This window comes from Etheostoma spectabile, unplaced genomic scaffold (genome assembly GCF_008692095.1).
Source record: "Etheostoma spectabile isolate EspeVRDwgs_2016 unplaced genomic scaffold, UIUC_Espe_1.0 scaffold00018835, whole genome shotgun sequence".
Classification (NCBI taxonomy): domain Eukaryota; kingdom Metazoa; phylum Chordata; class Actinopteri; order Perciformes; family Percidae; genus Etheostoma; species Etheostoma spectabile.
The window spans coordinates 1-72,089 of NW_022604507.1; the positions used below are offsets into that span (position 1 = coordinate 1).

General features: G+C 41.3%; 10 non-coding genes across 10 annotated transcripts; 4 read left to right on the forward strand and 6 right to left on the reverse strand.

The window, feature by feature from the left end:
- Positions 1–10,140: 10,140 nt before the first annotated feature.
- trnaq-cug (transfer RNA glutamine (anticodon CUG)) lies at positions 10,141–10,212 on the reverse strand. Its single transcript has one exon. It is a non-coding gene; the product is annotated as a tRNA-Gln (tRNA).
- A 928-nt stretch (positions 10,213–11,140) lies between these two features.
- Positions 11,141–11,222, forward strand: trnas-aga (transfer RNA serine (anticodon AGA)). Its single transcript has one exon. It is a non-coding gene; the product is annotated as a tRNA-Ser (tRNA).
- Positions 11,223–22,167: 10,945 nt separating this feature from the next.
- trnan-guu (transfer RNA asparagine (anticodon GUU)) lies at positions 22,168–22,241 on the reverse strand. The gene has a single exon. It is a non-coding gene; the product is annotated as a tRNA-Asn (tRNA).
- A 1,252-nt stretch (positions 22,242–23,493) lies between these two features.
- On the reverse strand, positions 23,494–23,575 carry trnas-uga (transfer RNA serine (anticodon UGA)). Its single transcript has one exon. It is a non-coding gene; the product is annotated as a tRNA-Ser (tRNA).
- Positions 23,576–23,939: 364 nt separating this feature from the next.
- trnaq-cug (transfer RNA glutamine (anticodon CUG)) lies at positions 23,940–24,011 on the forward strand. Its single transcript has one exon. It is a non-coding gene; the product is annotated as a tRNA-Gln (tRNA).
- Positions 24,012–25,506: 1,495 nt separating this feature from the next.
- On the forward strand, positions 25,507–25,578 carry trnaq-uug (transfer RNA glutamine (anticodon UUG)). Its single transcript has one exon. It is a non-coding gene; the product is annotated as a tRNA-Gln (tRNA).
- Positions 25,579–28,251: 2,673 nt separating this feature from the next.
- trnaw-cca (transfer RNA tryptophan (anticodon CCA)) lies at positions 28,252–28,323 on the reverse strand. The gene has a single exon. It is a non-coding gene; the product is annotated as a tRNA-Trp (tRNA).
- Positions 28,324–49,598: 21,275 nt separating this feature from the next.
- On the reverse strand, positions 49,599–49,670 carry trnag-ucc (transfer RNA glycine (anticodon UCC)). Its single transcript has one exon. It is a non-coding gene; the product is annotated as a tRNA-Gly (tRNA).
- A 165-nt stretch (positions 49,671–49,835) lies between these two features.
- Positions 49,836–49,923, forward strand: trnay-gua (transfer RNA tyrosine (anticodon GUA)). The gene is given in 2 exon segments: positions 49,836–49,872; positions 49,888–49,923. It is a non-coding gene; the product is annotated as a tRNA-Tyr (tRNA).
- Positions 49,924–53,817: 3,894 nt separating this feature from the next.
- On the reverse strand, positions 53,818–53,931 carry LOC116682719 (U5 spliceosomal RNA). Its single transcript, XR_004330475.1, has one exon. It is a non-coding gene; the product is annotated as a U5 spliceosomal RNA (small nuclear RNA).
- Between the last annotated feature and the right edge of the window lie 18,158 nt (positions 53,932–72,089).

Below are 72,089 nucleotides of genomic sequence, written 5' to 3' on the forward strand. Positions count from 1 at the left end.
TGGCTGGCAGATTTTACCGCCAGAAATTGTCCTAAACACTGAATGATCTGTGAAACCTCGTTGGGTTCCTGGTATCAAAACGTTGTTTATAATACTTGACAAGATAAAGCCATACAAAAGTGTAGCAAGATTTGCACTTTGATTGGCAGAAAAAACAGCAAGGACAAATAATGGCCCTGTGACAATGGGGAATAGGTGAGGCCTTGGATTTGGAAAGCGGCACACCAAGTAGAATTAACGCGAGGGTTGGTACTGGGAAGTAGTAATATACTGGGATTGCTAAGTAGCAGCTGTTATTGTCCTTTTAATGAAAAAGAAAGTTGATGTGTTTATGCATAAATCAAAAAGAAAGTTGATGTCATAATGAATTGTGATGATGACATACTGAATAGTGATGATGAATAATGAATGGTGATGATAAATCAAAAAGAAGTTGATGTGTATATGCAATAATCAAAAAAAAGTTGATTTTATTTGCATTGATCTAAAGAAAGTTGATTCATAATGAATTTTGATGATGACAAAAGGAATGGTGATGGTAATAACATAAAAAGAAAGTTGATGTTTATGCATGAACCAACAAAACATAATACCAATAAAAAGAAAGTTGATGTAATATGCATAAATCTAAAGAAGTTGATGTGTATATGCACGAATGTAAATTCCACGCATCGACCCGGTATTGCAGCGTCACCGGGAACGGTGCACCCATCTTCTGTCTTCTGGAAAAACAATTAACGATGCACGTGAAGCTGCCCGTTGCCCCAAACTGTCAACGGACCTGAAGAGACATGCTTGCAGATTTTACCCCGCAGAAATTGTCCTAAAAACTGAATGATCTGTGAAACCTCGTTGGGTTCCTGGTATCAAAACGTTGTTATAATACTTGACAAGATAAAGCCATACAAAATAACATATAATAGTTTGTTTAAAAAACAAAATGAACTTAACATTAAACCTGTAAGCTCACTTGAAACTAGATGGGGAAAGTTGATAGTTGATCTTTTTACCCTTTGCTGTGGCTTAAAAACAGGTTCCACTGAGATCTGAACTCAGATCACTGGATTCAGAGTCCAGAGTGCTAACCATTACACACATGGAACCTTTTGGAGTGTTGTAAGGGTTTGCTAGGCAGTTTTTTTCATAATATCCACATGTGTGATATTAAAAGCACACACAATCACAAAGCAGATTAAAAAGCAAAAATTACTGGCTAATATTTGATTTTAGAGACATATATTAGGTCTATATATAGGGGCATAGGTTGCATACAGCTCTCATTTAATACAGGACCATTAAATCAGATCTTTCTGCAGACCTTCATTGGCTAAATAGCAATTCCCATACCGGAGTTGAACCCAGGCCACCTGGTTGAAATCAGAATCCTACCACTAGACCATATGGGACTGACTACATATTAATAACAGGGATTTCATAAATCAATTCATAGTCTGGCTGGAACTAGGCCTTCTCTTGAACGTGAATGAAGAAGCTTCTTAAGTAAGTTTTATCTTGAAGCTTTGAGTGTTCTTTAGGTTTTTATCTGCTTTAACTATTACCGGACAGCGGGGGCACGGAGCAGAGCAGAGCGGCCGTTAGGGAGGAATCCTCCTCCGTGTTCAGCTCCATTTTTAACTGGCGGTAAAATCTTAATGTGTCGGAACTTTATGACAGGACGAATAAATCCATCAAATCAAGTCCCCAATAATCAGCATGTGGCCTTGTTTTATTTCAGGTAGTCAGCATGGAGCTGTTCCACATTCCCAGACATTTAAACAAGTCAATCATTGGCGTTATTCTACGAGTCAGATGAATAATCAGCTGTTTGCTATTTGAGCTGCTCTGTTTCCTGCTGCTCCGTCATTCTTTAGTGTCCTCTGGAAACAGTTTGCTGTCCTTTATGTTTCTTTGGATGACATCATCAGTGTCTTTGCTTTAGTCTGAAGAAACTCCAACGATTTAAAACCACATGCAGTCACAGAAATACAAACAGGGAATAGAAAATACAGACAAAGAATATGTAATGAAACGTCCCCAAAGTAGGAAAATATAATGTTAATCTACCAAACAGCAATAACTGGAGAGCATCCAATAAACATGGCCGACTTCCAGTATGTCGGTAAGGAAGAGAGGAATGTTTGGATATATTACAGATTCATTTATTTTTATTTAACCAGGAACAATCCCATTGAGCTACAGTAACTCTTCTTCCAGGGAGTCCTGCAAAGACCGGCGGCAATAAGTTTCATAAAACATAAAAGACAGGACAATGGTTCCATACTACACCACAAATCTCTATAGATACTACACACACAAACAAGACATTACACTTAACTTAAGCTAATCCATACATGCAACTTAAAAGCAAGTTCCACTGGGATTTGAACTCAGAGCCCTGGATTCAGAGTCCAGAGTGCTAACCATTACACCATGGAACCTGCAAAAATTTTGCAAGGGTTTGCTTATCAATTTCTTTCATAATATTCACATGTGTGATATTAAAGGCAACAACAATCACAATGAAGATGAAAAGCAACAATTATTGCCACTTAAGTCATTTAGTTAGCTAAGCGTTCAGAGGATGTGGAAAAAGCAAGTCAAGAACAGGTTTTGAAGGACTTGCCACAGACAGTGAATACAGCAGTAGATATGTCTACTGTGTACAAACACATGGTAACTTTACATCTGTTTACAATAAAATGCTCACAAAACACTGTACTTGCATTTGCGTTTCTTGCGCACATTCATGTTCTCTTAAATGTAAAGAACATGGCAAACTGTTATGGATCCATCAAAGATGCTTATAAGTCCTACCTCAGAGCTCTACTCGGCATGTCTGACCACAACTCTGTTCATTTGGTTCCGTCTAACAAACCGGCCCTGAAGAGAAACAAGCCGAAACGAAACTTAGTTCCGGTTTGGTCAGATGAATCAATCCAGTGTCTACAGGAATGCTACTGCTGCACTGACTGGGATCTATTCAAAAACAAATGTAAGGACATTGATGAGATCAAAGAGACTGTTTCTGCATACATCCCCTTCTGTGAGGACTTAGTCATCCCTCGTAAATCTATCTCCATATGTCCAAATAATATACCATGGGTCTCCAAATCTGTCAAAAGCATAATTAGTCAACGAAATATTAGCTTCAACCAAGGAAATATTAGCTTCAACCAGGTTACATGACTGTCAGTTTTTATTAACGTTGCCCCCACGCTTAAAAACAAACAGGCTGCAATGTATAGTTAAGGTGCGTGACGAGAATTCTCACAACCCTCTGACTGACTTAAACTCTGTATATGAGACAAGGTCCCTCAAGAAGCCCAATAAGTCCTGGCCGACCCTAGTCAACCCCTGAACAGCTGCTTCATCTTGTTGCCGTCTGGACAAGGACAAACAGACACAAAAACTCTTTTGGCTTTTTATAAGTCATGTGAGGTATGGACTTCCGTGTAGTACGTATTTATTTTATTTCTAGATGTATGGCTGTTGTCTTGTATAACCTGTGTGTTTTAATGTTACATGGTGCTGCACAACAAATTGCCCCCCGGGGATAATAAAGACTCCTTGAACCTTGAAGGCAACTGGACTTGGTGAAAGGTCCTCCGCAGAAGTTTTGTCTCTCATCCAAGAGACTACTTTAGTTGGTTTTTTTACACAGAAAGGGTTGGACACAGAGCCCACTCCCCCACCCATATCTGACAATTGAAAGCTGTGGGGAAGTGGGGTTCCAAGGCTAATAGACCATTCAACAAGCAATTCTGATGCACTATACTGACCCATTCAGGATGAGCACTGTAAACTCTGACTGCAGCAACACAAGTTCAAATTTCAGTGATACCTACTTTTTATGGTGATTACGAGACTCAATGCAAAGTGGTATCCCCCATGTAACTCAAAGCCTATCACTTCCAGTCAATACTGTCAAATGTGGAGCTTCTTCAAGCTTCAACCAGGTGACTCCTCAACATGCCTCCACCAATGTACTGTTTTCAGTTTAAATGGCGAAGGACATTAAACTGTAAGCTCACTTTAAACTAAATGTGGAAAGTTGAAAGGTTGATTTTTTTCACCTATACTGTGGCTTAAAACACATTCCACCGAGATTTGCACTCAGATCGCTGGATTCAGAGTCCAAAGTGCTAACCATTACACCATGGAACCTCTAAAAGGGTTGCAAGTGTTTGCTTGACAGTTTCTTTCATAATATCCACATAAAATTGATATGATATGATATTGAAGGCACAGGTGACAATAATCACAACGAAGATGAAAAAGCAACAATTATTGGCCAACTTAAGTCATTTAGTTAGCTAAGCATTCAGAGGATGTGGGAAAAGGCAAGTCAAGAAGAAGTTTTCCAAAAGTAGAATGGGAGCCAGAGTGTTCCTCTCCTGTGGAACCAGGTTCCAGTTTGGGTTCAGGAGGCAGACACCATCTCCACATGTAAGAGTAGGCTTAAGACTTTCCTCTTTGATAAATCCTATAGGTAGGGCTGGCTTGGGTGAGTCCTGAACCATCCCTTAGTTGTGCTGCTATAGGCCTAGACTACCGGTGGACTTCCCATGATGCACTAGGTACCTCTCTCCTCCTCCTTCTCTCCATCTGTATGCAACCTCATATGCCTTTGAGATACAAGAACTTCTTCACTTGCGTAATGGCCTATTTGTGCAAACAAAAGGTGGATACAGGTGATCTTGAGTGTAGGGTTTGGTGATTTTATTACCCCTAAAGTGTCTGCAGGTGCTTAGCATTATTAGCACCACACTCAAACCATCTGAGATAACTGGCCTGTTTTTAAGTGTTTGAAAAAGAAAGATTTCCGGAAACAAACCAGGCGAAATCAAGCAAAATTGGGCCAGCTATGGATGGGCTACCTGGTTGTGTATGGTTTGTGGAGGTGGACTGGAGTTTCTAACCACAAAAGGACTCGAACCCTCAATCTTCTGATCCAAAGTCAGACGCCTTGTCCATTAGGCCACATGGTTACAAAAAAAAAAGGAATATTTCCAAATCTGAATTGTCAGGTTTATCTGAAATTCAGGAGGCGGTAACATTTGTAAGAAAGGCAGACTAATTAGGTGGCCATTTAGCTTTTGTTGAAGGAAATAGATTGAATGCTAGGCACATCAGTTACCTGACTCATATTTGCACTTGCTGAGCAGACAACCTTACAACTGTATGTTTTTGGCCTTGCTACAAAAGACGTGGAAAGCAGAGCTATAGAGATTGAGACTTGTTTGCGCTAATGGCAAATTTGTGCATAAAAAAGGTGGATACAGATGCTCTTGGGCGTAGGGTTTGGCGATTTTAGTACCCCTAAGTGTCTGGCGGTGCTTAGCATTTTTAGCACCACACTCAAACAATCTGAGCTAACCGGCCTGCTTTTTAACTGTTTAAAAAGAACAGATGTCAGAAACAATTAAGGCCAAATTGAGCAAAATTGGCCAAGTTCTGGAGAGCTGGATGAGTTGTACACTTTGGCAATTCTGAACACTTTCAGACACTGTTGTATCATGTAACATGCACAAGTCTTTAACCCTTGTGTTGTCCTCGGGTCAAATTTGACCGTTTTTTAATTTTTAATATCAGGAACTTGGCTTTCTTTCAACAATATTGCCTTAAAATAACATGGATGAATGTTATTCAGGTAAAAATGTATGATTACTTTCAGTGAATTGAATTTTGATTTTTATTGAATTGTATGGCATTGTAAAAAGTGCCCAAAACCTCGGAAAAAGTGACAAAAAGATACAGTAAGTGCTGAAAAAAAAGAGAAATTATTGTTTTTGTATAAGGTCATAAAACCTAGGTTTATTGGCTATGAATAAAAAAAAAAAAAGTGTAGAAAAAAACAGCAGAAACATTGAAAAAAGCACAAAAGATGATGGTCGATGGGAGACAACACAAGGGTTAAAAGAATTGTGGCTGTTTTTCATGCAGGTTTGCATCATAACAATGCGGGTGCTATCTCTAAATGAACAATGGCCAACCTACATCAATCTTGCTAGCACCCAAATCTCTGTGCTGATCTCCCTGCTTGGATGGCAAGTCATCTGGTGGATTTTTCCCGTCAAGAGGAAGCGGATCAAGAGGGAGAGTTGTTTTAATCGTTTTCACCAGCAATAAAGTTTATTTGTCCACAAATTGCAATAGGTTATCAACGTTTTCAGCGAAAAAGAATACCACAGCTCAAGTCCCTGATAAGGCAACAGCTTGATTGTGTGATATGTATGAAGTGCTCGCTAACGTCATCTGTCATGCAGGTTTGCAGGATGTTCACAGTCTGCTAGTGGCCATGATGAGTTGTGACTTTGAGCTTTTTAACCGTTTTGGTCAATTTAGCCAATTTTCAACCAGTTTGTGCAATAACATTTGGTGTTCTCAGGCATTGTGAAATTATGGTCTACCCTCCTGCTGTCCAGAAGACCGTGATCATGGCAACAGCTTAATGGTCTTCATTTACTTTAATTTGTAGTTCAGCAGATTGTTTTTTCCACAGCCAGCTGCTTTAGAAGCCTGGGTAGCTCAGTCGGTAGAGCATCAGACTTTTAATCTGAGGGTCCAGGGTTCAAGTCCCTGTTCATGTGTAAAGTTTCACATTCTGCTAGATGAGTTGTCCATTTGACATGCCTGAACACTTCAGATACTGCCATATCATTTGTTTCATGCACAAGTCTTTAAAAACAGATTTGTCGCTGTTTTTCAAGCATGTTTGTATCATAACAATGTTGCTGGTAAGTCTAAATGAACAATGGGCAACCTACATCCATCTTGCTAGCACCCAAATCTCTGTGCTGATCTCCTGCTTGGATAGTATGTCTAAGGACAATAACACATATGTTCTATAACCCTTTTCATTGGTTTGCTAACACTCTTAAAAAATTCCTTTCATTGTATCAATCTCAGAAATAACCAAAGAATGACAAATTCCATTTATGTTCTAGTACCAGTGTTCAACCACCTGAATGTCACTGTTTCCGCATTAGTTGTGTTTTTCTTGTTTTTAAAACACCTGCCCCGTGTGAGGTTGAACTCACGACCTTCAGATTATGAGACTGACACGCTGCCTACTGCGCCAACGAGGCTATGATGGCATTGCAATGGTTGGGAAAATTTCAGAAAAACTAACAATTTGGTCTTTAATCTCAATAAAACAATGTATCTGGAAACCTATGTACTCACACAAAGGCTAAAATTGACCCTAGATGCTTTGTCATGACCCCTGAAAAAGCAGGACAAAAGACCGTGTGCAAAGGTTGAAGGAAATGCGAGAATATGACCACAACAAAAGAAATGATAATTAAATGATGGGGTAGTCAGTTTAGTCAGTGGTGAATGTATATGCATGGATGAGTGTGAGGTATGGTGTCAGCGATTTATGCTGAACAGTGTAAAACTAACAAAGATGAGCGGGAGAGGTGCTGGACTGAGAGACCTCTAGGGCAATCACAGATGCACAACCAATAATAAAACACTACTGAGTGAATGCGTTCAGAAAATGAAGAACATTGTTCAGAAAGCTTAATGAAGCTTCATTTGACCATAACTATTAACCACCTGAACCTGGTAAAAGGTACTCATGCATAGCCAGCTAGTGATTTACCTTCTGAAGATGGTGGTCGGCATGCCAACGAGGCTTGGAAATTTGCAGTTGGTGATTCAGAGGAGATGTAACAGTTTAAAGTGTAAAGTAACTTAATTTTCTAAATTGTCCACCTACAGTGCCAACGAGAGCTCTACTCTAATATTACCGGGTACGCAATAGCTATTCAATTTAGAAGGTATTGTTGATCTCAGAAACAACGATAGACAGCACCATCTTATCAAAATGCCCATGTATGTGTTTGCAAAAACATTCACATGAACTTGCAAATCAATTGATGAGATTTTGGAGGTCAAGGTTCAATGTCAAGGTGACTGTGTCCTCATGTCTGTCCATCCATTCTTGTGAATGCAATATCTCTGAACGCCTAGAGGGAAGCACTTCAAAATCTAGAGGTCAAGGTTACTGTTTCATTATGTCTCCAGAACTGTATATGTATTTCTCCTGAACTGTTGAGTTTGGGTGCTGTAAAGCCCCAGTGGCCTAATGATAAGGCACTGGCCTCCTAAGCCAGGGATTGTGGTTTCAAGTCCCATCTGGGGTGGTTTTCAGCAGAGTGGCGCAGTGGAAGTGTGCTGGCCCACAACCTAGAGGTTGATAGTTCAAAATCATCCTCTGCTAACTCTGTTTTGCTGGTGACACAATGGTAGAAACTCTGAAAGGGAGATGAATCAAGAGATTATGATTTCCATGGTGAGATGAATCATGTTATAACTGCTGGAAAAGTTGTTGACAGCCCATGAAAAGTAGCAAATCGCGTTCTGGCAGTTTTCTGTCCATTTTAAAAAATTGACATCCACTACCCTGTCAGGACCCTGTAGTAATGCTGTCTTTCCAGTGATGTGATTGGTAAGTGGTTGGGCTGTTTACAGGTTTTAATCATATCCATCGGTTGCATGGACGGGACATCAATACCCTGGTTCTACCGCCTGATCGCTGTCTTGTCTTTGTCGTTCAACAACTATTTGGGCTCACACCTAACGCACCCAAAGCATCTCAGCCGAAAATCACACTGCACCTCAAAAGTGCTCTCAAGCACTCCCAGCTGTGCTTTTGCAGAAGAGCGCCTTGTTTTCTTTTAGCTTAGAAAAAGGCTTTAGCTTGACAAGGTAAACAAATTGATCCATAGTGCTACTCATTAGTGTGTCCACTTCAGTTATGTATTGAAGCACATCCTTAGAGCTAATGGCCCTCATTTATTAACCTAACGTACGACAGGCTTCCCGTGAGATTCATGAAACGTTCGTATCACACCAATCAGAGCGTAAGAATGATCGTACATTGATAAATGCAGCAGCTGGAAACGATCATAATTAAAATTATCACACCCCATTATATTCTCGGTTTTGAGGCATCGCCGCTACTATTTACGACATGGACAGACGTAATCCGGCTAAGAAGAGGCATTTTTCAGAGGTGGAGATTGCAAACCCTGACATCTCAGGTGCTCTGGTGCAGCCAGATACCACCAGGACCAGGAGCAGCCGGCTACCACCAGGCCCAGGAGAATATGCCACCTAAGAAAAATGCAATCCTACCCGATGAGGTTGAGGAGATAAAGAAATCTCTGGACTTCTTGTCGGCGGAGATTTCTTCTGTTGCAGTGCAGTGCAACAGAAGAAAAATCATAGATCTGATGAGTAAAATACAAACGCTAAACGGGCAAAACGTGGAGAAGATTGCTTTTCTGAAACTTGAGTTGCTGACCTCGAGCAATGCAATGTGATTATCAGCGGCCTGAGAACCAAACAACGGAACCATGCCAGAGTGGCCGCAGACGCTGGATACACCACTGCTAGGCTGAGGAAGCTCTCGAGGAGGAGAAGGAGACGCTGGAACAACAGGTGATTTGCTTTTTGGACAGCAAAGGCATTTATGTTGATAGCAGGGACATTGAGGATTGTCATACTCTGCCGAGCAAAAACAAACGGCCACTCCATTGGTAATAATCCGGTTCACCAACAGAAAGAAAAAGTCCGCACTTCTCAGACAAGGAAGGAAATTAAAAGGCATCCAAGTTTACATCAACAAACACCTCACCAAGAAAAATGCTGATATTGCCAAGAAAGCACTCATACTCAGAAAACAAAACAGATCCAGGCAACATGGGCAAGAAATTGTAAAATATACATCAAACTTCACGGGTTGACACCTGAGGCAGCAAAAGAGATTGAAGTGATTCTCATCAGGGACATCACCGAGCTGGATAAGTTTGAAGAAGGAATGAATCAAGAGCAACATAGGCCTACATAAGGTAACTGCATACAAACTGAATTAGACGTATCAAACACAATGATCATGGCAAACTTGGACAGAAACTTATCTGTTACATATAATCAACTGAACTTTCAAACTTTCAAATACACAGAACATAAACCACAAGATATTGAAAACAACATTGACCAATAATAATTTCTACAGTGGTTCTCACTGCCAGTGTGAATATTACACAGTTAAACCTGTTAGCTTACTGTAAACTAGATGTGGAAAGTTGAAAGGTTGATCTTTTTTACCTGTGGTGTGGCTTAAAAACCAGGTTCCACTGAGATTTGAACTCAGATCGCTGGATTCAGAGTCCAGAGTGCTAACCATTACACCATGGAACCTTTAAAAGTCTTGCAAGGGTTTGTTAACTAAAATGGACTAGTCCATACACACAACCTATATACATACTCTAAACAGAACAATACAGAGGCCGTCAGAGATGGCAAAAGTACTCACTGCCCGTGCTCAAGTAGAAGAAGAGATAATTGTGTTAACAAATACTCTGGTAAAAGTAGAAGTACTGATTTAACTTCTTTACTCAAGTAAAAGTACCAAAGTACAGGCTTAGCAATATAATTAAAATATGAAAGTAAAAGTAGCCTTATGAATGACAAGCTACCTGGGCCAGACAGATGTTACTAGAGAGCACACTGAGAAACTACAGTAGACATGGAGAAAAGACTCTTTATTCTTTATTCTTTATATGCCATTGCCTACATTTTAAATGGCCGTCTGCCAATAGGCCTAAAACATATATAAACATATAGCCTATTTATATTGACAGAGACTGGGACTCCAGGTTAATAAGATTCTGACCGAGTAGCAAGATATGAATTCAAGTGTGATTTTGTGAGAAGTCTGTGTATGTTCCAATTTAATTAGATTAAATTTTGTAATGGTAACTCCAGGGAAATTATTTGAAATTTAGTGAGGACTAGATTAGAACTGGATCTAAAGCTGATTGTGGTTTCCAACTTCGGCCCAGGTGTGTCTGTTAAAACACAGACGGAGACAACTCTCTGTTACTGCTTTATTACAATCAATCATCAGTATAAACATGGGGGGGCAGCTCTGCTATGAATGTGTGTGTGGTAATAAAAGAAATAAACAACATTGTAATGGCTACCATACACAATGTATAGGAATCTTACAGTGAGGAAAATAAGTATTTGAACACCCTGCTATTTTGCAAGTGCAGCTTAGGCATTATATGGTGTGTTGAGGTGCTACATGAACATTTCTGCAAACAGTCATAGCTCAGCTTATCATGTTGTTGTGGCCGAGTGGTTAAGGCGATGGACTAGAAATCCATTGGGGTCTCCCCGCGCAGGTTTGAATCCTGCCGACAACGAGCAGTGTCTTTTAAGAGTGGTACCAAACCAATGACACATCAGAGTATACCAAATCGCAGATGTGCCTTCATAAACAATATTGTCTTATCTCATAGGTACTGGAAGCCACCAGTCTCCACCAATGTATTTCTTATCAATCTGTGTTACAAGATTTGCAGTGAACGTTGTATTGTCCAGCAGAAAGACAACAGGTGTGTTACTTTTCAACTATGATTTATATCGTAGCAGTGCAAGCATTTTGCCCAGGTTTGATTTCCAGCCACCGCATATTTCAATTTCCTTGCGGGAGTCATCCCAAAAGGATTAATAAAGATAAGTCTAAGTCTATCTCAGAAAAAAGTCCAAAGAATTTCAAAATCTTCAGGGGATGTAGCTCAGTGGTAGAGCTCATGCTTTACATGTATGAGGACCTGGCATCTCCAGCAGGTATTATGGTAGAGTCTTTAAAAGAGACTGGTAAACAACACAACAAGCACTTTGAACGTACATATTTCACAGTTTCCATTTACAGTATTTATTACCTGTAGTGTAGTATATTTACTGTATTACACTCCAGTTTTTATGGGTAGCAGGAATAAAAGTGTATGAGCACTGTCTTTATTTATGGATGAAATAATCTCAACATGACAATAAGTTTACTCTTCAGCAGGTGGAGAGATATTTCACTTCAGACACTTGCAACATCAGAGGCTTTGTTAAACATCAACAGACAGGAAATATACTGCTGTGCACAGGAATTAGCAGAGGATGGTCTTGATCCATCGACCTCTGGGTTATGGGCCCAGCACGCTTCCGCTGCGCCACTCTGCTCTGCTGATAACAAACAGGGGCTGGAAAATATGTGATTGACATTTTGTGGGGAGATTTGGGAACCTGTGGCAACCAAGGTTCCAACATCTTACGGCTTGTAAAGTTAAACATTTGGGAGACCTTGCAACTGTCTTTTATTTGAGCTCCCTGATTACTCACACATGGATTATTCACATGTAACACTTGTGATTGGCTGGTGTTTTAAAAAAAAAGGGCATTGTGAGCACAGATATAAACATCAGTAAGGAGTCTACCAAGTTGCCTCTTATCATTTTAGTTTGGACACCCAGTGAGGCTTACAATGTAAAGAGAGGAGCCTGGTTGGGCTAGAACTCTCCTCTGCTGGATCGGGCTGTACTGCACCGCCTAATATACACCCTTGACATATGGATAGTCCTAATATTTATATACAGGCTTATATTGCAATCTCGTCACCCTACATGTAGGTGTACCTATATTTAAATAAACACACAGTAGCAAAGCTTATGCAGTGTTTTTTAATTTTACCTGTGTTTTTTTCTGTGAGGGGCAATACGCTTATTTATGTAGCATGGAAGCTAGCGTTAGCTAACTAGCAGCCAGCCTGCTTCCAAACAAATACTTTTTAATTATCTCAACACTTTTTAACAGTCAAACTGAAACACTGGCGGTGAGCTCCAGGTCCTGCAGCTGCAGACGGACATGGATAGCTTCAGTCCCGCTCACCACTAGTGTTGGTGGAATAGCAAGCTAGCGTTAGCAAACTAACCCCGCTTATAAATAAATACATTTTAATTATCCTAACACTTTAAACAGTCAAACTGAAACACTGGCGGTGAGCTCCAGGTCTTGCAGCCACGGACGGACCGCCATCAATGGGTATAATGCGTGCCTTTTAAATTACATTTTTATTTTTTTTAAGCGGGCTGGTTGGTTAGTTTGCTAACGCTAGCTTGCTATTCCACCAACACTGGCGGTGGGCTCCCGGGGGGTTGCGCCGCTGCTATCGGGTCTGGAGCTTTCCATGTCTCGCTGGAGATCAGATCCCGTTGAGGTCGGCAGCGGAGCTTTCTAGCGATGTTTCCCCGCTGGCCGAGCCCCACTGACGGCGGACCGTCTGCGTCTGCAGCACCTGGAGCTCCAGTGTTTCAGTTTAACTGTTAAAAAGTGTTGAGATAATTAAAGGTATTTACAGTATTTAGAAGCGGGCTAGATGCTAGTAAGCTTATGCTAGCTTTCATGCTACATAAATAAGCCGGACAGAGTTGTCCCTCATCTGAGGATAAAAACCCTGCTGCCCCCTCCCCCCCATCCTGTTGGCTCAGAGCTCCACAGACTAAGTCCACAGGTACAACTTAGTTTTGCACCAAATGTATCGCAAGAAGTGTTGCAAAAGTCGAGGGTGCAGACTCGCCTTTGTGGAAAAGTGACTGAAGTGAAAAAAAAAATGAAATAAAGTACAAGTACAGAATTTTTTTCTACAAGCTCTCAAATCATATTCTCTAAGTGCTCACATCACATCTACGCGCTCTCACATTTGCACCATATTTACCTTCATATTCTTTGTTGAACTTTATTGCTTTACAAACACCAAAGCAAGTAAGCGCTGTGACTAACATTGCTCTTCTGAAGTGATTTTGGAGAGGGACATCAGGTAGAAATACTCTGGTTGACTAGCATGACACCATTGTATTCATATAATAATCAATCCAGGTTAACGTGAATGACAGTGACTGCATGTTGCTTCCTCTAAATTTCAGGTTGTGGTCGACTAGCGAGGCCAGCTCGTCAGTTTGATAAACTGACCAGACCTGCATGCCTCTTGTTTCTTTGGGCTAGTTGTATTAGCTTTAGACCGGCTGGTAGCAGCTTTCTGCTTGTTTCTTTAAGCTAACTATATTAGCTTTAGCCTGGCTGGTAGCAGCTTTCTGCTTGTTCTTTAAGCTAACTATATTAGCTTTAGACCGGCTGGTAGCAGCTTTCTGCTTGTTTCTTTAAGCTAACTATTTTAGCTTTAGCCTGGCTGGTAGCGCCTTTCTGCTTGTTTCTTTAAGCTAACTATTTTAGCTTTAGCCTGGCTGGTAGCAGCTTTCTGCTTGTTTCTTTAAGCTAACTATATTAGCTTTAGACCGGCTGGTAGCAGCTTTCTGCTTGTTTCTTTAAGCTAACTATTTTAGCTTTAGCCTGGCTGGTAGCAGCTTTCTGCTTGTTTCTTTAAGCTAACTATATTAGCTTTAGCTTGGCTGATAGCAGCTTTCTGCGGTGGGAAATGGCCGGGAGACGTTGTGATTATGTTGCATTAATCAGGGGGTTTAGTTTGTATTTGAGGAGAACATAAAACCCCAACTACTGTAGCGTCACTCACTACCCATCAAATACTATGACATCACTGTGTCTGAGGCAGCTGTTGCCAACGGTAGGCTACTTTTCTACACGCGAAGAGCCTCACTTCCCATAACAATAAACCCCATCGGACTAACGTCACATACACACGTTGCCCACATGGCTACCTGTCTTAAAGGGGAATGGTCAGATGGTAATAATCATGTAAAGGAGAAACAGTGAAAGGCAGGGCTGCCAACTCTCACGCATTGGCCGTGAGACACACGCATTTGACTGGTTTCACACGCTCACACGCCACACCCTCGATTTCTCACGCTGAAGTGTCAACCCGGTCGGTCAAATTTCTGAAAGATGAGTTTTTCTGTAGATCTACCTGTTGAGCCACTCGTGATCGACTAGATGTGCTTTCAGAGACTGTGTTAAAGAGCGCTCCCTGTCTCTGGAAGTTTCAAATTGTCGCAAACTGAAAACATTTTTTTCACGAGCCATCCCAGGTGCATTTCCCCGGCTTCAGGTCTGAGCTCTGAGTCTCACAGACCCGTCCGTCGCTTCGTGTCCACTCTCTCTGTAAAGATAGAGGTGAGCAGCGCGGCTGGTGGACCCGCTCTGCTGTGGGGGGGCAGTGACGCGTTGCATCCGTGTTGTCCTCCGATAATGCGCAGCGTATAGCCTCCTCTAAACTTTGTCAGAGACCAGAGACCCAAATTGGGCCTCTGTGTCTGTCAGAACCTCTGAGTGAGATCCACCATATCAGCGGAGCAATAACATGCACAGCAGACTATATTACACTATATACTATATATACTATATATACTATACACTATATTATAACTCTCCAAATCTCAGACAACAGAGATGGGAGGAGTTATATTCTGAATGTGCACAAAGTTGTAAACATGAGCAGAAATCTGATGAAACACATCTGAGTTATACTAGCCTATATACAGTATATATACTATACTATATATACTATACTGCAGCGTTGGGCCACTATAGTGCTTCTCTAACCTCTGTGCATCTCTAAATGTAACTGTAAATAATTCATTTAATGTTTTATAAAATGAACAAATAGTCTTTATTTTCCCCAAAAAGTAAATCCAGTAAGTTGGGCCCAGAGGATGAGGGCCAAACATTACTGAGCCTCGGCACAAAGGTTAAAGGATTAGATTTTATGTAACTCAATGGTTCTTATTCTTTAGAATTTCAGTGGTCTAGTTGATCCCTCAACATTGATTTAACTTTTGGGTCCCTAGTCCCTACACCAGGGACCCCTGGACCTGTTCACCACAGACCCAAATCTTCTCAGCTATTGCTGACATATATACTGTCTCTTCATGTGGTTCATAATGTGTGGCACATTGTCTGGGTCAGTTCTTATGTCATGAGGAGTTAATAATGTAAATGCTGAATGCCCTAAAACCTGTTGATACTACATCAACACAAAGGCTCTTAACCCTACAGTTTTGAACATATCATGCAAGACTTGATTTCTCCATTTTTTTTGCACAAAACTCTCCAGAAAGTGCCATTTAATGGTTTATTTTTCAATTTTTTTTCCTGGGGGGGCATACCCCCAGACCCCCCTACAGAGAGCCCCATCCCCCACATATAACAAATCTCAATTTAAACCCTGAAGTATAATGATGCTAAAAGAGCCAAAGAAATTGCTTTGTACGCGGCAAAATATGGGTTGGCCCCCCAAATCTCACTCCAAGGTTTTTGGAAAAGTTGGCAGCTCTGGAAAGGTTACTTTTCTATCAAGCAGCAAAAAAGTATTAACGTCAACATCGTAACGTCCTGCAATGTGACTTTCGCGCATGCGCACATCGCGATGTCAATGCTAAAACACAATATTGTTCAGCCCTAACTGACGGTATACTTCAGTAAGCTAGTTTACCACTTTTATCTTGGGTAATGCCACATGTAAGTATATCTTAGTTTATTTAGATACCCAACATAAGGTTATACTACGTACACTGTATAACAATACATTACGTGTTTCTTTATTTCATCTTACATTTTTGCTAGCCTGTTGTGTAGTTATATTGTTTTTACAATTATCTTTGTTTAATATATGTGACTCATTACTATCTAAGTAACTGGTCATTGTGTTTTCTCCCAGTTTCACCCTTTGTTACTCAAATAAACGTGTTACAAGGATCCCGGTCGCCAGTGCTTGATGGTGGAAGGTGTTTAGCTGCTGGTCAGATTGCACAGCGTTACGTACTAGAAGGACAAGACATATTTCATGGTAAGTATTTCCAGGTAATCTCTGCACCTCTAATCTCTGCACCTCTGTTATTCTAATATTACCATGTAATAAAATTGAAACAGGCAGTTTTGCATTTTCCACCACTGATTCATGGTTTTTATTTCAGAAACTACCGGAAGCATTTCCAAGTAATCACTACACCTCTGTTTTGGTATTATTACCATGTAATTAAATCGAAACAGGCAGTTTTGCATTTTGCACCACTGCCTTCTAAATCTCTAACCATGCGCCATTTCTTGCCTAAAACAGTATAACCAACAATATGTTAAATTAAATTTGATAGATGTAACTCCCTGATGGTCTAATGGCTAGGATTTGGCGCCCTCACCGCCGCGGCCGGGGTTCAATTCCCGGTCAGGGAATGGTCAGGACTTGACAGATACAGATTTAAAAGAGCAAGTTTTTGGTTGATTTGTCAAATTCTTCCTCATTAGTTTAACGTTTTAAAGAGTACCATTTTGCTTTAAATTAGACCCCGACAGTGGATGTATCCTTCTGTCATCATTGATGGGTCATAAACACTTCATCTGCCTCCATCTCAATAACAATTTTTTTCATTTTTTTCAAGCAGTAACTAAACCCAACCAACATTTCTAACTGAAAACCAATGTATGTGAGTGTCAAGTAATGTTATTGTTGGATTCAGGTCCAAATTTTGACATTTTAGCGCAATGCGAAGGTGCATAACAGATTTTTTTTCTACATACCTGGAGCGATGCAAAGCAGGGGTGGCCAACTAGTCAAGGAACAGCAAGAGACTTGGTATTTAAGAATACAAACTGACTATGTGACAGATGTGTAATCTGTCATGGCCTTCCTTCTGAAGCTCTAGCCAGGAGCCATTCCTCGCCTAAAACAATATGAGTCATTCCAGTAAGTGAAAAGAAAACTCACATCTACAAAGATAAACATGATGGCTGTGACTCCATGATGCAGCACCAGGCCCACCATAAAGACTGTTACAACCTGGCCTGAAAATGCCCTTTCCAAACTGCAGGACTGCTTCAGCCAGACAGACTGGGACTTATTTGAACACCAGGAGCTGGAATCATTCACAGGAACAGTACTGGACTACATTAAGTTCTGCATTGGGAATGTGACTGTGGACAAAACCATCCGGGTCTTCCCTAACCAGAAACCCTGGATGACCAGCCATGTCCGTGCACTCCTCAGGGTCCGCGACGCTGCCTTCAGGTCAGACGGACCGAGCAGCCCTGTGTACAGGTATGCTCGAGCTGACCTGAAAAGTGGAATTAAAAGAGCCAAAGCGGACCACAAGAAGTGCATAGAGTCCCATCTGTCCAGCAATAACACACGGGAGGTGTGGCGGGGCATACATGACATCACCAACTACAGGGGCTGTGATTCATCATCAGGAGACTTCAGTGCGAAGCTGGCAGAGGAGCTGAATTGCTTCTTTGCTCGCTTTGAGTCACCACAACCCGCCCCAGCCCTGCCGACACCTCCACCTGGTTTCTGCACTACCCCATCCCTACCCCCATCCACACCTGGTTCCTGCACCACCCCTCTCACCGTAAAGGAGCACGACGTTGAACGAGTACTCCTAGCAGTGAATCCAAGGAAGGCTGCTGGCCCAGATGGAGTTCCTGGCAAGGTGCTCAGGGCGTGTGCTCACCAGCTCGCCCTCATCTTTGCTAGGATCTTCAACCTCTCCCTGGCCCAGGCAGTCATCCCCCCCTGCCTAAAATCAGCCACTATCATCCCAGTGCCGAAGAAGTCTCCCATCACCAGCCTAAATGATTACCGTCCTGTGGCCCTCACCCCGGTAATCATGAAGTGCTTCGAGAGACTTGTTCTACAACACATCAAGGACTACCTCCCCCCAGATCTGGACCCCTATCAGTTTGCCTACCGCACAAACAGATCCACAGAGGATGCCATCGCCGTAGCTCTCCACTCTGCACTGAGCCACCTGGAGCAGCAGCAGAGCTACGTCCGGATGCTCTTTGTGGATTACAGCTCCGCCTTTAACACAATCATCCCGGACATTCTCATATCCAAACTAGTCACTCTAGGCCTCCCCCCTCTCACTTGTGCCTGGATAAAGGACTTTCTCACCAATCGGCCGCAGACGGTGAGACTGGGCCCCCACCTCTCCTCCACTCGTATGTTGAGTACTGGCTCCCCACAGGGCTGCGTGCTGAGCCCCCTCCTGTACTGCCTCTACACCCACGACTGCAGTCCGACCCACAACAACAACCTCATCGTCAAGTTTGCTGACGACACCACAGTGGTCGGACTCATCTCAAAGGGAGACGAGGCAGCCTACAGAGAGGAAGTCCTGAACTTGGCAGCTTGGTGTTCGGAGAACAACCTGTCTCTGAACACCAAGAAAACCAAGGAGATCATCATCAACTTCAGGAAGAAGAGCACTGACCTAGCCCCCCTGTACATCAACGGCGAGTGTGTGGAGAGGGTCCACACCTTCCGGTTTCTTGGTGTCCTCATCTCAGCTGACATCTCCTGGTCAGCCAACATCACAGCGGTCATCAAGAAGGCCCAGCAGCGACTACACTTCCTGAGGGTCCTCAGGAAGCACGACCTGGACTCCAACTTGCTGCTGACCTTCTACCGCTCATCCATCGAGAGCCTGCTGACCTACTGCATCACAGTATGGTACGGCAGCTGCACCGTGGCAGACAGGGAGAGGCTGCAGAGGGTTGTAAGGTCAGCACAGAAGATCACCGGCTGCCCTCTCCCCTCCCTGACGGACATCTACACCTCCCCCCCGCTGCCTCAGCAGAGCAGAGAACATCATCAAGGACAGCTCCCCCCCGGCTCTGATCTGTTTGACCTGTTGCCCTCAGGAAGGCGCTACAGGTGCATCAGAGCACGGACCAACAGACTCAAGAACAGTTTCTTCCCGAAGGCCATAACGACCCTGAACTCACCCCTGAACTCACATATGCACTGACTCCACTCCACAGCCCCCCCCGGCCCCCGGACTGTCTTCTTCATTCCGTCCGACTGTGCAATATTATTGTTATACTGTTACTGTTATATAATACCTCATAGGACACTGGAATCTGTGCAATTTCATTTCATACAGTGCAATATTTAATACATTAACCTTTCCATTACTGTGCAATATGTATTTACTTAATATTAGTACTTAATCATTTCATTCCATCACTGTGCAATATTATTTATTGAGTGTTAACACTTACCTATGCTTATTCAAGCTGATTTATATATGTATACTTGACAGTCACTACACTTTATATCTTTGACTTTATATTTTTGATATTTTATACTGTTATATTCTTATTTTTTTTTTGTGTCAACACTGCAAAGGGATTGCTTTAATCTCGTTGCACAAGTACCGTGTACTTGTGTATAATGACAATAAAGGCATTCTATTCTATTCTCTATGGTCTAGTGGCTAGGATTCGGCACTCTCACCGCCCTGGCCCGGGTTCGATTCCCAGCCAGGGAATGGTCTCGACTTGACACATACAGGTGTAAAATTTGAAAGACTAAGTTCCTGGACTTGTTTCTGATTTGTCAAATTCTTCCTCATTAGTTTAAATGAGCTGACAACATAAGTTATATGACTTACAGTTCTCAAAGACGCACAAAATCTCAACTGGTTATCCTTTAGACAGCTAGTCTCTTTTTCTTTTCTCTCACTTTTTGTCTCTGTCTGGCCTTCTGTATTTGCTTGTATTACATCAAGTGATCTGCATACCAATGACCGTAAAGATTAATATGTACAGTACATGGTTTTCAGAACTGTACTTTCAGATAAAGGTAAGGCCACTTGGGTTATCTTTGGGCTGCTGTATGATCTCCTGCAGAATGATAAATCCCAGAGTTGGCTTACTCCAGGTTATTTAAGCAACAAACGTCCCTGGGTGGACTTGAACCACCATCCTTTCAGTTAACAGCCGACTGCGCTGACCTATTGCGAACAAGGTGAGGCCCATGTGGGGCCTCTGAGCATCATTTATAGACTAATTAATTATTCTCGAGTCAAATTTTTATTGGAAAACACATACTGACATGAACATAGAAGGGCCATGTCGGGCCTCTGAGCATCACTTATAGACCAAGTAATTATTCTCAAGTCAATCTTTTTATTGGAAAACACATACTTACATGACCATAGAATATTTTTAGTTTTCTCCTTTTAAGTAATGCATATTAGTATCTCCATACTTCCAGCCAACAATCTCCTATATTACTGACACATTTCATCTCTCCTCCATCTGTACAGGCTTAGCAATATAATTAAAATATAAAAGTAAAAGTAGCCTTATGAATGACAAAGCTCCCTGGACCAGACAGATGTTACTAGAGAGCACACTGAGAAACTACAGTGGACATGGAGACAAGACTCTTTATTCTTTATTCTTTATATGCCATTGGCTACGTTTTAAAATGGCTGTCTGCCAATAGGCCTAAAACATATATAAACATATAGCCTATTTATATTGACAGAGACTGGGACTCCAGGTTAATAAGATTCTGACCGAGTAGCAAAATATGAATTCAAGTGTGATTTTGTGAGAAGTCTGTGTATGTTCCAATTTAATTAGATTACATTTTGTAATGGTAACTCCAGGGAAATTATTTGAAATTTAGTGAGGACTAGATTAGAACTGGATTTAAAGCTGATTCTGGTTTCCAACTTCGGCCCAGGTGTGTTAAAACACAGATGGAGACAACTTCTCTCTGTTGATTTATTACAATCAATCATCAGTATAACATGGGGGGGGGGGGGGCAGCTCTGCTATGAATGTGTGTGTGTGGTAATAAATGAAATAAACAACATTGTAAAGGCTACCATACACAATGTATAGGAATCATATATGCTAGTAAATAATAACAATAAACCAACTACTAATTACATTATCTTAATGAGCAAGGTCGTTCAACAATCGCCATTATATCGAATCAACAGCCAGGTGTAACCTAGCCAACAGTAGAAGAAGGTAAACAAAGTAACTTTTAAATGTACCAGAACTACAGACCAATACAACAACAGGCTTACATGAACTGACAACATCAGTTATATGACTTACAGTTCTCAAAGACACACACACATTCTCAGCTGATTATCCTCGAGGCAGCTAGTCTCTTTTTCTTTTCTCTCACTTTTGTCTCCGTGTGCCGTGCGTGCCTGCTCGTGGTGTGAGGCGCATGTCCGCGCTATTCTCCGACATGGACTCCAAATCACACCTGATAGACAACCTTTAGTACAAAACTAAAGTAACAAGCCAATTTTGTAAAATGTAGGGAGTAGAAAGTACCGATATTCGAGTAGAAGTAAAAAGTCGCCCAAAAAATAAATACTAAAGTAAAAATACCTGAAAATTCAACTGGAGTACAGTAATGAAGTATTTGTGTTTTGTTACTTCCCATCTCTGATGACCGTAAAGATTAATATTTACATGGTTTGCATAACTGTACCTTCTAATAGAGGTAAGGCCACTTGGGTTATCTTTGGGCTGCTCTATATTCAACTGCAGAAGGATAAATCCCAGAGTTGGCTCACTCCAGGTTATTTAAGCAACAAACGTCCCTGGGTGGACTTGAACCACCATCCTTTCGGTTAACAGCCGACTGCGCTGACCTATTGCGCCACAGAGACTGCATATGTCTGATGTTTTATGAATGGGAGCTCGATCTTTAAGCCACAAACATTTGCTTTATGGCTTTTTGAGGTTGAGCTTCACATGTATGCTTATCAGGCTATTTTCCTGTTACTCAGAAATTGGGGAAGCTGACTCATGCTGAAATGTAGAAGCTGGACGTGCATTGCATTTTTCTTACATGTCAATTGAAATCTGACTTTGAATTCAAATACTTGGCATCCAAGAAAGTTCTGGAACTGATGATGTATCAGTCGTTTTGCTGGTGGTTTCTTGGTCACAGGAACAAGCTTGATCATTTACATACAGTTGCACGCCACCTATCACTAAACTGTTGGGTGGGGCCTTACGTATTTGCTTGTATTACATCAAGTGACCTGCATACCAATGACTGCAAAGATGAATATGTACATGGCTTGCAGAACTGTACCTTCTGATGAAAGGCCACTTGGGTTATCTTTGAGCTCTTAGATCCTAGAGTTGGCTAACTCCAGGTTATTTAAGCAACAATCGTCTCTGGGTGGACTTGAACCACCATCCTTTCAGTTAACAGCCGACTGCGCTGACCTATTGCGCCACAGAGACTGCGCCTGGCTGATGTATTATGAGCGCCAACTTGATCTTTAAGCCACAAGCATTTGCTTTATGGCCTTTTGAGGTCGTGCTGCACATGTATGCTTATCAGGCTATTTTCCTGTTACTCAGAAATTGGAGAAGCTGCCTCTATGGTCTTCTGTAGAAGGATAAATCCCAGAGTTGGATCACTCCAGGGAGCTCGATCTTTAAGCCACAAGCATTTGCTTTATGTGAGCTTTGCTAACTGTGAGAAACTGTCACAAACGCAGATGCGAGGTGATGCAGCGGCGTCTAGAAGCTGAGGAGACAGGCTTAATTGCGGGTGGTGGAACATGTCTATGTCTGTGGATCCTCATGGAGGCAGCTTGATTGATTGTTATGTTCCCTTATTTGTGCGATATAACAGTGATCTAATGTTTTATCAAACCGGGTTGGGAGAGTAACATTTCTGGTTACTTCTTGACGAATAAAGCAAGTAACGTCACTCAAAGAAAGTTACTGGCTGGGAACCAAAGCCATATCAACTGCAACACATCTGTGCATTGAGAATGAAAATAAATGCTCAGAGATGCATCAGCGGCTTCCAGTAACTATTTGATATTATAGTGTTATCCATGAAGGCACATCTGCCGTTTGTCATAATGAGATGTGTGACCACAATTAAACAGCGCCTCTCGTTGTTGGCAGGATTCGAACCTGCGAGGGGAGACCCCAATGGATTTCAAGTCCATCGCCTTAACCACTCGGCCACAACAACCTGAAAAGCAGTGCAATACTGATTTGCACTAATATTTACACTGACTCACGAAAAAAACACGAGTAAAATTAAAAAACACTGCATAAACTTTGCTACCGTGTGTTTATTTAAATATGGGTACACTTTACATGTAGGTGTATACTTTACTGCAAATTAAACTGAGATGTCAGGGTTTCAATCTCCACCCCTGAAAAGTGCTGCTTCTTAGCCGGATTACGTCTGGCCATGTCGTAAATAGTAGGGGCGAGGACTCAAAACCGAGAATATATTGGGGCGTGATATTTTAATTGTTGTGATTGTTGTGTGCCTTTAATATCACACATGTGGATATAATGAAAGAAACTGCCTAGCAAACTCTTTTGACGGTTCCATGGTGTAATGGTTAGCACTCTGGACTCTGAATCCAGCGATCTGAGTTCAAATCTCGGTGGAACCTGGTTTTAAGCCACAGCACAGGTGAAAACATTCAACCTTTCAACTTTCCACATCTAGTTTAAAGTAAGCTTATGTTGGTGGGGGCATGTTGAGGAGTCACCTGGTTGTTAATGTAATCAGAAGGAGCTCCAAACTTGACAGTATTGACTGGAAGTGATAGGCTTTGAGTTACATGGGGGATACACACTTTGTATTCAGTCTCATAATCACCATAAAAATAAGCTATCATTGAAATTTGAACTTGTGTTGCTGCAGTCAGAGTATACAGTGTTCATCCTGAATGGGCCAGTATAGTGCATCAGAATTGCTTGTTGAATGGTCTATTAGCTTTGGAACCCCCCTTTCCCCACAGCTTTCAATTGTCAGATATGGGTGGGGGAGTGGGCACTGTGTCAAACCCTTTCTGTGTAAAAAACTAAAGAAGTCTCTTGGATGAGAGACAAAACTTCTGCGGAGGACCTTTTACCAAGTCCAATGTCCCTTGGCCTAGTTGTGCACTTTTGGGGTAATAGCATGGATCAGGAACCAAAACGGACACATCTGGACTCATTGTGGGAATTGTACGGCAATATATGACACTTTTAGACCATGAAGACAGTTATCAGTTTATTTCCCATCTGGCAGGTTTATTCGTGGACTCAGTTGGACATTTTGAAGATAATTGCACAATGTTGACCCAATTGTCAGTCTATTTCCCATCTGGCAGGGACATTTCTGGATTCAGGTGGACATTGTGGACAGAAACATTGGTGGATCTTGATTCCCACCATAGGATTTGGCCTGTATTGCACATTCCCTTCACATCACGCGCAATGCCATGCCATTGTCAAGCACATTGCCACAATGGTGACTTTCTTCCATGTCTCCATGAACACCCATATATTTGGACTGACAGTTGAGAAACCTTCCCTTGTTAACTATGACATGGATGACTGAGAACCTACAATAGAGTGACATGTTTAATTCACTATCTTATAATTTTTTAAACAGGTCCTACTGAACATCTGTTGGATCAGTCAGGATGGCCGAGCGGTCCAAGGCGCTGCGTTCAGGTTGCAGTCCCCACTGGAGGCGTGGGTTAAAATCCCACTTCTGACAACCAGTGTTTTCATCTGGAACTAATGTCTGACACATGATATCGTGATTAAAGAATTTATCAGTTCTTTGTATGTAAGAGGACATGAATGTGCCCAAGAAACGCAATTGCAAGTGCAGCGTTTTGTGAGAATCTTTATTGTCAACAGATGTAAAGTTACCATGTGTTTGTACACAGTAGACATAGTTACTGCTGTATTCACTGTCTGTGGCAAGTCCTTCAAAACCTGTTCTTGACTTGCCTTTTCCCACACCCTCTGAACGCTTAGCTAACTAAATGACTTAAGTTGGCAAGCAATTGTTGCTTTTTCATCTTCATTGTCACTGTTGTGTGCCTTCAATAGCATACATGTGGATATTATGAAAGAAACTTCCAGGCAAACCCTTGCAACACTTTTAAGGGTTCCATGGTGTAATGGTTAGCACTCTGGACTTTGACTCCAGCGATCTGAGTTCAAATCTCAGTGGAACCTGATTTTAAGTTGCATGTATGCATTGGCTTAAGTTAAGTGTAGTATTTTGTTTGTTTTGTAGTATCTTGTTTGTGTTGTAGTATCTATAGAGATTTGTGGTGTAGTATGGAACCATTGTCCTGTCTTTTATGTATTATGAAACTTATTGCCGCCGGTCTTGGCAGGACTCCCTGGAAGAAGAGTTACTGTAGCTCAATGGGATTGTTCCTGGTTAAATAAAGGTTAAATAAAAATAAAATGAATCTGTAATATGTCCAAACATTCCTCTCTTCATTACCGACATACTGGAAGTCGGCCATGTTTAATTGGATGCTCTCCAGTTATTGTTGTTTGGTAGATTAACATTATATTTTCCTACTTTGGGGACTTTTCATTTCATATTCTTTGTCTGACATTTTCTATTCCCTGTTTGTTTTTTCTGTGACTGCATGTGGTTTTAAATCTGTTGGAGTTTCTTCAGACTAAAGCAAAGACACTGATGATATCATCCAAAAGAAACATAAAGGACAGCAACCTGTTTCCAGAGGACACTAAAGAATGACGGAGCAGCAGGAAACAGAGCAGCTCAAATAGCAAACAGCTGATTTATTCATCTGACTCGTAGGATAACGCCAATGATTGACTTGTTTTAAATGTCTGGGAATGTGGAACAGCTCCATGCTGACTACCTGAAATAAAACAAGGCCACATGCTGACTATTGGGGACTTGATTTGATGGATTTATTCTTCCTGTTGTGTCTCTGTTTAAACTCCTAATTTAAAGGTAAAGTCAGCATCCACTAAAGGTTGTGTTGTTGCTGCTGACAGACTCAGATCATTATTCTAAGTGTGTGACAACATTATGGGATGGATCCCTACAGAGATAGACCTTTTAGTTAAAGAGGAACATCCTTTGAGTTTGGATCCTTTAGTTTCCAACCAGTGGTGATTGTAGGAACAGTGGAAAGATGAACCAAGATGGCTTGTCATATTTTGTTTTTTTCTATTGACTATAGTTGTGTTTGTTATTAACAGAAATCAACCTGTCAACATTTCTATTCATCATAAAGTTCCAACGTTAAGATTTTTGCCGCCAGTTCAAAAGGGAGCTGAACACGGAGGAGGATTCCTCCCTAACGGGCGCTCTGCTCTGCTCCGTGCCCCCGCTGTCCGGTAATAGTTAAAGCAGATAAAAACCTAAAGAACACTCAAAAGCTTCAAGATAAAACTTACTTAAGAATAGGGTGACCACCTGCTAATAAGCCCAAGGGGGGACAAGTGGTATGTTTCCGAGGGACAATGTGGGACACTGCCTGGCGCAGCGGTGCCTACCCCCCCTCCCCCCCACGAGCAGACTCACTAATACTGGTTTACCCATTTCTAGCACATACCACCTTACATGGTATATTAATAATGCCCTATGCCCCTGAACATGTGTAACTGCTGATGTAAGCTCATGAATAGGCCAACCAATGTGTATTTTCTAAATAAAGATTAATATTTTGAACATTCATACAATTATAATATAATTGACAGATGCACTTCCACTTACGATTTACTTTAGCTATTTAATTTTATATTTCCTTACAATTTATTCACTTTAAATACATAATATAAAATTATAGGACTAACAGGAATTGTAGTTTCTCAACACCACAGGAACAGTTTAAACAAAAGAGTCTTCCCAGTCTTCCTTGTACCCACCTTCTCTTTTTAACTGATGGTGGGGGGGCCTCAGACTGCTCAGACTCGGGCTCTTTCTCCATTTTTTGAATTGGAAAGCGCGTTCCTAAAAGTCCCTTCCCAGTGTCTGGTATGCAAGTGCGTGCGCTGTCATGACAACGAATCGGAGGGATTTTAACTATTTGGCTGATTTACAGTCATATTCTGTACATTCTGGCTGATAGTGACGTTTAGAAGTCAGAGAGACTAAATCCGTTCAGATCACAGATCATCTCCAGTCTGTTGTTAATTAAAATCAGCATCAGATCTCATGTAGAACATTCTGAGAGCTACAATTAAAACTAGAGACTGTTCCAGCTGATATGTGGGTCTGATTATATTTTATTAAATCGGAATCGCACCACAGTGTTTTTGTCACCTCCTCTTCTGAAATTGGCTGGAAACTGTCCGACTTTACCTCAGCTTTTTGTCCCCCCCCCCTACCGGCTGCTGCCGCCGGCTCTCGTCTACTTTACAGGCGCAGTTCATCCCGAACGAGTTGTTTGTTTGGCTGCCTCGGGCTCCAAGATAGAGCGACCAACTTTTTTTTTGAGCAAGCATTGATTATGCGTGACACGGTCTCAATTTGCGGGACGTATGAATTGGGCTTCAAACGCTGTGCGCGCACGCGCTACGCGGGACGGGTAGTCACCCTAGCCTGGACGCGGAGGGGTGTGTGTCTTCTCTCTGCTCTGACTGCAGGCTGTGCCTGCTGCGCGAGGCTACTGCTAACTGTGAGTGCTTTTGGACGGGAGAGGGGCTCACGGCAGCTCCCGTGGTTGAGCAGTCTTTTTCACCTCCCATCCTGTAGTCTACTCACGCCCCCCCAGGAGAGAGGGGGGCGCGCCCCACCGGTTGAGAACCACTGGATTAAAATAACTTAATGATCCTCAGTGGGGAAATTACAATTTACACTCAGTTACTAATCACTCACAGGGCTGAAATACACACACAAACTGCAGTAAGGACATTTGACCCCGACGTGATTTGAACACGCAACCTTCTGATCTGGAGTCAGACGCGCTACCATTGCGCCACGAGGTCTGCTGATTAATGCATTTACACATCAACTTTCGTTTTGATTAATGCATATCTGTTCTTTTTAAGGCATATACACATATGCATATATGCCTATACGTTATATGCCTCTACGTTCTTTTTGAGTAATACATACACATAATCTTTCTTTTTGATTAATATAATTTAATCTATAATATTTATTGATCCCCAAGTGGGGAAATTACAATTTACACTCTGTGTACACTTTTTCAGTAATCCCACACAGGCCTGAAATACACACACACACACTCAGGATCTATTCAAGCCCTAATGGAGAGATGTGAGAGTGAGTGGGCTACCAGCTGGACCAGCGCCTTGAGCGGTTGGGGTGGTACCTGGCAGTTCCCAGGATGTGAAGTGGCATCCAACCACTCTGTAATTTGGTCCGCATGGGGACTTGAACTGACGACCCTCCGGTTCCCAACGCAGCTCCCTACATGTGCCAACATTCTATTTTTTACAGTGACATATCTGATTGTAACGGCAAATGTCAGGAAATATGGAGAGGTGCATTAAGACATCTTTTTAAAGCAGATGGACTTTTCCTTAAAGGAGAATTCCAGTCAATTTCAACACGTAGCTCTGTAGTTTGTACATTAGGAGGTCTGTCAGTGGAGAGAGAAATGAAACCAATCGGTGGTGTCTACCCCGTGTTATCCTCCTGCTAGAGTTAGCACCCAACAGCCTTAAACAGGGACAGTTAGTTTAAACCTGTTTTTAGCCTCTAAACAACCAATCAACCTCACTGAATACCAAACTGATTTTCACATGTTCTTTTGCTGCAAAGGTCATACATGTAGCTATGATACAGGACACATGGTTAGGTGTATTTTAATATTCATAGTGGGTAGTAATAGAATATTCTGATATGATATAAAGTCACCAGACGTCTGAGATCAAAACTGGGAACATAATCCCTGAAAATGGAGAAACACGGGGACATTTCCAGTTTGACTATCAATCTGATTAAAAAACCTAATGTTGTGTCTTTAAAAACAGAACAGGGACAGAGGTAGTTTTATATGTGATGTAGGCTATGATTGGTATTATGCAAATCACACATTATAAATATGGTAGAGAAGCAGAAACAGATAATGGCAGTAAAGTCAGATATTTTAATAAGTGGAAGAAACAATATGATTATATTATTAGAGTCTACTTGAAGCTTTTTATATTTTTTTCTCTCTCTCTCTCACTCACTCACACACACACACACACACACACACACACACACACACACTGTACTACCACGTTGTTCTGCATCCATCTCCTCCCAGCCCTTGACATTTAGCAGCGATATTTACAAAATGTGATATTGCAATATTGATTATGAATACTGCAATATCTATATGAATTCTGATATTTTTAAACATATGTAAATTACAAAACAGATTCATAACAAATTAAACACGTTTTCTTACAACAAAAGGTTTATTTCAACTGACAGTCATAATGGAGTGGTCCAACATGAATAAATAACTAAGGACCATGTCTACAGAACAGGACGTCTTCTACTGGTTGGACAGTATAAAATATATAAATAAAGTTATAAAATATATAAATAAAGTTAACTGAACAGCTCCACAAAATAAACTAAATATTGCTTACTTACTGTGACTTTCGATGTATTTGATTAAATGACTAGTCGCAGCTGTTATTACATAAGTATTTGAACAGATACACCTCATTTATGTACTATATTAATAATGTATTAATATTTATGAACATTTCTGAATGAATCGCTAATAGCCTTATGATGATACCTAGGCTACTTTTTGGAGGTGAAGCGGGAAGCTGAAGACGGATAACACCGTCTCGGAGTCGGCCAATCTGACCCGTCTGACAGCAAAGCACCGAGGAAACACTTCCTCAAAGCCACTTCCTACTTCTTCCTGGAAACCTTCAAAATGAAAACACCACATTTGGGAGCGTCTACACAAAAACATTTCAAAAGGCGGTAAAGCTTAATTTCTTCCTTCACATTTCTTAGAACCTTTCTTCAACAATGAATCGCCGATTATTGTTTCAGATCAAGTTAAAACAAAATGTTACTTTGATGTTAGCGATCACTGTGAGGAGATTAATACATATACACATCAACTTTCTTTTAGATTAATGCATATACACATCAACTTTCTTTTAGATTAATGCATAAACACATCAACTTTCTTTTAGATTAATGCATATACACATCAACTTTCTTAATGCATATACACATCAACTTTCTTTTATATTTATGCATATACACATCAACTTTCTTTTATATTTATGCATATACACATCAACTTTCTTAATGCATATACACATCAACTTTCTTTTATATTTATGCATATACACATCAACTTTCTTAATGCATATACACATCAACTTTCTTTTAGATTTATGCATGTACACATCAACTTTCTTTTATATTAATGCATATACACATCAACTTTCTTTTAGATTAATGCATTTACACATCAACTTTCTTAATGCATATACAATCATCCTTCTTTTTGAATAATATAATGTAATATTTATTGATCCCCAGTGGGGAAATTACAAGTTGTACCCTTTGTTAGTAATCCGGAGTCAGACACGCTACCGTTGCGCCTTGAGGTCTACTGATTAATGCATATACATCAACTTTCTTTTAGATTAATGCATATACAGATAAACTTTATGATTAATGCATGTACACATCAACTTTATTTTAATTGATGCATATAAACATCAACTTTCCTTTTTATTATTGCATATACACATCAACTTTATTTTGACTGATGCATATACAGTGGCAAAACAAGCTACAATGTGAGGTAAAAGGGGAAAATTTGCCACTGATTTGCCACTGACAGGCTCAGATTAATATTCTACGTGTCTGACAACTTAATGGAAAGGATTTTAAGGAGGTTGACCTTTCTGTTTAAGAGTTAGATTCTTTTTTTAAACATAAAAACATCCAAGTAATTGCGATCGCTAAACCCACCAGACTCCATGTAAATAAACAGTCATTTTAGCATCATAAAACACGCACTTCATTCAAAGTTGACAGAAACAAAATAAAACTATGAAAAGCCGTTTTGGGTTGTCTTTTCACTTTTCCAACCATCACAACTCTAGTTTTGGTTGAAATAAACCCATAGTTACCCATTTACATGTGAAAATATGTCTGCTCTATACACATTACATTTATTTACACATGTATAGTGTGATGTGTATATTCTCATAATCTTTTACAATATGTTTTGTTTTCAGCCCTCAAAAATAAATAAAAATAAAATGAGATAAGTCTTATAGACTGGAAATGTCTACGGCGTATGACATCACAGCATTCCATAACACATCAAAAGAACTAATGGCCAATCAGCTGTAAGTTCATGATGAGGTCATCAGTGAGGTCACAAAACGTCCACAGAGGACCTTATAAGTACAAGCCGTGTTGAGTCTTTAAGTTCAGGGTCCTGCTCCGGGCAGCTGGAGGCCAGCGGCTTCAGCAGAGACTAGGCGCTGCAAAAGCAGCTTGTCTTGGAGGCCTCGCTCCCAGAAGACTAGGACCAGATGCTGCGAAAGCAGTTTGTCTTTGGAGGCCTCGCTTCCAGAAGACTAGGACCAGATGCTGCGAAAGCAGTTGGTCTTTGAGGCCTCATCGCCTGAAGCCGCTGTTCTCCAGTCAGCCAGAGCAGAGGGCCCGACTGGCTCCGCCGAGGAACAGAGCTACCAGCTCTGGGGGCAGGGGTCAGGGACCAACCAGGGTAAGTGGTTTAGAAAGGTATTAGGGATCGTAAATGCGCTTCAGCAAAGCTGAAAACAAGTCTGAAAAAAAAGCCCATAGTGTCACACCACCTTGTGTTTGTGTTTGTGTGTGTGTGTGTGTGTGTGTGTATGTGTGTAACTAGATAAAAAATTAAATGCTTTGGACTTTTATTTGGCACTTTAGAGATTTATGGCTTTGACTAATTCTGTTTATCTGTAAAGGTTATATTTTAGGTTTGTCTGTGATTTGTCCTCAGACCTGCTGTACTTTCCTATGGACTATGGGATCAGGTCAGAGTTGACTGTGGGAACAAGTTTTATCTGGCATTATTCATACAGGGTCGGCAAGATGGCTCTGTGTCGTGCGGCAGCCTGTTGCAGCACCTCCTGATTGTATGCGTGTTTTGTGTGTTTTTAGTCACTTTATTTTTTTTTATTTTTTGGCCGGGGGCCAAACCTGAAATCCCAAAGGAACTACGAAGGAGACGCCGGGGTTGCAGAGGAAGAATAAAACGTAAAGAAAAAAGAAGAAAACACAGGCCTGCCGTCCCAGCGATCATTATGGGGAATGTACGGTCTCTGGGGAATAAGACGGACAAACTAGCAGCACTCATCAGAATCCAGAGGGAGTTCCGCGAGTGCAGCATGCTGTGTTTTACCGAAACATGGCTGCACTCGCACATCCCGGACTATAGTGAGGCGGTACCCGGCTTTTTGACCGTTCGGGCGGACAGGAACGTTATAGAAAGTGGTAAGAAGAATGGAGGGGGGGTTGCACTGTATGTGAGTGAAAGGTGGTGCAACCCGGGACATGTGAATGCGAAGAAACGTTTCTGTAGCCCCGACATTGAACTGCTGGCTGTGGGGTTCCGTCCGTACTATCTCCCGAGGGAGTTTACGTCCGCCATAATGATCGCTGTCTACATCCCACCGTCTGCTGATGCGGAGGCAGCTGCTGACGTCATTCACACCACGGTCTCGCGACTCCAGACGCAGCAGCCCAACGCCTTCATTGCTATCTCTGGGGATTTTAATCATGCTTCTCTGGATAAATCCCTCCTGGACTTTAAACAATATATTTACTGCCCCACTAGAGACAATAAAACTTTGGACCTACTGTATGCAAATGCTAAGGATGCATACAGTGCCACTGCCCTTCCCCCCCTTGGCAAATCAGATCACAATCTTGTCTTGCTGTCTCCTATGTATGTTCCTTGTGTCCTGCGGCAGCCTGTCCACAAAAGGACTGTGAGGAGGTGGACTCAGGAGGCTGAGGAGGCACTGCAGGGCTGCTTGGAGTCTACAGACTGGAGCGTGCTCTGTGAGCCACATGGGGAGGACATCAACAACATGGTTGTCTGTATCACAGAATACATTAAGTTCTGTGAGAACACCACCATGCCCTCCCGGACTGTACGCTGTTTTCCCAACTACAAGCCGTGGATCACCAGTGACCTGAAAGTCCTTCTGAAGGAGAAGAAGACAGCTTTTAGGTCATGGGACAGACAGGAGCTTAGGGAAGTACAGCACCGACTGCGGGATAAACTGAGGGAGTGTAAAAACATCTACAGGAGGAAGCTGGAGGCCAGTCTCCAGCAGAGCAACATGAGGGAGGTGTGGACAGGGATGAAGGAGATCACCGGGTGTGGGGGTAAGAAGAGGACAAACACCAGGCAGCAGGGAGAGAGCAAACGAGATAAACTGCTACTTCAATAGGTTTAGCTCACAGCCATCCCCTGCCTCCTTGTCACTTCACTTTCCCGGTCCCTAAGAAGTCGACTCCATCTGGCCTTAAGGACTACCGCCCAGTGGCTCTCACATCCCATGTGATGAAGGTGCTGGAGAGGCTGGTCTTGGCCTACCTGAGGCCGCAGGTGAGTTCTTCTCTGGACCCTCTACATTTTGCCTACCAGACTCGTGTGGGAGTGGACAATGCTGTCATCTATCTTCTGCAGCGTGCACATTTGCACCTGGATGGCGGTGGCGGCACTGTGAGAATCATTTTTGTTTGATTTCTCCAGTGAATTCAACACCATCCAGCCACTGCTACTTGGTAAGAAGCTGCAGGTGAAGGGTGTCGGTCTGTCCACAGTCCCCTGGATCACTGACTACCTGACAGACAGACCACAGTTTGTCCGCCTGGACCGTGTTCTGTCTGATGTGGTGGTGAGTGGTACGAGGGCCCCACAGGAGATGTGCTGTCTCCTTTTCTGTTCACCTTATACACCACAGACTTCCAGTACAACTCAGAGTCATGTCACCTACAGAAGTTTTCTGATGACTCTGCAGTTGTTGGGTGTATAAGGGATGGACAGGAGGGAGAGTGCAGGGCACTAGTGGATGACTTTGTGGAGTGGTCTGGTAAGAATCACCTGCTGCTGAACGTGGATAAGACCAGAGAGATGGTGATCGACTTCAGGAGGAAGGGAACGGCTCCGCAGCCCCTTTGCATACTGGGAGGTGACGTGGACATGGTGGAGGATTACAGATACTTGGGTGTCAACATCAACAGCAGACTGAACTGGAAGGTCAACAGCACTGCTGTTTACAAGAAGGGGATGAGCAGACTCTATTTCCTGAGGAAGCTGAGATCCTTCAACGTGTGCAGCAGGATGTTGGAGATCTTCTACCAGTCTGTTGTGCGCTCTGTTCTCCTCCGTCATCTGCTGGGGCAGCAGCATCGGAGCCAGCGATACAAACAGACTGAACAAACTGATCAGGAAGGCTGGCTCCGGGATCGGCTGCAAACAGGAAACTTTTGAACCGCTACAGAAAATCCTTCATACCATAAGCAATAACACTTTTTAACATGTCATCACTGGGTGCTAGATAAGACTTTTGGGCACCACACTACTGCTCTAATGCAACCTGCACAATTTGGTTTATGTAGCATACATTTTTAACATTTTAACATATTATTTAAGCAGTTGCACATTATTGTTTCCCCATCCTGTACATATTCAAATATTTGTTCTTTTTTTACTTTATTCACATTATTATTTAAAGTATATTGTATGTATGTATATTTTTTCCTAGTATTTCATTTATATTTATATTCTGTGCTTTGTGACTGATTTTGCTGCTGCAACACCAAAATTTCCCATTTTTCTTGGGCTCAATATATAGACATTTAAGTATTATATTTATTGTATATTTAAGAAAACCGAATATGGGAAATAGCCTAGAAGCACACATATTGTTCAATGCGACCTGCAAATTCCTAAAATAAAATTGCATATTTTTCCATAATGTTACTGTTTAGAAATCTTTGTGAGTATCGAGGGCTAGCTACAACTAAAGAAGGCTACATGCCAACAGGTTAACGTTACTAAACTCACCTGTACTCAGAGATTGGTGTTCACAGTCTGTGTCATCGCTGGTTTCAAATAAAATACTGCTTTTATCCCTCTCAAAACCATGACACTTCTTGTTTGCTGTCCATTTTAGCAATATTGCTAACGCTCCCTGGCAGTGTTGCCAGATCTCGCGAGACAAATACGCAACCAGGCCTGTGAAAACAAGCCCAAAATAAGCAACTTTTTTACGGCGCCCCCCTAAGATCCTGGAAGAGAAAAATAAATCAAACTGTGTGTACGGTTTTACAATCCATGAGGACAGATTAGTAAACTGTGCACACGGTAGGCTAGAGTTTATTAATGTTCTCCCCCTGAGCTTCAGGACAATGACCACAGGAGGGAGTTAAAGCACCTTTTAACATTATTTAACATTAGAAAACTGATGGGATTTGAAATATAGACACTTTTTCACAGTGATTTTGAATTGTTCTTGTTCCCCTTGACGGGTTGAATCCATTCTTTTCCTCCTTTCTCCTTTTCCCAGTCTTTGTTATACTTCTTCCCATATTTCACCAGCTTTATCCCGGGCATTTATTCCTCCAAAAACTCTCCTACAGTCCACTCACCATTGGTCGCTACTCGCGCATTTTCCTAACCAGAAAACAACAGACTGACCTGCTCTGCCTCTGATTGGCTGGTACTCGTTTCCATCTGGGTCAGAGCCAATTAGAAGCAGGAAGTGGGTGGGAAATAACGCTGCTGTCAATAGTGTTTATGGGGAAAGGGGCGGGATCGAGCGAACCGGCAAGAACAACCTGGGAACAAGCCCAAATAAGCAACTACACTTTAGTGACAAGCCCAAAAAAACGCAACCCGCAACTACCAATATTTGAAAGCGACTTTACAAAAAAATAAGCCCAAAGTTGCTTATAATAAGCGGACTTGTCAACACTGCTCCCTGGTTACGCTCGCCCTACTCTGCCTCTGATTGGCTAGTAGTCATTACCTTTGGTTTGTTAGGTTGGGTGTCTTTCTCTAGCTGTCACTCTGGGTTGGGTATTTTCAGAGTCCGATATGCATGAAGAGTGAAATTGTTTGGTACAGTCAGAGCCAATCAGAGGCACAGTAGGGGCGGGTTACAGCCATACCGGTGGCGGGCGGGCTGTGGGCATTTGGGCGCACTTTTGGCTCTAACAGGTCTGGTCTAACTAACTTTTCCGTGTGTAACCCATTTGATGGAAAATGCCTGGTTTAGCAAGTGAACTAAGGGAGTTAATCGAAGGTAGCCGATTGAAAAGAAAACACCATAAGGAACTAAAAAAATGGCTAAAGAAAAGACAACTTCTGAAACAGAAGATGAAATGCAACATTTGCCACCACAAAATGAAGATGAAGCACTGCAGTCGTGGTAGGCCTAACTAATATGGGCATACATGGCCTAAAGGTCTGATATTACTAAAGAATTTTTTTTTGTTACTGTAGCTTATAGGCCTAGTTTTCTTCTTTTTTAATGTATATTTAGCATTTATTTAACAGTATATTTAGTATATGTTTTACTGTTTACTTAGGTATCTATTAAATTTATTTACTGATGCTTTTAGAGTGACCGGCCACTTTTCTAAGTGATTTTCCCTATTTAATTTACTCCATTAAGGTTTCAGTAAATCCTTAGCCTACATGGTTTTAAGTCTGGAACCAAGTCAACCAACTACAAGATGAATAGTGGCCATAAGACATTTAATTTACCGATAAAATGTTGTAAATGGAAAAATAGCAAAGATAACGTTACAAGACTGTGTAGCTTACATAACTCTGGTAGACTTCAGTTGTAGCATTTAGGTGAGTATAATAATAGGAAAAGCATTCTTCGTTTTACTTGTTACCCCTGAAGTACCCCAAAGGTTCCAGTCCATGCTTTAGGAAGCACCGACAAAAGACTGAACAAAACAAAGACAATATAAATGTTTGCCATTTGTTCAATCTCATGTCTCCTACTCAAACATTTTTTGTTCTTAAAAAAATGGTCTTGCATTGAAGCAAAACAATTTAAACAGATATCATAACAATTATGGTATATCTTTGAATTCCATTGGATCTCAAGTGGTGCCATGTTCCATAGGGTATTTCAGCAGAGGGCCAAACATAGAGCCGTTGTCAGAAAATCCATCCGACACCGGTCAATATTTAGGCAATCCAAGATATTCCTTTTCAACTGGATGCGATTTGTGTGTGTAGGTATAGACATCAAATTTAAGTTCAAGAATAACATGCTATACACCTACATGAATCAAAGTGCCTGTAATTTAGATGATATATTACACTAAAACCAGTGGTAGGCTACAGGATATAGAAAGTCAATATGTACATATATATAATTATACATAATTTTATTGCTGCAATATTCTAAAGGCAAGTGACATCTCTTTGAAAATCACAGTGAATTGCTGCATCCAAAGAGATACTTGCACTTTTTATATGCATTGGATAAATTGAACACACCTTTTGGGTTCCATTAATGTAAGCTACTTTATAGTGCATTAGGTAATAGCTTTTCACAATAGCTTGCACAAGTGAAGCACATGTTAATTGTTGTTTTAGGCAGTGGATGGACAATACGTCTAATTTTTATTAGTATTATTCCCATTTTACATATCTTGAATCATTCTTATGCCCATAAGAATGCTGTGCCACGTGTAATTACTGAAGTATTGTTTGCATAAGGCCACAACATTTTCACCATTAATTTTGTGTATTTCCAGGTTTGCACAAGGCCTACGATTAAGACAAATTGACATGATAACTGATGACATACACTGTCAAAGATGGCAAAAAAGCTACGAGATGTCTGTGTTGAGGCAATGGAGAAAAGAAAAAGAAGAAAAGGACAGAGGCTGGGAGGGCATAACGAGTTTGGGGTTATCGATGAAAGCCACTTCAGACACAAAAGAAAGGTTGATGTAAACACCATACAGCTAAACATTCTATGGGAATTCCCACAACAAGCCCAATACTTTCCAGCCATTCTGTTTAAGTGACAGAACTTGCAACTCTAGGTATGTCAGTGTATTTGTTTTTTTCTTTTGCTTGACTTGGCTTTGATAGTGACTTATTCTTCTATCAAGAGGAGGATTTTTCAGGAGGACTATGTCCTCTTGTATATACTGAATGCTTTGATTACTATAGGCTTTGCTTTGACCCACAAAGTTATAACAATAGATTAAGGAATCAGAATGAATGAAACGGTTGCAAAACATAAACAACATGCTACTTACCTACATTCAAGCTGCAATGTTACTCAGCATTCTGTCCGGTGTTATAAATGTACAATTATTAGTTTTATACTTTATTAATCACAAATTGTGTGCCATGGTGTTATAACTATATAATTACCAAACTTTGGATTTCAAAGTAACTGTCATTTACTTACATTTTGTTCCCTGTAACTGTGATGGATTACAGATATACAGTTGAACATAAGAAAAAAAATTCTAAATTTCCAGACTAGGTCATGACAAATTCATTGTCCATGTATAGAGTTATACTATATTTAGACTATATTATCAATGCACAAATAATCATTGTTTTATGGACCACTAATAAAAGATTTAAGTGTACCAAATAAAGTAACTTGATGCTTTATACACTTATAATTAATTATAAACCACCCACCAGTTGCAACTTTTTAATAGGCATTCCAATAATTCTTAGACGTTTTACAAAGTATTAACTATTTAACAAGGTATTAGTCATCTATTGCAACTTTATAACCATCCAGACATCGTTTACAAACCAACTAGTAACCCTTAACAAAGCACTTCTAATAATTAGTAATTATATTTGGTTTGTTAACAGTAAACTGTTTCCTAACAGTTAAATGATAACTAAAGATTAATTAACAATCCATTTACAATCTATAAATGATGGTTTTTGTAAAGTGTTACCTGGTGTTAATTTTATAGAATTTTAAGGAAAAAAAAAATTTAACACTGAAAAAAGAGAAATATAGGGAAAAACAAAAACATCCCAAAAAAAAAGTAATCAAGAAAACCGTTGTTAAAAAGTGAGAAAGAAAACGCCAAAAGAGTGACAAATGCCAGAAAGCTTCAAAACAAAAATGTCCAAAAAAATAAGACAAAAAAAAGAAATCTCATCTCGTATTTTTATCTCAACTACAATCCTTTTCCTAAATTTATCATTGCTGGATGATGCGCAATTTTTCTGGCTAAACTTCACTACCACGGCCCCCTTGAATTAAATATTAAAGCCTAAATCATGTTCAGAGAGAAGTTCATGACTTCAGTGTGTACAAAACTGAGCTGCTCATCTAACATACTAGATCATATTAGCCTCTTCTCACTGGTAAGTTCTGTTTAAGTTTTTATAAAGCACTTTTGTAAAGACAACTCACAATAACATTTGTTAAATGGTCCAGGGTTTGCCAGCTGGCACTTTTCATTGTAGTCCTTTGGCAAGATGTTTAGACCACACATCTAAGTTCAGGTCCAAGTTACATTGCAGCGCCACAAGAGCTGAAGCACAGCCTCAGCGTTCTGCTGACTGCGCCTAACACCCAGCTCAAAACTAGAGCTGTGCAGGCTATGACGTCAGGGCCACTCCGTTGAGAATTTGAGACTCAGAATCTTAATCACTTCTCAAAAATGTAAAATCTATATTATGTAAGCATTTTACCAACATGTTGGTTATTCCTTTTTCTAAGAGTTCACTGCGGTCCTGAAACTTCCTTTGGAACCACAAAGCACTAACTTTATACAGCAGTCAACATTTAAAGATTAATTTGTCCCTCAGGCGGGGTCCAACCTAGCAGCTCAAGGGTCCTGCGCTATATTAAGTTCTGAGCAATTTTAGGTACATACATTTTCGTGTAGTTGCAATGACCAGTCAAGAGAAGTTAAGATCCAAGTTTATTGAAGTTCACATTTAAAACCTCCTGTCCCAAATCATGGTGTCATTTTAGCGTTGATCACCTTCTGGCTCCTGTTGGGAAAATTTAAACAGAATGACACAAGACCAATTACCAAAACTTCAGTAACCAAATGACGACAAAGTTCAGATAAGCAACCTTACCTCTTGTATCATTTACAGCCCAGATGCTGTCATTGAGACATCGTTTAAAAACCTTGACGCAGTCGTTGAGACATCATTTAAAAAGTCGGATAATTTCTTTGAGACATCGTTTAAAAAGTTGAGTACTTGCTTTGAGACAGTGGTTTGAAAGCCGGATACTTTCTTTGAGACATCGTTTGGAATGCCAGATACTTTGATGTACTGAGGAGAAGGCCGGAAAGCAGGTTGCATTGCAAAGCATCTTCGGGTGCATCTGGTAGTGGCCACTGGTGTTTGAAGCGCTGCAGTGGGCTTAATGGTTACATCCTTGGAGACATCGTTTGGATAGCTGGATGCTTTGGCCTCAGAAGGCTGGAAAGCAGGTCTCACTGAAAAACATCGTCGGGTGCATCTGGAAGATGACACTGGCGTTTGAAGCGCTGTAGTGGGCTTAATAGCTTCTTCCTTTGAGACACTGCTCAGAAAGCTAGTGACTGTGCCCGAGACACTAGAGACCGTACCTGGAACACTAGAGATGTTGCCAATGACTGTGCTTGAGACACTGTCTGGTATGCTAGCGGCTGTGCCTGGAACACTAGAGATGTTGCCTGGAATGCTGGAGACAGTGTCTGAAATGCTAGAGATGTTGCTAGTGATGGCACTCGATACAGTGCCGATGGGGCTGGAGACGTTTCCTGGAATGCTAGCAACAGTGCTTGTAACTGTAGTGACCGTGCTTGATATGCTAGAGACTATGCCCAGAATGCTTGAGACACTGCCTGGAATGCTAGCGATGGGGCTGGAAACATTTCCTGGAATACTAGTGACGGTGCCTGGAAAACTAGAGACTGTGCCTGGAATGCTAGAGATGTTGTTTGAGACACTGCCTGGTATGCCAACAACGGTTCCTGGAACCGTAGAGATGTTGCCTGTAATGTTGGCAACAGTGCCCAGAACACTAGTAACAGTGCCTGAAACACTAGAGACTGTGCCTGGAACACTAGTGGTGCCCAATACAGTGCCTGGAATGCTAGAGACGGTGCCCGGAACACTAAAGATGTTGCTGGTGACTGTGCCCGGCAAAGTGCCTGGAATGCTAGAGATGTTGCGCGACACGCTAGCAACAGTGCTAGAGACCATTCCTGGAAGGCTAGCTCTGGAGACATTGTCAAGCGGTAAGATAAACTGCTTTGTACTAAATGCTTTACTGTACAAAACATACCATTCTGATATTTAGAGAAAAAATAAATGACTAGATGCACTAAACTCTGCATCAGTGGTTTACCTCAGTGCTGTATGATTCAGGTTGTCCATACGGAGTACGAAATACAAGCCTTCCATCTGTCAAGTCAAATGTATATCCACGAGTCTTAGCCGTGTTAAGGCTAATGGGCAACACCCCCGGCTGCGCCCGCTGAAACATCACCTGCCATTCTGAAGTGGCTGAGGAATAAGCCTGAAGCACATTGTCAAACCATTTAATTGTATATACAAATTTGATGGATGTTATCCAACTGCAAATGACAAATTTCCCAGAGGACATGTCAAACATACCCTTTTGAAACTAGCATCCCAGTCATCCTTTGTCCCTGTTGGACATGCCACATCACTCCTCACAGACACCTACAAAGAAACCAGGGGTAGTTAAAATTTGGAAATTGCACAGGTTACATAACATGCAACCAAGCTTACTTCCATGTAGTTGACCTCACAGGTGACCTCTCTGGGAGACCAGGGAAGAGGGGGAGAACAGGTTTTGTTCAAAGCATAGGTGACATCCTTTCCCTTGGGTGTCACAATCAGGTTGAAGTTGAATGTGAATACTTCATCCTCCTGAAATATCCAATCAAAAGATGAAAAACATGTGTTCCTGAAAAAGGCTCCACAGTGTGCAAAAATCAACCCAAAACTGTTGTATGCCATTTGTAAAGACCTTGTTGTCAGTGTGACAGCTGAAGTAAGAGGCTCTGAGCTCCAGATGTTCCGAAGCAGGGACAACACTGACACTGTAGCCACACTTTGCTCCATACTCCTTATTGATGGGGTACACACCAGTCTCATCTGAAAGACAAATCCCTAGTTTTGTCTGCTCAAACAAAGTTTTCACTCTATTCAGTGAAATACTTGGGTTTAATTGTTCAGATTTACTCAAAGTAAAAACCTGCCAGGCCAGTCTTAGGAATAACTTACAAAATAAGGTTAAATAGCCATTGTAGCTCAATAGTGAGAACACATGGTTTCTGACCCCTAGCTTGTAATGCTGTGCAGGACTTACCAATTGCCTCAAAGAGAGGTTCATTCCCAGAGTAGGAGAGATCAACAGCTACCATGAAGTAACGATCACGACACTCCATATGAACTCCTGCATGAACAAATGGGTTCAAATTGGAATATATGCACCAAGGACTAACAGGCATGCGTTTAAGCAGCAGTTTTAGTCTTTACCATTGGGAATATGATCACATTTGGCAGTTGTCCACACAGACAGGAGCAAGGTCACACTGTTAATACAAATTAATGTATTAAAAACATAAATTGAAACCATAGGATGCAATAACAGACACCAGCAGCTTGTGAAGTGACATGACCCTGCAAATTACCTGAGGTAACGCCCAAACGCCATCGCCACTGATGTTAGCAGTGTCTAAAGCTAGCCTAGCTGCTAGCAAACTACACCTGCTAACCAACAAAAGCTAAAATGGACCACTTGCTTGTATATCCTGGCCTAACTGGCACGATGTGCTGCTGTCTGCTACACACCAGCTTTTATAAGTCTACCCTGAGAGTCAAAGACCACTCTCATCAACTGATTGAAAGAAACCTTAAATGCTAATGAGCTACACATGTGGATGTAACACCTGAGGGCCTCTTATTGGTCAGTGACCAGCCTGACTTTTTAAAAACTGGTGTGTAGCAGACAGCAGTTTGGTCAGAGTGTACTGAATGTAATGAAGTTCCTGGTTTTAATTTGACTCTTTATTGATGTTATGAGCAGCAAATGTACTAATAAGCACATTAGAAAATATTTTCTAAATTTAAAGAAAATAACAAATTTAATTTAATTATTGGTAGAAATACCCTGCACATAATTTATTGGCCAGCAGAGGACGACATTGTTTTTCTAATAGATAGATAGATAGATAGATAGATAGATAGATAGATAGATAGATAGATAGATAGATAGATTTATAGATAAATAGATATTTATTGATCCCAAGAAAAATGGGAAATTACGGTTTTACAGCAGCACACGTAAATCAGTCGCACAACACAGAATATAAATATAAATGAGATACTTGGGAAAATATACATACATACAATATACATGATGTAATAATAATAGGAATAAATTACAAGAACGAGTCTGTAGACTCCAGGCAGTCCTGCAGTGCCTCCTCAGCCTCCTGAGTCCACCTCCTCACGGTCCTTTTGTGGACAGGCTGCCGCAGGACACGAGGAACATACATTGGTGACAGCAAGACAAGATTGTGATCAGAGATAGCAATGAAGGCGTTGGGCTGCTGCGTCTGGAGTCGTGAGACCGTGGTGTGAATGACGTCAGCAGCTGCCTCCGCATTTGCAGACGGTGGAACGTAGACAGAGATTAATATGGTGGACGTAAACTCCCTCGGTAGATATTAGGGACAAAACCCCACAGCCAGCAGTTCAATGTCGGGGCTACAGAAACGTTCCTTCACATTCACATGTCCCGGGTTGCACCACTTTTCACATGCAGTGCAACCCCCCCCTCCATTCTTCTTACCGCTTTCTGGGCTGTTTCATGTTAAAAGACAACATAATCTCCTCATCAGAGGAAGCATTGCAGTGTCAGCTCTCTACCCAGAATCAACGTCTTTCCACCAGACTACAACCGCAGAGGCTCTTCATACACACGCTAAGGGTGTGTGTGTGTGTGTGTGTGTGTGTGTGTGTGTCTCTTTTGAGGCCTAGGTTCAGGCAGGCCGATAGAGGAGCCAGTTGTTGAACTTAGAAAGGGTGTATATATACTTATGCCCCCCTGTATTTTAACATAGGGGGGGTGTATACTGTTGCCCCCTGTATTTTAACATAGGGGGGGTTTATACTTATGCCCCTGTATTTTAAAGAAGAACATTTATTTATTTCACTAATATACACTCACTCGTCTAATCATAGCAGCACCATGGCAACAGCTGCGTGGTCTTTACCTGTGCCGCTGCAGAAGAAGGCGCCTACGGAGCTCGGACATCCCGCCTTAGAGAATCATGAGCACACACACATTGGTGTAGTATTAAGCAAGATCGCTGCAGTTGGCAGCAACAAAACAAGCTACAATGTGAGTTAAAAGAGGAAAATGTCCAGCTTGTATATACCTTCACAAAACTGCTTGTTTTGCCACTGACAGGCTGAGATTAATATTCCAAGTGTCTGACAACTTCATGGAAAGGATTTTAAGGAGGTTGACCTTTCTGTTTAAGAGTAAGATTCTTTTTTAAACATAAAAAATCCACGTAATTAAAATTGCTAAATCCATCAGACTCCATGTAAATAAACAGTAATTTTAGCATCATAAAACACACACTTCATTCAAAATTGAAAGAAACTAAATAAAACTATGAGAAGCCGTTTTGGGTCGTTTTTTCACTTTTCCGACCATCACAACTCTAGTTTTGGTTTAATAAACCCATAGTTACCAATTTACAGGTGAAAATATGTCTGCTCTATACACGTTAAATTAATTTACACATTTATAGTGTGATGTGTATATTCTCATAATTCTTTACAATGTGTTTTGCTTTCATCCCTCAAAAATAAATAAAAATCAAATCATAAAGTCTTATAGACTGGAATTGTCTACGGTGTATGACATCACAGCATTCTATAACACATCAAAAGAACTAATGGCCAATCAGCTGTAAGTTTATGACGTCATCAGTGAGGTCTCAAAACGTCCATAGAGGACTTTATAAGTACAAGCCGTGTTGAGTCTTTAAGTTCAGGGTTCTGCTCCGGGCAGCTGGAGGCCAGCGGCTTCGGCAGAGACTAGGCGCTGCGAAAGCAGTTTGTCTTTGGAGGCCTGGCTTCCAGAAGACAAGGATCAGATGCTGCAAAAGTACTTGGTCTTTGGAGGCTTCGCTTCCAGAAGGTAGGGACCGGACGCTGCGAAAGCAGTTGGTCTTTGAGGCCTCCTAGCCGGAAGCCGCTGACTTCCAGTCAGCCAGAGCAGAGGGCCCGACTGGCTCCGCTGAGGAAACCAGGGTAAGTGGTTTCGAAAGGTATTACGGATCATGAATGCGCTTCAGCAAAGCTGAAAACAAATCTGAAAAAAAGCCCATAGTATGGTAAGTGTTCACCCACTAGCGGTCCAGGAGACTGACTTGGGCACCAGGGTCCAATAAACAGTCCACTGCGTAGCTGTGAATGTAACACCTTATTTTACATTTCATTCCCACAAGCTGGAACACTTTTTCATTTACTTCAGTCTTTGTATTTGCTACCGGGGCAATTACACACTTAACATGAAGACATTCCTTTTGTTGTGTCTCTGATTTGGTGGGGTACTCCTGTCTGCTGCTTAGTGAGTGTGCATCGGCAGCTGGCTAGCCAATGTTCTTTGCTTGCCCCCGTTTTAGGCGTCCAACTGCTCTTTGACCTCCCTCTCCACATATAAAGCAATGTACTGGTCCCCTTCTCAACACACTTTCGGCAACCACATTGCTTTGATATTAGCTTTGGCTTGGTGTGAGTGCACTGGCATGTTTGATCATGGGTCTTAGTGGCTGTGAGAGCTTCCACCATCTTTGTCAGAGCATCAACCTTAGTGCTCAGATCCACTACTGCTTTTTATTTTTATTCCTTGATTTGTAGTCTGTGTGTTTCTCTGTGTCCTTCTCTGACTCAAGCTGAGCCCTGTGAGCGTGAGTTACCTTTTGGCGGGCACACTGTCCTAGCCTCCACTGTCTCTCACTTACCTCACTAGATACTTTGTTGACTTGCTTCAGCTGGAACAGTGTAATTAGACAGGAGTGGCTAATATTGCTTTACTTGGGGAGAAGGCCCTGATGAATGGTGCACAGAAAAAAATTCTGCATCGTGTTGGGCTCATATTCAATATCCTTGTTTTCTTGTCTGGATAAAAACATAACTTTCTGTTTCAGCCCAATTTACACAGCGCTTTTCTAGTCTTGACAATTACTCAAAGAGCTTTTACATAGTACAGGAACCATTTACCTAGAAAAATAGACTGACAATGGGGTCAACATTGTGCAATTATCTTCAAAATGTCCAACTGAGTCCACAAATATACCTGCCAGATGGGAAATAAACTGATAACTGTCTTTATGGTCTAAATATGTCAAATATTGCCATGCTATTACCCCAAAAGATCCCAACTAGGCCAAGGGCAACTGGACTTGGTAAAAGGTCCTCCGCAGAAGTTTTGTCTCTCATCCAAGAGACTTCTTTAGTTATTTTTTTACACAGAAAGGGTTGGACACAGTGCCCACTCACCCACCCATATCTGACAATTGAAAGCTGTGGGGAAAGAGGGGTTCCAAAGCTAATAGACCATTCAACAAGCAGTTCTGATGCACTATACTGGCCCATTCAGGATGAGCACTGTAAACTCTGACTGCAGCAACACAAGTTCAAATTTCAGTGATACCTAATTTTTTATGGTGAGTACCAGACTGAATGCAAAGTGTGTATCCCCCATGTAACTCAAAGCCTATCACTTCCAGTCAATACTGTCAAATGTGGAGCTCCTTCAAGTTACATTAACAACCAGGTGACTGGTGGTCTGGTCTCTCCCTCTTCCCAGATAACATTCTCTCTGAGTTCCATTCCACATGCACTGAAATCCTAGACTCTATTCCCCCTTATCAGATTAAAGCTGTTAAACCTAAGGCGGACCCTGGCTAAATGACACCACAAGGGCCCTTAGGCAACACTGCAGACAAGCTGAACGAAGATGGAAAGACAATCTACATGTGACACTGGGTGTATTAAGGGACAGTCTATCACATACCAGAATGCTGTGAAGGTGGTGAAGATGCAGCATCTCTCTTCTGTCATAGCTAGCAATTGCCACGAACCTAGATTGTTATTTAATACTATTAACTCTGTCATAAATCCATGCACCTCTGCTCCAACAGATGTGTCAATTAGTACATGTGAGAAATGTCTTGGTTATTTTATTGACAAAGTAGCATCTATCTGGGAAATTACCAGTGCTAATTTTAAGGTATTGTATCTGCTTCTCCTACACACTCAGCTGTGTTTGAGGAATTTAAGCCTGTGTTGAGGTTGTACAACACATGAAACCTACCAACTGTCCCTTAGACATTGTCCCCGCCAGAATGGTGAAGGAGTTTTTAATAGCACCATTAGGGCGAGTCTTCTTACTCTTTTTAAGTAAATTGCTAAGCCTGTACTTTGTTACTTTTACTTGAGTAAAGAAGTTAAATCAGTACTTCTACTTTTACCAGAGTATTTGTTAACACAATTATATGTACTTCTACTTGAGTACGGGCAGTGAGTACTTTTGCCATCTCTGATGGTGGTTGGTATGCAGGTCACTTGATGTAATACAAGCAAATACATAAGGCCCCACCCGACAGTTTTGTGATACGTTGTGTACAACTGTATGTCAATGATCAAGCTTGTTGCTGTGACCAAGAAACCACCAGCAAAATGACTGATACATCATCAGTTCCGGAATTTTCTTGGATGCCAAATATTTGAATTCAAAGTCAGAATCCAAGTGACATGTAAGAACAGTACAATGCACGTCCAGCTTCTACATTTCCGCATGAGTCAGCTTCCCCAATTTCTGAGTAACAGGAAAATAGCCTGATAAGCATACATGTGCAGCTCAACCTCAAAAAGCCATAAAGCAAATGTTTGTGGCTTAAAGATCGAGCTCCCGCTCATAAAATGTCCAACAAGCGCAGTCTCTGTGGCGCAATAGGTCAGCGCAGTTGGCTGTTAACCGAAAGGATGGTGGTTCAAGTCCACCCAGTGACGTTTGATGCTAACAAAGAAGCCAAAGGAGAAAAGAGATAAAGGAGTGCCTGACCTGCTATTGTTTTTAGGGAGCAGATTTACAGCTATACACTTTGTGGCTCACACAGTGGCTAACCTTGTTGCCATCAAAGATGCTATTTGGACCTCCAGAAACTTGCTGGTAAGAAAGCACAAGCAGATCCCCCCGTGGCTGTGATCAGGATGGCTGCAGTATCTAAGTAGTATGTGTTTTATGATTGTACTTTTGTTTTTGAATGGTACATGAACATATTTTAAAGAGTGGTTTTATATCTGTGCTGCGAATTTTGGCAAACTGGTTTGATCACTTGAGGTATTTCCGTGTAGTCTTTGGTCTTGGACAGTTACCTTGCAATCTAAAACTGTATATCCTATTGTCTCTGGAACAATAGTTGGCAGTTGGAGGAGTAATGGCTCTTTACAGTGAATATGCAAAAGAAGATGTTCACAAGTTCAGTCCAGGTAAATGCTCAGCCCATATTCACACAGACCTAAACCTACTCACTTAATGCTGGTTACAATATTCTAATAATCAACAATGCCAGAGAAAAATGAAAAAGTGTGATAATTTTTTTAATAAAGTATTAGCAGTTTTTAATAAAGTTATGGCTTTTTACTTGCAAAGGTTTTTTTCCATAACATTAACAAGCATACCGTTAGTTACGGCCCCTGTGTCTGTCACGATGTGGAGAGTCGGTACTCGCAGGTAGTGTGGCCGAGTGGTCTAAGGCGCTGGATTAAGGCTCACTCTCCACTCTCTGGAGGCGTGGGTTCTAATCCCACCACTGCCATTTGCATATATTACATAGCTGGAAGCCACCAATGTGGTCTCTTACAGCTGTGTCATTTGGCCTGAACTGGGTGAAGTAACTAGAATCATCCATCAATCACCTTGCTGGGATTGTTCCTTGTTAACCTGAGGTTCAACCTGAAACCTTCCTTTCCAGCACTTTGGAGTAGAAAATCAACAAATAATTGTGATAATTAATCGTGACCTCCATATTGATCAAAGTAATTGTCGTTATCATTTTGCCATAATCATGCAGCTCAAAGAGATTTTATCAAACCAGGTTGGGCAAGTAACCTTTCTGTTGACTTCTTGTAAAAAAAAAAAAGCAATTAACACAACTCAAAGAAAGCTACTGCGATGGCTGGGAATCGAACCCAGGTCAACTGCTTGGAAGGCAGCTATGCTCACCACTATACCACCATCGCTGGGCAATGCATGTTCACTTCAAATCTTGTAATACATCTGGGCATTGAGACTCAAAGTGTGCTCTATCACTGAGCTACAGCCCCTGATGAGTCAGAAATTCCCTCCAGGGGGTCCTGTGTTTTCACATTCACAAGAATGGGAAGTGCATATTTATTTGCTAACTCCCTTCAATAGCTCAGTTGGTAGAGTGGAGGACTGTAGACGCTTAAAGCTGAAATCCTTAGGTCGCTGGTTCAAATCCGGCTTGAAGGATCTTGTTTTTCCAAAGTTTCCTTTCGGGGATCAATAAAGTATTTCTGATTCTGATGTAGAGATGGACAGACGACCCAAAAGAATAATATTTCTTGCCGGGACATAACAAGAAACAAAAAAAAGAGTTGCGGTAGACAGAGTTAAGCCCTGACAAAATAGAGAACTACAGACAAAAGTTGTGGAATAGTGCCAAGTGTGACCAGAAGAATTGAAAAAAACAACCATTTACTTTAAGGTTTGTACTATAAAGTACAAAAGTGGCCTATATGCTGGAATAGCGCCACCTATCGAATGATGTGCCAAATTTTAAACTTGGCCATTCCTCGTTAGTATAATGGACAGTATCTCCGCCTGTCACAATACTACAAGGACTCAAGGAAGTCCCGGAGAACGCGTTGGACTACTCATGAGGGGAAAGTGGCCCTTGGCTCAGCCTGTGTTCAGCGTGGGAGAAGAACTCTTGATCCTAAAAGGGAATATTGTCAAGCGATGGAAAGAGCACAACTCCTGGACATGAACAACACGTCTCAAGGCGCAGCAGTGTGTCAAGTCTGGGCACCTTAGAATTCCTTTTATTGTCTTTGCAGATAATGTGGTTCTGTTGGCTTTATCAGGCAGTGATCTACAGCGCCCACTGGGGTGACTCATGAGGGGAAAGCGGGCCTTGGCTCAGGCTGTGTTCAGCATGGCTAAGACCCTAAATCAGGCTTCCAGTACCTATGGGATAATACAATATTGTTCACGAAGGCACAACTGAGATTTTTTATAATGTGATGTGTCATTGGTTTGCTACCAACGCTAAGGATGCCTTTCATTGTCGGCAGGATTTGGACCTTCGTGGGGAGACCCCAATGGATTTCTAGTCCAGTGCCTTAAACACTCGACCACGACAACTCAAAAAGTGGTGATAAACCAACTGCTTGGAAGGTAGCTATGCTCACTACACCCCCATCACTAGACAATGTGATATTCACTGCAAATCTGGCAACCCATCTGGGCATTGAGACTGATTTTTGCATTAATTAACATAAATGCAAGGAGGTCACGACATCCCACAACACTGTGCTATACAAATTCGCACAAATCCTTTTCAACTGCTGAGTAAAGCAGGACATGGGTAAAGTGCACAGAGTTGTTAGACACTAGAGATGAGCCGGATACTCGGCAGAAACGAGTATCCGGTACAGATAAAGCACTTTTGCCAAATACAAGAATAATACAAGTAATACGAGTCCATATCTGTGCTCGGATTGTTAAAAAATCTGACTGACGTGTAGCTGACTGTGTCTGCGTTCTGTGATAGGCTAGTCACAGCACCCCTCCCCTACACTATTCTGTGATAGGCTAGTCACAGCACCCCTCCCCTACACTATTCTGTGATAGGCTAGTCACAGCACCCCTACCCTACACACAAAAAGTGTGTTGTCATGGAAATACTTTTCTAATCAGCAATAAATACAACAATTTCTGTTCAACCCGTATCTATTGCATGCTTAAAATAACATACTGGTTAAAGCCCCGCCGATTTCCAGACAACCCAACCCACTTCCGGGTTAAACCCTGTCCACTTCCGGGTTAGGCCCCAGTCCGAGTACAGATACAGATACAGACAATGCTGTACTCGCTCATCCCTACCAGGTACTTTAAGATCAAAGGGTAAGATCTGTAAATGTCTCTGATAAATTGCAATTCTATTCTCCTACACAGTATTATATTTTTTATGTTAACAATACATTGCAGTTCTAGTGTTATTTGTGGTCGGTTCTGCTTTTATTGTGAAAAGCGCCATTTTCTTCTTCTTGTATTTTGTTTGACGCTACACTTCCGGTCATACTCTCTTCACAATGTGTTGCTCACGCATTGCTCAGAGCGGTAAAAACTTGTAAGTTATTAATCATTCATTCATTTGAATTTTGTAAAGAAAAGGTTCGCATTGTGATTTACTTTATTATTCTTGTTGTTCGCACATGGTATTTCTAAGAGCTCCAACTGTGAGAATGTGTCAAGCTAGAGAGCATGCAAGTTAATGGAGGGAAACTCGTTGATTAGCGCCCTCGGAGAGCGGAATAAGGTACGATTAATATGTGAATATGATTAATATTTTAATTGTTTGTGAATCAACATTGAAACATTTTGTACTTGTGTTTTCTGTAGTTTTCACGGTGTTCATGATACAAATGGTGCCTGGTGCTCCTTAAGAAGAAGAATTAAAGTGACACCCGTTTGAAACTCTCTGCGTCTGAGTCCATAAATCTGAAGGGCCGCTACAAGATCTTCAATCTTCTGAGGTATGATCCCATAGCTGCAGTCTTAGGATTTCTGGATGGGGCCGTGGCTGCTGTTATGTGTATAGCTGTAAATCTGCTCCCCTTTCCCTCCTTTCTCCTTTGGCTTCTTTGTCCCTCTTCTTTGCACTCGGTCCCACTTGGACCCCCACAGGAAATTAAAAATGGCTCGTTCCAGGTGTAAAATCCCTTTTCTGGGTGGGATTCTCGTCAATTGATCTGCGAGTTTATGTGAATGTTTTGTAAATCTAAAGAAATACCCTCCAGGGGGTCCTGTGTTATCATATAAATAAAAATGGAAAGTGCGTACATGTGTATTAGGTCCCTTCGATAGCTCAGTTGGTAGAGCGGAGGACTGTAGAGGTATAAAGCTGAAATCCTTAGGTTGCTAGTTCAAGTCTGGCTCGAAGGATCCCTCTTTTCCAGAGTTTCTATTTCCAGAGTTTCTCTTTCCCCCACAAGTAAAATGAAAAAAACACTGCAAAAACTTTTCCACCGTGTGTTCATTTAAATATGGGTACAACTACATGTAGGGCTACGAGATTGCAATATAAGCCTATATATTAATATTAGGATTATAAATAAGTTAAGGATGCATAAAATAAATAAACTTCAACTGGGATTTTTTTTTTTTTAAAGGGATTTCTTTTTTTTTGCTAGCTCTGGAGGGAACTACTAGAATTGTTGGGCCCTTGTAAATTACAGAGTGTGGTATAGACCTACTCCAACTGTGAAGGGTCTCGAGATAACTCTTGATACTATATTGATACTATAAATTTAATTTAATTTAATTGAGTCAGTATGGACTTGGGGTGCAGCATGTAACAGGAGAAGGAGAAGTCATCAGTTGGGCCTGTGCCTCGAGGAATGGGGCTATTAATATTACTAGGAGGGGTGGATTCATTTAGACTAACATATTCTCCATCACCCAGCCAGGTTTCAGTAAAACAAAATAAATCAATTCATAATCTGATATTAATTCATTCATCATCTTGCTCAAGGTGAAGGATTAAAGACCCAGGTACTTTAACATCAGAGGGTAAGGTCTTTAATCTTCTGAGGTATGATCCCATCCAGAACCGTGCCATAGCTGCAGTCTTAGGATTTCTGGATGGGGCCGTGGCTGCTGTTATGTGTATAGCTGTAAATCTGCTCCCTAAAAACAATAACAGGTCCGGCATTCCCTTCCCTCCTTTCTCCTTTGCCTTCTTTATCACTCTTCTTTGTACTCGTTCCCACTTGGACCTTTACAGGAAATAAAAGATGGCTTGTTCCAGGTCTAAAATCCTTTTCTGGGTGGGATAAAAACAGAGCTGATGAGTAAAAGCAAAGGTAAAATCACTGCCTTGATGATTAAAACCATTGCTTCTAGTGTTAGTCCTCTAAGTCTCCAGTATCCTACTCTCTGACTAACTTTCCCTACTGTGTCTGGCCAATTTGTTTCCCACACCCTTCCCAATGACATTTTTTGATCGGCCCTGGTCACAGTCAGGGGGAGTCCTGTTGTCTCAGTCGCTGTCCACGGCCCATGAAAATCGTCTTGCTTCTGTTATTTAGCTGCTGTTAAGACTCTGAGTCTAGTTAAGGATAGTTCAAAGAAGTACAAAAGGCTCGGCCAAACAGCAAAGCCCCCAAAAATAGTTTCAACTCATCAGCGTTCCCCTCCAAGGAAGTCTTTAGTAAAAGGCAAAAGTCTTGTGCATTATGAAGAGAACCAGAGTGAGTACAGCCGTCTGATCGAGAGCAGCCGAAAACCCTAGTGGACCCAGTCCAAACCATCGCGGTAAGCCTCACTGGGTGTCCAAACTAAAATGATAAGAGGCAACTTGGTAGACTCCTTACTGATGTTTATATCTGTACTCACAATGCCCTGTTTTAAAACACCAGCTAATCACAAGTGTTACATGTGAATAATCAATGTGTGAGTAATCAGGAAGCTCACATAAAAGATAGTGGCAAGGAGCACCACATCTACCAAATGTTTAACTTTACAACCCGTGAGCTGTTGGTACCTTGGTTGCCGCGGGTTCCCAAACCTTCCCTCAAAATGTGAATCACACATCTTCCCCCCCCCTGAGTATTAACAGCAGAGCAGAGTGGCGCAGCGGAAGCGTGCTGGGCCCATAACCCAGAGGCCGATGGATCGAAACCATCCTCTGCTATTTGTATCAGCACTACTTCTATTTCCTGTGTGTTAATGTTTAACGAAGCATCTGTTGCTGCATCTGTCTGAAGTGAAATGTCTCTACTGCTGAAAAATAAACTTAATCGCATGTCAATTATATTTCATCCACGAATATGCAAACTACAGTGCTCATACCTGCTGTAACACCCATAAAAACTGGAGCGTAATACAATAAATAAACTACGTTTAAAGTGCTTGTAGTGCTATCTGATAGTCTGAGGGATACAAGGGATCCCGTTTAGTTTGTGTCAAATGCGCTCTACCAGTGAACAACATTCCCTGAAGATTTTCAGATTTTTTTACTTTTTTCCAAGATAGACTAAGACTTATCTTTATTAATCCTTTTGGGATGACTCACCGCAAAGAAATTGAAATATTACGGAATAAAAGAAGAAACCGTGGTAAAACATGTAATGTTAAGGTTGTATATGGCTTTAAAACCTTTAAATGCAACTGCGGTGGCTGGAAATCAAACCTGGGCAAAATGATTGCACTGCTGCAATATAAATCATAGTCAAAAAGTAACACACCTGTTTCCTTTCTGATGCTTTCTGCTCTGTTGATAAACTTTTTAATTTGTTAGTAGTAGTTACCAGACACGGGCAAAGTGCAAATCGTAGTGCACTGCCTGTGTCTGTGGATCCTGGAGGCTGCTTGATTGATTGATATGCTCTCTTATTTGTACCATAACAGAGATCTAATATTTTATCAAATCTGGTTGGGCAAGTAACCTTTCTGGTTACTTCTTGACAAATAAGCAAGTAACCACACAATAAAACTACTGTGATGGCTGGGAATCAAACCCAGGTCAACTGCTTGGAAGGCAGCGTTCACTGAAAATCTTGTAACACATCTGGGCATTGAGACTCAAAATGGGCTCTATCACTGAGCTACAGCCCCTGAAGATTTTCAGATGTTTTTGACTTTTTTGTGAGATCACGGAATAAGAGAAGAAACCTGGGGGGAATTTGTAATGTTTATGTTGTATATGGCTTCAAAACCTGGTGGTGGCTGGAAATCAAACCATGGCAAAATGCTTGCACTGGTATTGTATAATTCAAAGTTAAATAGTAACATTACTCAAAGAAAGCTACTGCGATGGCTTGGAATCCAACACCGGTCATTTGCTTGGAAGGTAGCTATGCTCACCACTATACCACCATCACTGGACAATGCAATTTTGACTGCAAAGTTGCAACACATCTGGTCATTGAGACAGATTTTTGCATTAATTACCATAAACAAGGAGATCACTACAACCCACACCACTGTGCTATACAAAAATGCTCAAATCCTTCTCAATTGTTGAGTAAAGCAGGCCATGGGTAAAGTGCAGAGTTGGTAGACACTTGTTAAGTTAAACACCTATTTTATTGTCTGAATGCTCTCTGATCTGTTGTGATATTTGTGTGCCTTCAATATCACACATGTGGATATTATGAAGGAAACTGCCAAGCAAACACTAGCAACACTTTTAAAGGTTCCATGGTGTAATGTATAGCACTCTGGGCTCTGAATCCAGCGATCTAACTTCAATTCTTAGTTAAACCTCTTTTTAAGCCACAGCACAGGTGAAAAAGACAATTGAAAGCTGTGGGGAAGGGGGGTTTCCGAAGCTCATAGACCATTCAACAAGCAGTTCTGATGCACTATACTGGCCCTTTCAGGAAGAACACTGTATACTCTGACTGCATCAGCACAAGTTCAAATTTCAGTGATCCCTAATTTTTATGGTGATTGTGAGACTGAATGCAAAGTGTGTATCCCCCATGTAACTCAAAGCCCACCACCTCCAGTCAATACTGTCAAATGTGGAGCTTCTTCAAGTTACATTAACCAACAGGTGACTCCTCAACATGCCCCCACCAACATACTGTTTACAGTCTAAATGGCCAAGGACATTAACCCTGTAAGCTTACTTTAAACTAGATGTGGAAAGTTGAAAGGTTGATTTTTTTCACCTATACTGTGGCTTAAAAACACATTCCACCGAGAATTGCACTCAGATTGCTGGATTCAGAGTCCAAGTGTTAACCATTACACCATGGAACCTTTGAAAGTGTTGCAAGTGTTTGCTTGACAGTTTCTTTCATAATATCCACATAATATTGATATGATATGATATTGAAGGCGCACAACAATCACAACGAAGATGAAAAAGCAACAATTATTGGCCAACTTAAGTCATTTAGTTAGCTAAGCATTGAGAGGATGTGGGAAAAGGCAAGTCAAGAACAAGTTTTCCAAAAGTAGAATTGGAGCCAGAGAATTCAGCTATCAAGCTCCTCTCCTGTGGAACCAGGTTCCAGTTTGGGTTCAGGAGGCAGACACCATCTCCACATGTAAGAGTAGGCTTAAGACTTTCCTCTTTGATAAATCCTATAGGTAGGTCTGGTTTGGGTGAGTCCTGAACCATCCCTTAGTTGTGCTGCTATAGGCCTAGACTACCGGTGGACTTCCCATGATGCACTAGGTACCTCTCTCCTCCTCCTTCTCTCCATCTGTATGCAACCTCATATGCCTTTGAGATACAAGAACTTCTTCACTTGCGTAAATGGCCTATTTGTGCAAACAAAAGGTGGAAACAGATGATCTTGAGTGTAGGGTTTGGTGATTTTATTACCCCTAACGTGTCTGCCGGTGCTTAGCATTATTAGCACCACACTCAAACCATCTGAGCTAACCGGCCTGCTTTTTAAGTGTTTGAAAAAGAAAGATTTCTGGAACACACCAGGCGAAATCAAGCAAAAGTGGGCCAGTCCTAGATGGGCTACCTGACTGTGTATGGTTTGTAGGGACTGCATATGTTTTTTGGCCTTGCAAAAAGAACATGGAAAGCATAGCTATAGAGTCCAAACCAATATGCTACATATTTCCATTCTGTTTCTGGAGGTAGACCAGAAGTTCTAACCACAAGGGACTTGAACCTTCAATCTTCTGATCCAAAGTCAGACGCCTTGTCCATTTGGCCACATTGCAGCAAAAACAAAAGTATATTTCCAAATCTGAATTTCCACGGTTTATCTGAAATTCAGGAGTGAGGTAACATTTGTAAAAAAGGCAGACTAATTAGATGGCCAGTTAGCTTTTGTTGAAGGAAATAGATTGAATGCTAGGCAAATCAGTTACCTGTGACTCATATTTGCACTTGCTGAGCAGACAACCTTACAACTGTTGTGGCCTTGCTACAAAAACATGGAAAGCAGAGCTATAGAGATTGAGACTTGTTTTGCGTTAATGGCCGATTTGTACATACAAAAGGTGGATATCGATGATCTTGGGCATAGGGTTTGGCGATTTTAGTACCCCTAAAGTGTCTGCCAGTGCTTAGCATTTTTAGCACCACACTCAAACAATCTGAGCTAACCGGCCTGCTTTTTAACTGTTTAAAAAGAACAGATGTCCAGGACAATTAAGGCCAAATCGAGCAAAATTGGCCGAGTTCTGGATGAGCTGGATGAGTTGTACACTTTGTGTAAAGGTGGCGTGTCCAAACAAGAAGATGGAACATGATGGAAAGAGATGGAAGAAAAAATGTAAACACACATACACACACACATACACACACACACCACACACACAACACACACACAAACACACCACACACACACACACCACAAAGACAATTGTACGGCAAGGTCCAAAAAAAACAACAAAAACACAACAAAGCAACAACTACAACACCTTGAAAGGGCACCAGCTGCTCGTCCACCGACACGTCGGCGCCCGGGTTTGTAGAGGTGAGGGCAGCTGCCGCGTCCACTTGTCCCACACCTCTTGTACGACCGCCAGTTTGTCCGAGGCTCGGCGGGCAGATCTCGACTTGCGGTCTTCGAATCGCAACAGTCTAGAGTACGCGTGAACTGCTTGATTGGCATTGTGGCGCGGAAAAGGCCCTGCCTCTCTCCTCGTGCCACAGGCTCTCCTCGTCTCGTTGCGGGACCGGTACGTGGCGTGGCAATGAGGTCTAGGGACCACTGGGATGACACGTTTTCGAGACAATTTGACTTTGCCATCTTTTGACACAACTGTTTTCTCATCCTCCTCTTGCCCCTCTTCTTCACTACCCTCTACTTCTTCTTCTTCTTTTTTTCTTCTTCTTCTTCTTCTTCGTCGTCTTCTCTACTTGTACTTCTTTGTCTTTGTCTTCGTCTTCTTCTTCTTCTTCGCCAAGTGGATGTTTAAGTTCAAGACGAAGAAGGAGAAGAAGAAAAAGTAGAAGAAGAGGGTGGACATGCAAGGGGTCCACCTCTTCTTCTTCTTCTTCTTCTTCTACTTCTTCTTCTCCTTTTTCGTCTTGAACTTAAACATCCACTTGCCTTGGCCATCATCTTTGTCGTTGTCGTCGTAGCAGCAGTAGTCTTTTTCTCTGCTTAGTTGTGTATGTGTTGGTCCTCCTGTGACGCACACCCGTCGCCATCACAGTCACAGTGGTGGTGGTGGTGGTGGTTGTCGTCGTTGTGTTCGTCGTGGGTTTTCTCCTTTTTGTACCTTGGCTTCAGTGGAGACATTGCGAGCGGCACCGCCGCTCACGAGAATCCGATGCAGCTTCAACTCCAGAGTCAAACAACGGGCCATGCTGCAGCTGCTCCCCCGGCTGTGCCGAGCCACGTGCAACAAGTGCACAGGTCCAAAGCAAGATGACGTGAAAAAAAATGACAGCAACGAGAAGACAAATGTGTCTAAAGTGTATATTGTGTGTGTGTGTGTGTGTGTGTCTGTAATAAAAATAATTAGAAGACTAATGTCAAGCCTTTAGTTTTATTTTTTAACCTCCCTTTCCACTCGCCTTTGCCTTTCCTGTTTTACTACAACTACAAACCACTGGCCAGAATCCCAGGGACTCAAAGGCAGGACGATGCGAGGGTAGCAGAACTAATACGACCGATTGAGTGTACCACGGGTCCCTGGGACCCGAAGGACAATGTCAAGGGTCCCCGTGTCCTGAAGGACAATGCCACGGGTCCCTGGGACCCGAAGGACAATGTTGCGGGTCTTAGGGACCCGAAGGACAACGCCACGTGTCCCCGTGACCCAAAAGGACAACGCCACGGTCCACGTGACCCGAAAGCACAATGCCACGGGTCCCTAGGACCCAAAGGACAATGTCAAGGGTCCCGGGACCCAAAGGACAATGCCACGGGTCCCAAGGACCCATAAGGCCAATGCCACGGTCCCTGGAACCCAAAGGACAACGTCAAGGGTGCCCTAGACCCAAAGGACAATGCCACGGGTCCTTGGGACCCGCAAGGCCAATGCCACGGGTCCTATGGACCCGAAGGACAACGTCAAGGGTCCCCGGGACCCGAAGGACAATGTCAAGGGTCCTATGGACCCGAAGGACAATGTAAAGGGTCCTATGGACCCGAGGGACAATGTCAAGGGTCCTATGGACCCGAGGGACAATGTCAAGGGTCCTATGGACCCGAAGGACAACGTAAAGGGTCCCCGGGACCCGAAGGACAATGCCACAGGTCCTTGGGACCCGCAAGGCCAAGGTCCTATGGACCTGAAGGACAATGTCAAGGGTCCCCGGGACCCATAGGACAATGTCAAGGGTCCCTGGGACCCAAAAAGGAACATCAAGGGTCCCCAGGACCCAAACGACAATGTCATGGGTCCGGGGAGCCAAAGGACCACGTCAAGGGTCCTCGGGACCCAAAGGACAATGCTACGGCTCCCTGGAACCCAAAGTACAACGGCACGGGTCCCGGGGACTCGAAGGACAACACTATGGGTAAAACTGCATGGATCCCCAGGACCCGAAGGACAACAAAGGGTTAAGAAGTGCCTGGCTAGCTCAGTCGATAGAGCATGAGACTCTTAATCTCAGGGTCGTGGGTGTGAACCCCACGTTCGGCGGTGGTGTTTTAGAGAGTGGGAATGCCTGAGTTCTGCACTGTATATTGGGGCAGGTCGTCTGTCAATCGCAAGATTAGCAGGTCCATCCAGTGTAAAATCTCTGTAATTTACCAGAATAAAATGTGCCTGCATTCTTCAATCATGGCCTGTGCTGACCTCCTGTTCCTCATTATTCAATCCATACCTCCACTGCAAAGTAGTCTCATCCAGGAACTACCGCACCTAAGCAAGAATCATAACCTAGACCAACGAACAAGGAGAGTCCTGTCCTGCTCGGTTTTTCCTCACATTTTTATGTTTTTTGACAGACTATGGTCAGGTAGATTGGCATGGGGTCTTTTCATGGCTCCACTGCCCGATTCAGCTTTCCAATATCATTTGACAACAGGAAACATTTGATACAATTTTTTTTACCAAAACACACACTTGATTTTGTCAGTAAAAAGTGATAGTAAAATCGTGATGAATTTGCGGGGGCAATGACACTCTTTTCCATCACATCAATAAATAAACCAGATTATTCAATCCATGCTTCCACTATGCAAAGTGGTCTCATCCAGGACCTATCGCACCCTAAGGGAGAATCATACCCATAGACCAAGGGTCGGCAACCCGCGGCTCAGGAACCGCATGCGGCTCTTTGATGCTCCTCCTCAGCTTTTGAAAATAATTAATGAGTATTTAATTAAAATGTATTTTATTTTAGTTTGTTCATGTTCAAATGTAATTCTAGGAAGATTATGGCGATCTTGTAACTTCTAAAATAGTTAAATATTTAATATTATTATTTTGTTGTTGTTGTTGTCGCTCTTAATACACGTCACAATGTGCGACACCCGCCAGTGAGTGTTTTTTTTTTTAAACTTTTTGACCCCAGGTAGGCCAACTATGGAGAATTCAAAGAAAAGAAAAGAATGTGATGAAAAAAGGACGTTCAATGCTACGTGGGCAGATTCATTTGCTTTCACTGCTGACGAGACTGGTTTACCAGTGTGCCTAAAATGTAATGACAAACTAGCTAACAACAAAAAGTCAAATGTCACAAGACATTTCCAGAATAAACACGCAGCCTTTGCTCAGAAATATCCGGTTGGAGATGAGAGAAAAAAGCTGTTTTGGAACTGACACAGAGGACTGATCAGAGCAAAAATCACTTCAAGAAGTGGATGAAGTTCAAGTACATATGCTAGTTTTGTTGCCGCTCAGGAACTAGTGAGGCACGGGAAGCCGTTTACAGATGGAGAATATAGAAAAAGAATCTTTCATTAAGATTTCAGAATGTACTGTTCAAGGACTTTAAAAAACAAGAGTGAAATTGTGCAGAAAATCAGGGATATGTCCTCTCTGCAAAGACTGTCAAAGCCAGAACCATAAAAATGGCAGAAGACATCACCAGACAGCAAATTAAGACATCAATTCAGCTGTGGCCTACTCAATTTCAATTCAATTTCAATTCAATCAATTGCTTGTGATGAATCTAAAGACAAAGGTGATATTGAACAAATAGCGCTGTTCCGCCGGTATGTAAACTTGATACCACTAAAAGCCAAACACGGGGGGGACGTTTGTGAGGCTGTCTTGAATTGTTTAAGATCAAAAGGAATCAATACCACCCACCTGGTGTCAGTGGTACAGACGGAGCACAGAGTCCAACCACACCACACTCACACAACCCTGTGAAAATGAAAAAGAACCCCCCCCAAAAAAATGATTAAGAGTTAAAAAAATAAAGTTATATTATTGAGTATGAAAACTCTTGTTCATTACAATTTACTTTATAATTGCAACCACATTGTTGTATTTATTGTTGCAAAACTTTTATATACTGTGGGCCTATATAGTTCGTTTGTTACCATGACAACACCACTGGTCTGAAGCTCAATGCTGATGCTGTCACGGAAATAGTTTTCAAATCAGCAAAAAATATAACAATTTCTGATCAACCCATATCAATTGCATGCTTAAAATAACAAACCGGTTAAAGCCCCGCCCATTTCAAGACAACCCGACCTACTTCCGGGTTGAATCTGACCACTTCCGGCTAGGCCCCGCCCAGTCCAAGTACGGATACGGATACAGATAATTCATGTGGTAAACAGATACAGATAATGCTGTACTCGCTCATCCCTATTGTTGGGGCAGTTGAACATGACAATGCTACAGACTAACTGAAGATGGATGTCATTGTAATCACTTTCAGATCATCTCAAATGGAGACACGGATGATTATTTAGGTCATAAGTGCTTCTCTTTGGGGTTGTCTTGGTAGTGAGTTCATCATCAGCAGAGATGGGAAGTAACGAAGTACAAATACTTCGTTACTGTACTCAAGTAGATTTTTCTGATATTTTTACTTTACTTTACTACTTATTTTTGTGGCGACTTTTTACTTTACTCCTTACATTTTAACACAAATATCGGTACTTTCTACTCCTTACATTTTAAAAAATTGGCTCGGTTACTTTCGTTCTGTACAAGAGGTTATGTCGGAAAATAGCGCGGACACGCGGCACACACCGCGAGCGGGTGCGCGCGCCACACGGAGAGAAAGTGAGAGAAGTGAAAAGGAGACAAGCGTGTCCGGAGAAAATCAACTGAGATTGTGTGTGTGCGTCGTTGAGAACTGTAAGTCGTATAACTCATGTTGTCAGTTCACTTAAGCCTGTTACTGGTCTATAGTTCTTCACATTTAAAGTAAGTTAGCTAGTGGTTTTGGGTGTTCTTCACCTGTTAGCTGGGTTGCACGTTGATATTAATCAACACTTTCACCAGCTTTATTCGCATGAGGTTTTTTTTTTTTTTGACCAACTTCAGATTCTGTAATTCAAATGAGAAGTGGATAGAAACTTAGCTAGAGAGAAGTTGTCTCCGTCTGTGTTTTAACAGACACACCTGGGGCCAAGCTGGACACCAGATTCACCTTTAATCCAGTCCTAATCTAGTTCTCAACTTTCACATAATTTCACTTGAGTTATCCTTATTATTGTTTACGTCATCAATACCATATTCAATCTAAATGGATGGGAATACATCTACTGTACGTTGCATTTGACGCACGACTAAGACAACTCAACAGATTCAGCATTCTGCATTAATTCACAGCAAATCATTGTGCCTTGATGGCGCTAACGTTAGCACATAGTAGCATGGATGGTGTTAAACGTTAGCACATAGTAGTATGGATGGTGTTACGTTAGCACATAGTAGTATGGATGGTGTTACGTTAGCACATAGTAGTATGGAGGGCGACATGATTGATAATGAAGAAAACAGCAAGACATTCCCATCATCCTCGACCTTATCTGACAGAGATGTTTGAGACAGTAGGCATCAAGAAGGACTCCTGGCCAATGTGCTGGAGAACTTCTTCATTAATGTCTGTTTAGTCATTCATATTTTAATCCTTTATTTTATTTCCAGAAGCCATATTTGAGCACACACCTACATGTAGATTATTTAAATGTTAGGGGGAAAGATTAAAAATAGAAACTGGATCTGTGAATTCTCACAGAATCACAACTGAATTCATATCTTGCTAATAAGTCAGAATCTTATTAACCTGGAGTCCCAGTCTCTGTCATAATAATCATATATGTTATGTTTTAGGCCTATTGGCAGACATCCATTTAAAATGTAGCCTTTGCCATATAAAGACATGTCCTCCATGTCCACGGAAGTTCCTCAGCGTCTCTCTAGTAACATTTGAGTGCTCCAGAAGCTTCGCAAGGCTACTTTTACTTTTATACTTTAAGTAAATTTCCAAGCCTGTACTTTGTTACTTTTTACTTGAGTAAAGAAGTTTAATCAGTACTTCCACTTTTACCGGAGTATTTTTTTACACAAGTATCTGTACTTCTACTTAAGTACGGAAAGTGAGTACTTTTGCCATCTCTGATCATCAGACACATAACACATCAGAGCAAGTACATTTCACCAGTTGTCCCACCGCTAGCTAAATAAATAAAACAATTGGGTTTTGGAATAGATACTTAGCACTAACTGGTACTTTCTAATGCTGAATGAGCTCTCTCTGGTGGAAAAAGGAGTTGCCCCAAAGAAAGTTATTGGACTCTAATTGACCACTCATAGACTGTTAGTGGCATACATTGGGATGATGGTTGTCAATTCATGAAGCCATTCCTTACTTACAATAGACAAGACCACTGAAACTGATCAAAAAGAAGGTGGGGTTGAGTGAAAATGGCTTCATTCAGTATTTAAAATGGCACATCTGTGTAAGGAACCACTTCCACAACACAGAAGATGCCAGAAGAAACATCGGGACTATGGAGAAGATCATGAGCAAAGAAGGTTGCTTACTGTAAGGCTTTGACATTGGTCTAACTCAAGCATTGGCATTGGATTGATTTTAGTTAGTGCTAATCTATGGGGTTTGTTTTCTGACAACTGAATCCCAGTATTTTATCTAAAGACTTAACAGTAACAGCTATTTACGTTGTATTACTAGTTGGACAATGCTAAAATCTGTTATAATTCATTCTAGATTGTGTCTCTGGGTAAATGATTGTTTGGTAAGTCATTCTTATTACTCTACCTTTAGCATTGACTTGACTATTGAATTCAGTAAGTGCTACTTGTTGGGGCAGTTGAACATGACAATGCTAAATACTAATTGAAGATGGATGTCATTGCAATCACATTCAGATCACCTCAAATGGAGACACTAATGATTATTGTGTTCATAAGTGCTTCTCTTTGGGGTTGTCTTGGTAGTGAGTTCATCATCAGACATATCTCTGAACAAATGCAGAGACAGGCTATTTCACAATTCTTCCCAACACTAGTAAATGCATTCATCTGGCACCAGAACTACCCAACACAAGCACTGACTTGAGTCATGTATGCAGTAAGTGCTACTTGTTGGGGTAGTTTTGCTGACCTCTAAAGTCCAGGATTTCCTCCAAGAAGAAAGTTTAAAAGGATATTCTTCCTGGTTACTGGTTTGACAATGCTAAAATGTTATTACTATTACCCTAACTTTAGTATTGACTTGACTGTTGAATTCAGTAAGTGCTACTTGTTGGGGCAGTTGAACATGACAATGCTACAGACTGTAATGAAGATCAATGTCATTGTAATCACATTCAGATCACCTCAAATGGAGACACTGATGATTATTGTGTTCATAAGTGCTTCTCTTTGGGGTTGTCTTTGTAGGTAGTTTATCATCAGACATATCTCTGAACAAATGCAGAGACAGGCTAATTCACAATTCTTCCCAACACTAGTAAAATGCATTCATCTGGCACCAGAACTACCCAAACACAAGCACTGACTTGAGTTGTGTATGCAGTAAGTGCTACTTGTTGGGGTAGTTTTGCTGACCTCTGAAGTCCAGGATTTCCTCCATAAATAAATGTTTAAAAGGGATATTCTCCTTGGTTACTGGTTGAACAATGCTGAAATGTTTTCTAAGTCATTCCTATACCCTAACTTTAGCATTGACTTGACTGTTGAATTCAGTAAGTGCTACTTGTTGGGGCAGTTGAACATGACAATGCTACAGACTAACTGAGATGGATGTTATTGTAATCACATTCAGATCATCTCAAATGGAGACACTGATGATTATTTGGTTCATAAATGCTTCTCTTTGGGGTTGTCTTTGGTAGTGAGTTCATCATCAGACACTAACAAATGCAGAGCAAGTACATTTCAGCTGTTGTCCACCGCTAGCTAAATAAATAAAAGAATGGGAGTTTTGGAATAGATATTCAGCACTAACTGGTACTTTAATGCTGAATGAGCTCTATCTGGAGGAAAAAGGAGTTGCCCCAAAGAAAGTTATTGGACTCTAATTGACCACTCATAGACTGTTAATGGCATACATAGGGGTGATGGTTGTCTATTCATGAAGCCATTTATTACTTACAATAGACAAGACCACTGAAACTTGATCAAAAGAAGGTGGGGTTGAGTGGAAATGGCTGCATTCAGTATTTAAGATGCCACATATGTGTAAGGAACCACTTCCAGCACAGAGATGCCAGAAGAAACATCGGACTATGGAGAAGATCATGAGCAAAGAAGGTTGCTTACTGTAAGACTTTGACGTTGGTCTAACTCAACCATTGGCATTGGATTGATTTTAGTTAGTGCTAATCTATGGGGTTGTTTTTCTGAGAACTGATTCCCAGTATTTTATCTAAAGACTTAACAGTAACAGCTATTTTACGTTGTATTACTAGTTGGACAATGCTTAAATCTGTTATAATTCATTCTAGATTGTGTCTCTGGGTAAATGATTGTTTTGGTAAGTCATTCCTATTACCCTAACTTTAGCATTGACTTGACTGTTGAATTCAGTAAGTGCTACATGTTGGGGTAGTTGAACATGACAATGCTACAGACTAACTGAAGATGGATGTCATTGTAATCACATTCAGATCATCTCAAATGGAGACACTGATGATTAATGTGTTCATAAGTGCTTCTCTTTGGGGTTGTCTTGGTAGTGAGTTTATTATCAGACATATCTCTGAACAAATGCAGGCTATTTCACAATTCTTCCCAACACTGGTAACATGCATTTATCTGGCAGCGGAACTACCCAAACACAAGCACTGACTTGAGTTATGTATGCAGTAAGTGCTACTTGTTGGGGTAGTTTTGCTGACCTATGAAGTCCAGGATTTCCTCCATAAATAAATGTTTAAAAGGGATATTCTCCTTGGTTACTGGTTGAACAATGCTGAAATGTTTTCTAAGTCATTCCAATTACCCTAACTTTAGCATTGACTTGACTGTTGAATTCAGTAAGTGCTACTTGTTGGGGCAGTTGAACATGACAATCTACAGACTGTAAATGAAGATGGATGTCATTATAATCACATTCAGATCACCTCAAATGGAGACACTGATGATTGTGTGTTCATAAGTGCTTCTCTTGGGGTTGTCTTGGTAGTGAGCTCATCATCAGACATATCTCTTAAAAAATGCAAAGACAGGCTATTCACAATTCTTCCCACACTCGTAACATGCATTTATCTGGCACCAGAACTACCCAAACACAAGCACTGACTTGAGTTGTGTATGCAGTAAGTGCTACTTGTTGGGGTAGTTTTGCTGACCTCTAAAGTCCAGGATTTCCTCCATAATTAAATGTTTAAAAGGGATATTCTCCCTGGTTACTGGTTAAACAATGCTGACATTTTTTCTAAGTCATTCCTATTACTCTAACTTTAGCATTGACTTGACTGTTTAATTCAGTAAGTGCTACTTGTTGGGGTAGTTGAACATGACAATGCTACAGACTAACTGAAGATGGATGTCATTGTAATTACATTCAGATCACCTCAAATGGAGACACTGATGATTATTGTGTTCATAAGTGCTTCTCTTTGGGGTTGTCTTGGTTGTGAGTTCATCATCAGACATATCACTGAAAAAATGCAGAGACAGTCTATTTCACAATTCTTCCCAACACTAGTAAAATGAAATCATCTGACAGAAAAACTACCCAAACACAAGCACTGACTTGAGTCATGTATGCAATAAGTGCTACTTGTTGGGGTAGTTTTGCTGACCTCTGAATTCTAGGATTGCCTCCAAGAAGATAGTTGTAAAAGGATATTCTTCCTGGTTACTGGTTGAACAATGCTAAAATGTTATTAATATTACCCTAACTTTAGTATTGACTTGACTGTTGAATTCAGTAAGTGCTACTTGTTGGGGCAGTTGAATATGACAATGCTAAATACTAACTTTAGATGGATGTCATTGTAATCACATTCAGATCACCTCAAATGGAGACACTGATGATTATTGTGTTCATAAGTGCTTCTCTTTGGGGTTGTCTTGGTTGTGAGTTCATCATCAGACATATCTCTGAACAAATGCAGAGACAGGCTATTTCACAATTCTTCCCAACACTAGTAAAATGCATTCATCTGGCACCAGAACTACCCAAACACAAGCACTGACTTGAGTTATGTATGCAGTAAGTGCTACTTGTTGGGGTAGTTTTGCTGACCTCTGAAGTCCAGGATTTCCTCCAAGAAGAAAGTTGTAAAAGGATATTCTTCCTGGTTACTGGTTGAACAATGCTAAAATGTTATTACTATTACCCTAACTTTAGTATTGACTTGACTGTTGAATTCAGTAAGTGCTACTTGTTGGGGCAGTTGAACATGACAATGCTACAGAGTGTAAATGAAGATGGATGTCATTGTCATCACTTTCAGATCATCTCAAATGGAGACACTGATGATTAATGGGTTCATAAGTGCTTCTCTTTGGGGTTGTCTTGGTAGTGAGTTCATCACCAGACACTAACACATGCAGAACAAGTACATTTCACCAGTTGTCCCACCGCTAGCTAAATAAATAAAAGAATGGGGGTTTTGGAATAGATATTCAGCACTAACTGGTACTTTCTATTGCTGAATGAGCTCTATCTGGAGGAAAAAGGAGTTGCCCCAAAGAAAGTTATTGGACCACTCATAGACTGGTAATGGCATACATTGGGATGATGGTTGTCTATTCATGAAGCCATTCCTTCCTTACAATAGACAACACCACTGAAACTTGATCAAAAAGAAGGTGGAGTTGAGTGGAAATGACTGCATTCAGTATTTAAGATGGCAAATCTGTGTAAGGAACCACTTCCACTGCTTCTATATCACTACACAGAAGATGCCAGAAGAAACATCGGGACTATGGAGAAGATCATGAGCAACAAAGGTTGCTTACTGTAAGACTTTGACTTTGGTCTAACTCGAGTTTTGGCATTGGATTGATTTTGTTAGTGCTAATCTATGGGTTGTTTTTCTGACAACTCATTCCCAGTATTTTATCTAAAGACTTAACAGTAACAGCTATTTTACGTTGTATTACTAGTTGGACAATGCTAAAATGTGTTATAATTCATTCTAGATTGTGTCTCTGGATAAATGCTTGTTTTGGTAAGTCATTCTTATTACTCTAACTTTAGCATTGACTTGACTGTTGAATTCAGTAAGTGCTACTTGTTGGGGCAGTTGAACATGACAATGCTTCAGACTGTAAATGAAGATGGATGTCATTGTAATCACATTCAGATCATCTCAAATGGAGACACCATTGATTAATGGGTTCATAAGTGCTTCTCTTTGGGGTTGTCTTGGTAGTGAGTTCATCACCTGTCATATATCTGAACAAATGCAGAGACAGGCTATTTCACAATACTTCCCAACACTCGTAACATGCATTCATCTGGCACCAGAACTACCCAAACACAAGCACTGACTTGAGTCATGTATGCAGTAAGTGCTACTTGTTGGGGTAGTTTTGCTGACCTCTAAAGTCCAGGATTTCCTCCATAAAGAAATGTTTAAAAGGGATATTCTCCTTGTTTACTGGTTGAACAATGCTGAAATGTTTTCTAAGTCATTCCTATTACTCTAACTTTAGCATTGACTTGACTGTTGAATTCAGTAAGTGCTACTTGTTGGGGCAGTTGAACATGACAATGCTACAGACTAACTGAAGATGGATGTCATTGTAATCATATTCAGATCATCTCAAATGGAGACACTGATGATTGTTATGTTCATAAGTGCTTCTCTTTGGGGTTGTCTTGGTAGTGAGTTCATCATCAGACATATCACTGAACAAATGCAGAGACAGTCTATTTCACAATTCTTCCCAACACTAGTAAACTGAAATCATCGGACAGCAAAACTACCCAAACACAAGCACTGACTTGAGTCATGTATGCAGTAAGTGCTACTTGTTGGGGTAGTTTTGCTGACCTCTGAAGTCCAGGATTTCCTCCATGAAGAAATGTTTAAAAGGATATTCTTCCTGGTTAATGGTTGAACAATGTTAAAATGTTATTACTATTACCCTAACTTTAGTATTGACTTGACTGTTGAATTCAGTAAGTGCTACTTGTTGGGGCAGTTGAACATGACAATGCTACAGACTGTAAATGAAGATGGATGTCATTGTAATCACATTCAGATCATCTCAAATGGAGACACTGATGATTAATGGGTTCATAAGTGCTTCTCTTTGGGGTTGTCTTGGTAGTGAGTTCATCATCAGACACTAACACATGCAGAACAAGTACATTTCACCAGTTGTCCCACCGCTAGCTAAATAAATAAAAGAATGGGGGTTTTGGAATAGATATTCAGCACTAACTGGTACTTTCTAATGCTGAATGAGCTCTATCTGGAGGAAAAAGGAGTTGCCCCAAAGAAAGTTATTGGACTCTAATTGACCACTCATAGACTGTTAATGGCATACGTTGGGATGATGGTTGTCTATTCATGAAGCCATTCCTTACTTACAATAGACAAGACCACTGAAACTTGATCAAAAAGAAGGTGTGGTTGAGTGAAAATGGCTGCATTCAGTATTTAAGATGGCACATCTGTGTAAGGAACCACTTCCACAACACAGAAGATGCCAGAAGAAACATTGGGACTATGGAGAAGATCATGGGCAAAGAAGGTTGCTTACTGTAAGACTTTGACGTTGGTCTAACTCAAGCATTGGCATTGGATTGATTTTAGTTAGTGCTAATCTATGGGGTTGTTTTTCTGACAACTGATTCCCAGTATTTTATCGAAAGACTTAACAGTAACAGCTATTTTACGTTGTATTACTAGTTGGACAATGCTAAAATGTGATATAATTCATTCTAGATTGTGTCTCTGGGTAAATGATTGTTTTGGTAAGTCATTCTTATTACTCTACCTTTAGCTAAATACTAATTTTAGATGGATGTCATTGTAATCACATTCAGATCACCTCAAATGGAGACACTGATGATTATTGTGTTTATAAGTGCTTCTCTTTGGGGTTGTCTTTGTAGTGAGTTCATCATCAGACATATCTCTGAACAAATGCAGAGACAGGCCAATTCACAATTCTTCCCAACACTAGTAAAATGCATTCATCTGGCACCAGAACTACCCAAACACAAGCACTGACTTGAGTTATGTATGCAGTAAGTGCTACTTGTTGGGGTAGTTTTGCTGACCTCTAAAGTCCAGGATTTCCTCCACAAAGAAATGTTTAAAAGGGATATTCTCCCTGGTTACTGGTTAAACAATGCTGACATTTTTTCTAAGTCATTCCTATTACTCTAACTTTAGCATTGACTTGACTGTTGAATTCAGTAAGTGCTACTTGTTGGGGTAGTTGAACATGACAATGCTACAGACTAACTGAAGATGGATGTCATTATAATCATATTCAGATCATCTCAAATGGAGACACTGATGATTATTGTGTTCATAAGTGCTTCTCTTTGGGGTTGTCTTGGTAGTGAGTTCATCATCAGACATATCACTGAACAAATGCAGAGACAGTCTATTTCACAATTCTTCCCAACACTAGTAAACTGAAATCATCTGGCACCAGAACTACCCAAACACAAGCACTGACTTGAGTCATGTATGCAGTAAGTGCTACTTGTTGGGGTAGTTTTGCTGACCTCTGAAGTCCAGGATTTCCTCCATGAAGAAATGTTTAAAAGGATATTCTTCCTGGTTACTGGTTGAACAATGCTAAAATGTTAGTACTAGGGATGAGCCGAATACTCGGCTGAAACAAGTATCCGGTATGGATAAAGCACTTTTGCCGAGTACAAGTATTATCCGAGTAATGTGAGTCAATATCCGTAATCGGATTTAGTGAAAGTCTCCACTGACTGTGTCTCCGTTCTGTGATAGGCTAGTCACAGTGCCAGACACAGCGCCTCTCCCTTACACTATTCTGTGATAGGCTAGTCCCAGCGGCCCTCCCCTACACTATTCTGTGATAGGCTAGTCCCAGCACCCCTCCCCTACACTATTCTGTGATAGGCTAGTCCCAGCGCCCCT